This window comes from Lygodium microphyllum, chromosome 28, assembly GCF_053477565.2.
Source record: "Lygodium microphyllum isolate KBCC chromosome 28, Lygodium_microphyllum_v1.1.10, whole genome shotgun sequence".
NCBI classification, from domain to species: Eukaryota; Viridiplantae; Streptophyta; class Polypodiopsida; order Schizaeales; family Lygodiaceae; genus Lygodium; species Lygodium microphyllum.
The window spans coordinates 105,252,535-105,324,623 of NC_141162.1; the positions used below are offsets into that span (position 1 = coordinate 105,252,535).

At 38.8% G+C, this 72,089-nt stretch overlaps 1 protein-coding gene and 1 pseudogene across 1 annotated transcript; one reads left to right on the plus strand and one right to left on the minus strand.

Moving 5' to 3' along the window:
• The first annotated feature begins 19,134 nt into the window (after nt 1-19,134).
• On the plus strand, nt 19,135-19,830 carry LOC148011834 (uncharacterized; annotated as a pseudogene).
• A 4,990-nt stretch (nt 19,831-24,820) lies between these two features.
• LOC148011835 (uncharacterized) lies at nt 24,821-28,363 on the minus strand. The gene is made up of 5 exons (XM_087670895.1): nt 27,956-28,363; nt 26,375-27,445; nt 26,074-26,232; nt 25,866-25,973; nt 24,821-25,717 (listed from the first exon to the last, which is right to left on the minus strand). The coding sequence occupies exons 1-5, from the start codon at nt 28,058-28,060 to the stop codon at nt 25,565-25,567; spliced, it is 1,596 nt and encodes a 531-aa protein (XP_087527021.1). The 5' UTR covers nt 28,061-28,363; the 3' UTR covers nt 24,821-25,564.
• Between the last annotated feature and the right edge of the window lie 43,726 nt (nt 28,364-72,089).

The following is a 72,089-nucleotide window of genomic DNA, read 5'->3' on the forward strand; positions in this document are numbered from 1 at the left end:
AAAATGTGGATCGATTGGTAGCTACGAGAACATGTTGAAGGAGCCTCTATAAGCAGCAAGTGTTCGATGTTTGGGACCATGCTATCGTCGTCCTCTTCGTCCGTTTGAATGACGGAAACTTGCGCTCGCTTGATCCTGGGAAGCTCAGGCTCAGACTCTTCTTCTGTTTTCTTTGCTAAAGGAATTTTGGCTTTCTACTTACTTCTCACTCTCTATCACCGTTGATCTCTAGCCTGCTGGTTTACTGCAACTCGCCATCTCAGCCTCTCGAGAAGAAAGTCACCTCTCCGATCAGCTTTAGAGTTCTTCGCCTCTCAACGTGTTTGTGGTGGGCGACTGGAGAAAAGAAGGAAATTATAATCAGTCAGCTGTATCTGATGGGCATAGTGGGAAATTTGCTTGGGCAGACGGAGTGCTGAAGGGGAGTATTACGTGGAATTGGAGAAATAGGGAGAAACAGAGCTCTGGGGGGGAAATCGATTTTGGGCGAACCTGGCAGATGTTCTTGCATATGGAAAGACACCAGCAGAATTAAAATCAGAAGGTGTGCCTGATCAACTTGTGCCTCACAAGACATTCTCTGGAAATCGTCCATCACTGAGCATGTTGTTACCCAATCTTACGCCATATACTATTGGTCAACTATTGGCTATTTATGAGCATCGGATTGCTGTTCAAGGCTTCATTTGGGAAATCTAATGCTGAGGAATCACAGGCCTGATCTTCATCGGCATGACGGACTGCATTGCCAGAGCGACACACCACAATAGTCCACGAAGAGGAAAGAGTACTCCTACTCCTTGCAGCCATAACCGCCACAGAAACGACAGGAGATTAAGTTTCTTATCGCATACAGGAAGAAGAAACACCAGGGTTTGATCGAAGGCACCATATGTGGTCATCGTTTACAGATTTTGATATACTACTGTAGTCTGCACTTGATATTGCCATCAAGCCCTTGACCCATTTGTTACAGAGCTGCACGATAGTTCAGATATTCACTTTCAGAATTCTGGACCAGTTGGCTCGATTAGACATTTGAATATGATTGCAATGCCCATGTTATTCTGGTTGCAGTCTCCTGTGGCTACTCAGAAAATGCTCTCTGTCTTTAAGAAAATCTGGACCTCGTGAGATGAGGCTGAAGGAAGGGTACATTAGAGGAATGAGAATATTGTCATGATTATACTTCCTACGGTGCCTGTCTCTACTGATTGTCAGTGGGAAAGATATCTTCTTCCAACGATGATGGATGGGATTATTTTGAGATGTCTATCAGACCCCACAGCATTAATTCATATCCTGATTTGAAGCTAAGATCAACCGCAATATGTCACCTTGAAGTACCAACATTACTGTCACTGATCAGAGTATAGTGGCCAAGTTTTTTATCCTTAACAACATCACATCATCATAATTGGTTCTTAAACTTCGCTCCCTTGATCCTGAAGACCCAGCTAACAGGCTTTAATGAAGACACAGAATGTATTACAGAAACTGAGCTTATTTTGGCCTGCAAGTTACAGGACTACTTATGATACTCAAGGGAGGACACCATCAACGGAGGTTCAAGACCACTTTTCATCTCTATTATGATGAGCTGAAGATGAATATATGGAGGCAAATAATATAGATCTACTAGAATTATGGAGAATTATGAGAAATAAAATTTTCCACATATCATTAGGTAATGACAGAAATTGACATGCTAGTCTATCTTGAAGAGTAAAGCCACATCCTCTCTTGAAAGTAATGACCAATAAAAGAGTTCTACCACAAAAAGGCTGCAAAAGAAAAAGTTAAGGACATGTCTATTACATTTGAAGGACTGAATACAAGTGTTCTTCTAGATGTAAAGAATGGATTCAGAATTTTCAAAAATTACATGCATCTTCTGAAGAGTTGTTGGAATGTAAATATGATCCTTTGTGAAGACTGTCACTGTTGACCTTCTATCCTGAAATTGTTTAAGGTCCTCTGTGGATGCGACATTGTTTTCACAAACCCTTCGACATCTTTGGTGAACCCGACGTGAAAGCATCGCAGAAATTTCAGGATGGGAGATTCTTCAGCCTCTATTTCAGCTTCTTCTACAACTCCAGCTGTGTCTACTTCAGTTCCATCAATGACTGCTGCGTCAAGTACTTCAACGGAGGATCTAAAACAGATTTTGCAGAATATGTCCATGTATATGCAGCTCCAAAATCAGCAAACTCAAATGTATATGCAGCAGCAACAACAATTGGATCAACAACAGTTGTCTCAGCAAAGGCAACTCTACTCGGAGCAGGAGAATGCAAACAGCGCGACTAAGGCTATTGAAGCAGTTGAGAGTGAGAAGAAGCTATTCGACGGGCGTAATGTTTCAGCATATTTGAAGACATATGAGATCAAGATGGGGTTTTTTGGAGTTCCTGCTGGACTTATGAGTAAGTACTTCCTTCGTCTTGTCACACCTGCTTTGAGGACAAAGGTGACTGATTTATTTATTCAAAATACATATTGGCAAGATTTTAATAAGGCTCTTAAAGAAGAATATTTCCTTGAGGACTTTGGTATGGCTACTCGACGGTCATTCCGAGAGTGGGTCTACATGCCAAACAAAGGTCTTGCTGCTTCGGAGTTGATTCGAGAATTTGAAGAGAGGTATAGTCAGCTTGATGCCATTGAACAAAGAGCATTGGATGTTGAAAAAGTTGAGCTTTTCTTGCAAGCTGCAGATCCTGCTCTTCAAGAAGAATTGGGTGAGCTTCTTGAAGATCGCACGAAGCCTATGGGTCTTAAAACTGATTGGCAGGATGCTCAGGATGCAGTCTCGACATTGACCAAGAGGAGGATATGGAAGACTCGCCTACAGAATGGTTCCATGACACTTACACCATCATCTGCTCCTATGCTTACTTCTATCCCTGTTATTTCTTCTCCTCCTCAGCCAGTTTCTTGGCCTATGCCAGTGCCTATTGTTTCTACTCCACCTATTCCTCCTGTTTCACGACCGATGCCTACACCTTCTGCTCCAAAACCATCCGCTCCATTGGTGCCTACTTCTCTTGATGACATAATCAAAGGTATCACAGATTTGACACTTGAGTCAGTCAAAGCGGAGTTGGTGGGTAAGTTGAAGGAGTAGTTTACTTCGACTATGCCTACTACTTCTTCCAGTGCTCCTACTGCACCTAGGAGTGCTCCTAGTGCTCCTAGGAGAGATCGGAGATGTATTTGGTGTGATAGTATGGAGCATCAGCATTGCAGGGATTGTGACTCTTTCCAGGATGCAAGGAGGCAAAATTTGGTATATTGGGGGCAAGATGGTAAGATTTGGTTGACTGAGACAGGAGCTCCACTTGCTACCAACTTTGGTAAAGGTGGAATGAAGAAGTTAGTGGAGGACATGGCTGCGCGTACTTCTTATGTGACGGCTAGAGGTGATGCTTCTGCATATGGAGTACAGATTGAGAAGGGATCGGAGACTCAGTCCGCACTATGGACTTATGCTATGGAGACTGCAAACAAGGGAAAAGTTCAGCAAACTGTTTTGACTAGTGCAGGCTCTAGCATCAGATCAGAGACAGGATGGGACTCGCCTGTTGACAGGTATTCTATTTATGCTTATTTGGCTAAATCTCATGGTGCAGATGTATTTGTTGAGGAGAAGCGTAAGAGGGATGAAGAAAATCCAAGTGCAGCTAAGAAGACTAAAGGGGGTGAGTTTGTTACTCCACCTACTGCAGGACCGTCTTCACGACCAGGGCCAGATCGACAGATGGAGGATGCTCAAAAGAGGGAAAAGAGGCAAGAGCCTAGGGAGAGAAAGCAGCCAGGATTCAGATTGATGTCCGATATTGAGACATCTACAGACATGAAGAAAATCTTTAATGATAAGATACTTGGCAGTGAGGTGACTTTCACTATTTCTGAGATTTTGGGCATCTCAAAAAGAGAGTTTCAGGATCAGTTTCAGGAGGTCCTGAAGAGGAAAAGACATGCATTGTCTACCACTGATACACAGGGAGTTTTGATTGGAGAGTTGGATGATGATGATGATGAGGTTATGGTTGATAATGCTTCTGTTTTGCCGCAGGTAGAGAAGAGGGTTCAGCCTATGCATTATGCTGAAATTGATGAGCCTGATTTGATACCGCGTAGTCACTTTTCGCGGAGCCATTGGGCTAGGGCAACTACAAAGACGATGGTAAAGGTTGGAGAAAAACAGGTGCCTTATGTTGCATTGGTTGATCATGGTTCAGAGATTAATCTCATTGTTCGTGGAGTTTATGAGAGTAACAGATGGCCTATGGATGTAGAGCATGGGTGGCGTATGAGAGTCGCCAATAACACTGCAGGTGATTTATATGATGCTTGCCCTAGTGTCAGGGTTTCTATTGGTGATGTAGAGGAGGATTTTCATTTCTTTGTGCAGGATTCATGCTCTTATCCCATAATTCTTGGTCAGCCATTCATTACAGAGATGCGCATGGAGACAAAGGTCATGGATGATGGATCTGCTTATGCACGGATTCGCAGTAAAGATGGTATGAGAGCAGTTCAGTTTATGACTGTATGTGTGAACCATGTTAGAAACAGAGATACTCTGAGAGATGCACCCTTGCCCACTGTGAGGGATTCGGGTTTTCATTAGGTACCGCCGTTTCGCGAGACGACGGTGGTACAGAGGAGAGGAGATTGGAGTTCTCGCCTCCTGGCAGCGGTGTTTTCTCCTCCGGTTATGTTGGAATTTCAGCAAACAGTTCAATGAGTTATCAGAAGACTTCTAGATTGTCTAGAGCTGCCAGGCAGTATATATGCAGGAAGGAGAAAATTTTGAAAAATGCAGGAATTTTGGAGGATGATGAGCACATAGATGGTATGTATGACAGTGTGATTTGTGCAGATACGATGACAGAGATGAGAGATATGCTGAAAACTGATATGCCGAATTGTCATGGTAATGTATTAGTGCAATCCCTAGACATGTTTCATGAAATTGCAGATTTTGTGTCACAGATTGAGTCAGAGGCTGAGGAAACTCAGCAAAGAGCGTTGAGTGCTGAAGAAATTCAGCAAACAGAGTTTCCAGCTGGTTATGATCAGCTTTCAGAGAGACAGAGGGCTGAAAATTTTCAGCCAACAGAGTTTACTGCTGAAATATTTCAGCATTCAGAGTTTGGGGCTATTTCTATGCAGTCCATAGAGCAGAGGGCTGAGAATATTCAGCCATTGGAGTGCAGAATTGCTGATTTACAGCAAGGTTTATGTAATGCAGAAGAGCATAAAGAAGCCAGGGTTGACACGAAATACAAAACTGTGGATAAGAAGGTGAAGCCAGTTGCTGTACCGCTTCCATCTGACAGTGATCAGCAAATAGAGAGGGCTGCTAAACAGCAAATTTTGAGGAATCCGGAGCACATTGGTCATAAATTTTCAGCAGAGACACTTGCTGAATTGAAAATTGGAAATGGTGATTTCTTGTTACCCATGGAGAAGCAATGTTTTCAGGAGATGCTTGAGCGTCATGGAAGGGGATTTGCTTTTGTCCCACATGAGATTAGATGTGTGAATCCTGATATTGTTGCTCCTATGGTCATCTTTACTATTCCTCATATCCCATGGAATCTCCGACCTATTCCAGTGCCTAAAGCACACTTGCCAAAGTTGATTGATTTGTTGAATGAGAAAATCAGGATGGGAATCCTTAAGCCTTCATTTGCACCATACTCAAACAGGTGGTTTACAGTTCCAAAGAAGAATGGTACTCTTCGATTTATTCAGGACATGCAGCCAGTGAACAGAGTTACTATCAGGAATGTTGGTATTGGTCCAGTTGTGGATGAGTTTGCAGAGGCATTTGCTGGACGTGCCATCTATTCTTTGGGTGATTTGTATTCAGGTTATGATCAGTTTCAGCTGGCTTTGGAAAGCAGGGATATAACCACCATGAGAACTCCTATTGGGCTTGTCAGGATGTGTACCTTGCCTCAAGGTGCCACTAATTCTGTTGCACATATGATGAATGCCATGCATAAGGTCCTTCGTGATTACATACCTCAGCTTACTATGCCTTTCTTGGATGAGGTGCCCATTAAAGGGTGTGCAGAAGAAGAGAAGAATGAGAGCCTAAATGAGCAGGGATGCAGGTACTTTGTGGCTGATCATATTTCAGCATGTGAGAAGATTTTGGCCAGGTTAGAAGAAGTGAACTTGACACTTTCAGGGCAAAAATCTATTTTTGGAGTGAATGAGGTTGTCATTGTTGGGCATATGTGTGGATATTATGGCAGGAAACCTTCACCTGAAAAGGTGAATGCTATAGGCAAGATTGCAGAGTATTGTTCTACCACTTCAGAGGTACGGAGATTCATTGGTGCTTGTGTGTTTTATATGATTTGGATACCTCATTTTGCACACATTGCAGATTGTTTGTATCAGCTGCTTCGAAAGGGGCAGAAATTTTATTGGGATGAGAGCCACACTAAAGCCATGCGGAAATTGAAGAAGTTATTGCAGAATGCTCCTACTCTCAGGAAAGTGGATTATAATTGTGATAGGCCTATTGTATTGACAGTTGACACTAGTCCAATTGGCATAGGTTGGGCTGTGGGTCAAGATGATGCAGATGGAAATAGGTATGCTATTCGGTTTGGGGCGAAAGTCCTAAACGAGAGACAAAGGAGATATCCGCAAATCAAAAGGGAGTTATTGGGGATTGTCACGGCTCTCAAATGTGACAAGGAGTACTTTATTGGAGCTTCAGTTGTGGTAGAGACAGATTGCTTGCCATTGATTGGTATCATCACGAGTTGTTCTACTCCGGATATAGCTATGTTGAGATGGATTGCATACATCAAGTCATTAAATCCGGAATTTAAACACATAGCAGGGAAGGATAATCCAGTTGCCGATATGTTGTCTAGAGCCAGGTATGATGATGAGGAGACTCTACTTGCAGAAGAGGATGATGCAGAAATTTCAGCCACTATGGTTGATCATGTTTGTCATGTTTATGATATTGTGGCTTTCACAGAAGAGTTTTATGTTGGAGATTGGTTGCAGATTGGCAGGTACCTTAGTACACTAAGCAAAAGAGATGAATGGACAGATGAAGAGTTCAAGAAGATCAGAAGGAAAGCTTATGGTTATTTTCTCAAGGACGGATTTCTTTGGAAGCATCCGAAGAAAAGAGGCGGATTACCTTTGCGGGTTGTCTGCGATAGAGAGACACAGTTACAGGTGATGAGGGAGTTTCATGAGAGTCCATGGGCTGGTCATAGAGGAGTATGGGCTACTTATGAGAAAATCAGGGAGAAATATTGGTGGAAAGGCATGTACAGAGATGTTTCTCACTTTGTTGAGACTTGCAGAGACTGCCAGATGTATTCAGTAGTGCGTCATAGAGATGAGCTTCATCCGACCTATCCGCTATGCATTCATTATAAGTGGGTAGTTGATTTGGTTACCATGCCTATGGGTCTATGGCAGATGAGATACATTGTTTTGGCTAGAGAGGATCTTACTAATCATGTTGAGGGCAGATCTTTGAGAACGAAGACCACTAGTGCAGTGTGTAAGTTTTTATTGGAGGAAATTTTCTGCAGGTATGGTTGTGTGGGTAAGATCACTGCGGATCGTGGTGAATTGGATGCAGATGAAGCTAGGGAGTTTTTCTCTCAGCTAGGAATCAAATTGGCTCTAACCACAGCATACAATCCAGAGGGAAATGGGAAGAGTGAAAGAGGGCATCCGCCAATAGTGAAAGCATTAGCCAAAGCATGCAGAGGACGGATTGGAGAATGGCCAAGACTTCTACCATTTGCTTTGTGGGCTGATCGTACGACTCATAGTATTACCACAGGATATATGCCTGCAGAGTTGATGTATGGTCAGAAACCTGTTATGCCGATTGAGACTTGTGCTTTGACTTGGTCAGTTTTACCTTGGTAGGAGGACTTGACGAGAGAGGAGCTCTTAGCTCTTCGGATTCGACAGTTGGAGAGGAGACCTGAGGATATTCAGCTAGCTATTGACAGGTTGAAAGTTGCTAGACTAAGGAACAAGGACAGGTTTGATAGCAGGCATCGCTTGCGGCCTAGAGCAATAGAAGAGGGAGATTGGGTATTGGTCTTTGATAGCAGCCTTGAAAATCAGCATACTGCACTTCGAAAGATGGTGAAAAGATGGTTTGGGCCATACATAGTTAGACATGTCTTTGATAATGCAACATATGAGCTGACAGAATTGGATGGAACAGTGCTTAGAGTGCCTATTGCTGGAAAAAAAATCAAGATTTTCAAGAAAAGGGATGATGAGGATTATGCATTGGAAGAATTTTCGAGAGAAGAGCAACGACAAGAAACTCCAATGGAAGGGACAGATGATATGGCTGAAAATCTTGTTGATCTACCGGAAATGCATAACGAAGAGATTGATTTGTTTGTGGATCTTGATGTTAATGATCATGGGTAGTTGGCCCATCCGGAGGATGCGCAGGATTAGAGGGGGTGGATGTCGTATTGCTGCGCATTCGAGGTGTGTAAACCACCCAAAAGTTGTGCATGGGATTTGGTACTTTGTACATATTTAGTTGTTGTGTTTACATTTATTTTCTGCGCATGAGTGACCATGATGAGATGCTTTCAGCCTATGTTGATACATGTTGCTGCAAAAAGGTTTGGAATCATTGCTTGCCAAAATCCATCAGCACTATTGCTCGTAGACTCAGCAAAAAGAGGAGCCATTGATTGTTGGACGAATTCATGGTTTAAGCTTAATGACTGAGGCTGCTTCATCATGTGGTTTTGGGTTTACTACAGAGCGAAAGAGAATGGCCCTGTCCTTCTGGGTTTGTGGCATCCATGGGAGCACGGTGGCCATGGCCATGAGCACACACAGGTGCATGCATATGTGACTACACACGCATCGGAGGAGAAGGAAGAAGCTAAAACTTCTACAAGCTCTAGAATAGATAGTTTGAATTTGAACCAAAAATAATGATATGTGAGCTATTAAGGCTAAAGAGGGGATTTTTGAAAGGCTAAAGAGGGGGGAAAAAGGAGAAGCTTTTGGGAGCTATTTTGAGAAGGAGGTATTTTGGGGGGGAAGAGAGGCTCCTCAATCGAATCAGGGCGGAAGAAAAAAAGAATACGAATTGAGAACAGAGGGGAACACAGAAAAACTGTGGGGAGTTGAGGATAAAGAACATAAGGGATGATTCTAATGTGGTGCAGTAACGGGTTATGGCAGCAGCAGCAGAAAATGTGGATCGATTGGTAGCTACGAGAACATGTTGAAGGAGCCTCTATAAGCAGCAAGTGTTCGATGTTTGGGACCATGCTATCGTCGTCCTCTTCGTCCGTTTGAATGACGGAAACTTGCGCTCGCTTGATCCTGGGAAGCTCAGGCTCAGACTCTTCTTCTGTTTTCTTTGCTAAAGGAATTTTGGCTTTCTACTTACTTCTCACTCTCTATCACCGTTGATCTCTAGCCTGCTGGTTTACTGCAACTCGCCATCTCAGCCTCTCGAGAAGAAAGTCACCTCTCCGATCAGCTTTAGAGTTCTTCGCCTCTCAACGTGTTTGTGGTGGGCGACTGGAGAAAAGAAGGAAATTATAATCAGTCAGCTGTATCTGATGGGCATAGTGGGAAATTTGCTTGGGCAGACGGAGTGCTGAAGGGGAGTATTACGTGGAATTGGAGAAATAGGGAGAAACAGAGCTCTGGGGGGGAAATCGATTTTGGGCGAACCTGGCAGATGTTCTTGCATATGGAAAGACACCAGCAGAATTAAAATCAGAAGGTGTGCCTGATCAACTTGTGCCTCACAAGACATTCTCTGGAAATCGTCCATCACTGAGCATGTTGTTACCCAATCTTACGCCATATACTATTGGTCAACTATTGGCTATTTATGAGCATCGGATTGCTGTTCAAGGCTTCATTTGGGAAATCTAATGCTGAGGAATCACAGGCCTGATCTTCATCGGCATGACGGACTGCATTGCCAGAGCGACACACCACAATAGTCCACGAAGAGGAAAGAGTACTCCTACTCCTTGCAGCCATAACCGCCACAGAAACGACAGGAGATTAAGTTTCTTATCGCATACAGGAAGAAGAAACACTAGGGTTTGATCGAAGGCACCATATGTGGTCATCGTTTACAGATTTTGATATACTACTGTAGTCTGCACTTGATATTGCCATCAAGCCCTTGACCCATTTGTTACAGAGCTGCACGATAGTTCAGATATTCACTTTCAGAATTCTGGACTAGTTGACTCGATTAGACATTTGAATATGATTGCAATGCCCATGTTATTCTGGTTGCAGTCTCCTATGGCTACTCAGAAAATGCTCTCTGTCTTTAAGAAAATCTGGACCTCGTGAGATGAGGCTGAAGGAAGGGTACATTAGAGGAATGAGAATATTGTCATGATTATACTTCCTACGGTGCCTGTCTCTACTGATTGTCAGTGGGAAAGATATCTTCTTCCAACGATGATGGATGGGATTATTTTGAGATGTCTATCAGACCCCACAGCATTAATTCATATCCTGATTTGAAGCTAAGATCAACCGCAATATGTCACCTTGAAGTACCAACATTACTGTCACTGATCAGAGTATAGTGGCCAAGTTTTTTATCCTTAACAACATCACATCATCATAATTGGTTCTTAAACTTCGCTCCCTTGATCCTGAAGACCCAGCTAACAGCCTTTAATGAAGACACAGAATGTATTACAGAAACTGAGCTTATTTTGGCCTGCAAGTTATAGGACTACTTATGATACTCAAGGGAGGACACCATCAACGGAGGTTCAAGACCACTTTTCATCTCTATTATGATGAGCTGAAGATGAATATATGGAGGCAAATAATATAGATCTACTAGAATTATGGAGAATTATGAGAAATAAAATTTTCCACATATCATTAGGTAATGACAGAAATTGACATGCTAGTCTATCTTGAAGAGTAAAGCCACATCCTCTCTTGAAAGTAATGACCAATAAAAGAGTTCTACCACAAAAAGGCTGCAAAAGAAAAAGTTAAGGACATGTCTATTACATTTGAAGGACTGAATACAAGTGTTCTTCTAGATGTAAAGAATGGATTCAGAATTTTCAAAAATTACATGCATCTTCTGAAGAGTTGTTGGAATGTAAATATGATCCTTTGTGAAGACTGTCACTGTTGACCTTCTATCCTGAAATTGTTTAAGGTCCTCTGTGGATGCGACATTGTTTTCACAAACCCTTCGACAACATACATACATACATACATACATACATACATACATACATACATACATACATACATACATACATACATACATACATACATACATACATACATACATACATACATACATACATACATATATATATATATATATATATATATATATATATATATATATGCAAAAGGTACGCCCTTAAAGTCATAATGTGAATTCGCCAATTATGAGTTGGGTGCTTTGTAATTTGGTCTATGCGAAGCAACCAATACACATAAGATCTCCTTTAACATGCAGAACCATTTTTTGGATATGTCAGTTGTGTTATGGTTGGAGTCTCGCCAACCACAACTTAGTCGAGTTGGGAGAAGCTATGGCTCTCGATTCTGAATCCTTCTATATATATATATATATATATAATCTAATAAAAACTCAAAATTCCATTAAGAATTTATAAAAATAACAAAAAATCTAAAATTTAAAAAATCCAATAAATTTCAATTTTCAAATTTTAACCTTTGTCATGTTGATTGAACAATACATATATTTAAAAAAATAAAAAATAACAATAAAAACAAAAGAAAAAAAATCAAACTCAACGCATTCAAATTAACTTTTTAAAAAATCTAGAAAAAAAAATCAGACAAATTGCACATGGTATTGTGGTATTTTCACTTATGCCAAAAAAATTTCAGCTAGCTGAAGTGTATTTTGGATTCAATGGTGGTCATGATCCTTTCTCATCCTATTAGTTGATTTATGTACGGATTTAGATACGCTTGCATTCACACCTCCTTCAGGTATCCCATTCATTTGTTTTTTTTTCCACCAAAATATCATAACTAACTGCTAAAAGGAACCAGTTGACTACATTTTTCACGCACAACTGCGCTACACACATATATAATTTGATAAAATGAACCAACCATTCACATAGTATGTACTTCGTGCACTAAATATACATTTTTAAATTTATAATAAAATAAACCTGCCATCACAAATGCACGTGTTAAAAAGAAAGCACTCCACACACATTAAATTTCTAAAAATAAACCTACATTTAGAGACCTTGAGTCGAGAATGATGTTTAGGAAACGTTAAAGCATTGTGGAACTTAATAATTTTTAATTAACCACCGTTAAAGTATGGTGGGACTTAAAAATAAACCACCATTTTTTTGCTAAGGTTTGTCACTTAATAAAACTCACCCATTATTAATTAATTATTAAAATTTACACTCAATTAAATTTCCATTCCCCCCAAATTGCACAATTCCTCTTCCAAATCCGGTACGAGGGTGGGTGACATGGTTGTCACCCTCAATCATTGTTGATCATCTTAGTCCAGTCTAGTTTAGTTATTAGTGTGTTGTAGTTTAGTTTAGTCTAGTTTTCTTTGGTTATGTTAATTTGAGTCAGGGTATGGTGTGTATTATTATTATTATTGCCTAATTATTACGGGGATATTGGGTGCCTATATGTATGTATAGCATGAAGCTTTTGGTTGCATAAGTAGAGAGGTCATGCCAAATTTTTTAAAGGATGTGGATTGCATGGGGTGGTCAATCGGTTGTGTCCATGAGAGTCTTTTCTTTTGTCAATATCTTATCTATTGCTATTGTGCTATTTTGCAAGCATTCTCTGTTGTGATTATGTGTATGTGTGGTGTGTGTGATCCATTTGAATGGTGCCTCATACTCCTCTCCTAGTCCAGTATGTTCCATTGGTTTCTCATGATTATTCGCAATTGTTCGAATCAGACCTTATTTTCTAAGACCGAGCTATTCAAATTTGTGAGTCTTACACTACTACTTATTCTTAATGATCCTGACATGTGTGATCAGTTTTGAATTTCTTAGAACAAGAGGTATGACTTTGTTAATGATACAGTTATCCTCATGATGCCTAAGAGTCTGGTCAAAGCTCTTTTTTGACCCTACTATGGGGAACCTTTTCCTATTACTCATAAAATTATCTCAAATGAGAACATTTTGAAGATTTTGTAGAACCAGATCACAGATGTCTTGGATCCTAAGCACATCATTACTATTTCAGGAGTTAGTGTCTCCGAGATTTCTAACCCTTTTTAGATACAATTGTGCCAGTTCCTTTAGGATAGGTTCATGCGTGCCAAAACCCCTTCTAATTATCTTTCAAAGGAATTGTTTACAACTTTCCATATGGTGCTAAAGGGTATCACTATTGATTGGAATTCATATCTCCTCGCTAAAATAGATCAACATTTTATCTGAGTCATGAGGAGTAATGTGACTAATGTCACAATTGGTTCTGATCTTTATGTTTTCTTGACATATGCTACCCTTGCGAAGGAAATCCCCTCACTATCAGTTGATCCTCTAGCAGTCCCTCCTCCTCTTACTAAAACTCTTGATATCATCATTGAAGATACTGATCCTCCTTCTTTGGTCATTCTTCAGAGGAAACCTCTTAAGTGAGTGGCTAAATCAGTACCAGTTTCCACTCCTTCAATTTTCATTCCTATCCAATCTTGCAGTATGCTGCCTACTTTTCTTATAATGCCCAAACTTTTCAAAAAACATAGAGATGGTACTTTGGACATTTCAATTCATTCTGTGCAACGTGTGGTGATAGGAGATGCAATTCTATTTTTTTGCAAAGACATTCAAAGCTATATTGAACTCTGAGTTATTTCTTGTATTCAACAACTCTATTCTTCTTTTTACGAGGAGGTATTATAGTCTAAGGAGGACTTGAACAAGGCTAATATTGAGCTAGCCTCAACCACCATGGAAAAATTTTCCAGCCTCTCTACACAAATGGAGCAAGAAACTCAGGTCATTGATGCCCAAAAAGAAGAGAAATCTACTTTGCAAGATTAGTTGGCAGATACCAGATCTAAAGTAGTTATTGTGATGGAGGAGAGGGATAGGTTGTTGAAGGAAGCCGAAGAAGTTGAAAGCTCTAATAGCTGTCCAAACAGAAGAGCTCAAATCAACCAACACTATCATAGACTAGAATAATACTCAAATTTGACAACTTAAGGAACAATTGGATCAATCCTATTCTGCTTCACAGAGTCCTTCTATGTAGCCATTTCCTTTCTTATCCCCTACTAATTTAGCTGTTCTTTGAAGAAATGCGACATTATGTCCTTTATTCCAAGCCAAGGTGGAAAGACTTCAGTCAAGAATGGACTTGTTATAGACTTTTTTTGAGTAGTTCCAGGAATTTATTCCTTCAAATCACTCCTTCTTTGTGCACTATTAGCAACATAAACTGGCATTTTATATTAAGCTTTCCACAATAGATTTATCTCCTCAAGAGGATAGTTGGAGTAGAGTTTGGTCTTCAGACTTATTGATTGAGATGGTTAGAACGATCTTTCAAGATTCAGTGACTCCAAATACCATGCTTATGTCTTACATGTACTTGTGAGGTGATTTGTTGATCCCAGATAATGAAGATTTGTCTTGGTATGTTGGAGATGTGGTATTGTAAGCTATTTTATATGTCAAACATTTGGAGTTGCAAATAGATAAGATGTTCCAGACATATTCCTCTAAAGTGACTAATTGCCCTGAAACTTCTTGGCATATGCAATGATTGATTCTGTGATTTTGAATCAACATCAAAACAAAGCCTCTGCTCATGTGCAAAACTGTAAACAACTTAGGGTGGATCTCTTAGCTCACCTTTCCAAGAAACCTCCATTTGATTCATCTTTCTTTGATGCCTATCATGGCAAATCTGTGATAGGACCATCGGTGCCTCTTGCTTATCTTATTATTAGTAGACGGCCCATAGATATGAAGCTTACTTTTCTATATATCAATCTACTCCATGGATTGTTCTACCCCTTCTTTTTCAACCCCAAGTTACCTCTCAAATCCCTATTTTCACCCATTGTTCTTTTATTGAGGATCATGTTTTTTCCCCTACTCCTTCTTATTCTTCCCCATCCACACCTATTCTTTTCACTTTTCTAGCATACTTGTTAATAACCTTTTTAGGTGATTTTCCTAAATTAACAAATTATCATTCTTTAACCCATTCCTCCTTTTATGATTTTACTTATTCATTCCTTTATCCTCTCTTGCTTATTTCTCTTCCATCTCCTACCACTTTTATCCCTCATCCCCCTCAATTGATTAGTGGTTGGATAGGTTGTGATCTCACGATCCTTAGATGAAGAGGATGGAGTTCAACATATTCCTTAACAAGACCTCAAATAAATTGGCCACTGATTCTAGGGCAATGGATAACTACCATCCAAGTTTTTTAGAATTATCTACACTTTGCTCAAAAGTATTCTTTGTCTTTAGATCCTTTAGTGAGATTGATTGCTCTTTTTGCTTAGTATCTTGCCTACATGCACCAACATTCCCATATTGATCAAAAGTCAATCCCAAAGTTTTGTATGAATGTGCATGTGGATATTGATCCCCAAAAATGGGATATTTTGTACTTTCATGCCCTTGACTTGCCTAGCTAGTATCTTGTATTGGTGGAGAGGATGTGTTGCTCGCAACTTTTTCGAAATCCTCCCAAGACTTTTGTAGATGAATCTTTGTCCATGGATCATTTTTGAAACGACTAAGCTTTTAAGAGTGATGACCTTCATTGATATCCTTGGATGTATTTTGACGATTTATAATGTTATATCTCTCATTTGGAGGTGCCATTCAGAAGGTGTGTATTATTAGTATGATGGGGTTGTGATTGGATATTCAAACTGTTCAAGAAGATACATTTTTGAAGGCTCATGGTGATGATGATGGATAGATGTAGATGAAGAATCTCTCATATCCTTTTAGAGTTTGTTTAAATTTAGTTGGTTTGATTAAGTATTATTTATGATATCATGTTTTGGGATTTTTCCTTGAATAATGGATTAAATACATGTTTTCTTTTCTGGGGATAAATCTCAAGCTCTTCTTGGTTGTTGATTGGATATTTGAAGCTAAAGTGATGAGCTATTATTTTAAATTTTTATTCTCTTTTTCTAAGGTAGCGAGGACGCTTTTTAATTAAGTGTAGGGATATGTTGAGGATTGATATGCCTATGATTTTTGTATGATTTGAATGATGATTGATTGATTTGGAAGTGTTTGAGAGAGTTTTGGATAAGGTTGAATAAGTTTGAGAAGATCATGATTTTTTTAGTGGAGATATGATGTGTTGAAAGGTTCTGTTGAGTGCTTGATAGGTTCTCATTAGTTTTGTTTAGCTTCTATTTTGTTCTAATTTCTTTCTGTATGAGAGGTTCGAATAATAATTGGTGGAGTTTAAGAGTGTTTAGAAGCTTATTGAATGATCCTTAATGGTTTTGAATAGTTTTAGTTGAGTTGAATGCTTCTTATGACCTTCTGTATAGTAATGTTAACCCTATGTAGACATTTTGTAGAGCGTTTATCTTTGTTTTGTTTTTATTCTATATGCCTCTATAAGTGTTCTGTGGGGTGAATGTGTAGCTTCAAAAAAATTTCTAATCTTAGGAAGAGATGAATACAAATTAAAAATAGCTCAAAGAAGCGGAAGAAGTAGCTATTGAAGACTCAAGTGAAGACTGAAGTGAGAGTGATACTATTGAGCTACAAAAGAACACTCTACTGGCTTTGGTGACCCTTCATATCAAACATACCGCTTGAGAGGGGTAATCACAACCAAAGAGGGATTATGGATGATTACTCTTCATTGTTCCAATGTACTATTGAGAGAGAGGATATGTGAGAAAGATAGAGTATGAGAGATAGTAATTTTTCTATGAGAAACATTATATCTACATGAGAGAGACTATGAAGATAAAATCTATATGATGATTTCCATTCAAAATGGAGCACTCTTTTGTATTATCTTGTTTTTTTAATGGTTTCTATCAAGAAAATGAAGAATGTGTTGAATATTTATTGTGATAAATCTATGTGGGAGAGTTGTTATATGATGTTGTGTGAAGATTGGCATTGCTTTTCTTCTTATGGTGGATCAAAATATGAAGAACATGCTTGTTGATGATAGAATATAAATTTTCTTGCAATAGATTTCCCGTTTTCTTGGTGTTTCTCTTGGGGCTCCAACAACTGGTGAACAAAGTGACTCTTAGGAATGTTGGTATAGATCTAATTGTGGACGAGTCTACAAAAACTTTTGCAGGAAGGGCAATTTATTCTATGGGAGATCTCTACTTTGGATATGATCAATTTCAATTGGATATGGACAACTATGAGGAAACCTTTAGGTTTAGTAAGGATGTGCACCTTACCTTAGAGAGCAACCAACTATGTTGCACATATGATGAATGGGATGAACAAAGTCCTTTGAGACTTCATACAATAGGTTACTCTGCCTTTTCTTGATGACGTGCCTATAAAAGGGTGCGAAGAAGGAATCAAGGATGAGATAGTGGATTCGAGGGGGTATCACAAGTTTGTTGCAGATCATATTTTTGGTTGTGAGAAGATCTTATCTAGGCTAGAAGAGGTAAATCTTACTCTTTCTAGGCCAAAGTTGGTTTTTGGAGTCAAGGAAGTTTTGATTGTGGGACATATGTGTGGGCCTTATGATCGAAGGCCTTCCCTAGTACAGATTGAAGCTATTCAAAAGATGAAGAAGACTTGTACTTCCATAACTGAGGTGAGACGATTCTTGGATACATGAGTTTTCTATCTTATTTGGATTCCACACTTTGCACATGTAGCAGATGCACTCTATTAATTGTTGAGGAAAGGTCAAAAGTTTCATTGGCATGAATCACATACAATTCGCATGAATGACATACAAAGGCAATTAGGAAATTGAAATATTTGTTGTTATTTGCACCCATACTAAGGAAAGTAAATTATGAGTGTGGAAGGCCTATCATTGTTATAGTGGATACTAGTCCATTGGGTAGACGATTGGACAAGATGATGAAGAGGGAAACAGATATGTTGTGCAGTTTGGAGCCAAAGTCTTAAGTCATCAACAACAAAATTATCCACACATTAAGAGGGAATTATGGAGAGTGGTCATTGCATTGAAGTATAATAAAGAATACTTTATTGGTGCATTAGTGGTGGTTGTTGAGATAGATTGTCTACCTTTGCTTAGGATGATCACTATTTGCTCAACTCTGGATATTGCTATTTTGTGGTGCATTTCTTACATCAAGTCCTTGAACCCGGAGTTTCACCATATTGTAGGTAAAGATAATCCAGTTGTAGATATTTATCAAGAACCAGGTATGAGGATGAAGAAGACATGGTTGTTGAAGGAGATGATGTTGGTGCAAATTTCTACTGAGTTTCTACTCCACTTCTTATGTTCAAGGAGATCATTATTGTTATGCATCTCTTGAATCATTTTCAAAAGACATGTATAATGGCAAGTGGCTGCTACTTGAGCATTTTGACTAAGCAAGAGGGATGGAATGATCAGGAATTCAAGAGGGTCCGAAGAAAAGCATAGGGGTATTTCTTGAAGAATGGCCATCTATGGAAGCATTCAAAGCAAAGAAACAGGACTCCACAGAGGGTAATATGTGATAAGGAGACTCGACAAAACAAATTATCAAAGAGTTTTATGAGATTCTATGGGTTGGTCATCAAGGTGTGTGGATCACTTTTACGAAGATCAAAGAAAGGTGTTGGTGGAAAGGTATGTATAAAGATGTGTTGTAGTTTGTAGAGACTTGTGCTACTTGCCATTCCAATGTGTGATATCGTGATGGTCTACATCCTACTTATCCATTAGCCATGTGATTGACTTGGTGACCATGCCTATGGGACTTTGGTAAATGTGATACATTATACTTGCCACGGAAGATCTAACAAGTCAAGTGGAAGCTCAGGTAGTGTAGTATGTAAATTTCTTTTGGAAGATGTTATTTGCCGCTATGGTTGTGTTGGAAAGAAAACTGCACTTCAATATACAACCTTGAAGGCAATGGCAAAAGTGAATGTGGACAAGCTTTATCTAAGGTATGTAGAGGCAAGATTCACGAGAGTGGCCCAAGCTACTTCTGTATGCTTTTTATGGGCTAATCACACTACACATAGTATAGTGACTGGATATATACATGTTGAGTTGATGTATGGCCAAAAGCATGTTATGCCTATTAAGGATGTTATTACTACTTGAATTGTGCTACCTTGGGAGAATGATATGAGCGGGGAGGACCTTCTTGCTTTGTAGATTCGATAGCTAGGAAGGAAGCTTGAAGACATTGAGATTGCAACCATGCATTTAAAAGATGTCATGTTTAAGAATAAAGAAAGGTTTGACAAGAAATACACTCTCCACCCAAAACCCATTGAGAAAGGAGATTGGGTGTTAGTCTATGATAGTAGTCTTAATACTCAACATAGTACACTCAGAAAGGTTTCTAAGAGATGGTTTGGTCCTTATATTGTGAATCATGTGCATAATGACACAACGTATTCTTTGTGTGAGTTGGATGGTATAACTTTGAAGGTTCCTATTGCAAGAAAGAGGATCAAGATTTTTAAGCAAAGAAATGTTAGCAAACCCATTGAAGAACACATGCAGGATGAAGAATATGTTTATGTTGGCTTGGATGATCAAAAGGACGATGAAGATGCAGGGATGGAAGATGAATATATTGATCTAGATGAAGATTAACCATGTGGCACATATTGGAGGATGTGCAAGTTCAGAGGGGGTGGATGTCGTGCTCTTATGCAGACACAGTGTGAAAAAACATCGAGAGCATCATCATCTAGATTTCTTATTAATCTCAAGAGTCAATGTCATATTAGTAATTAGTCTTAGTATCCATAATATGGAGGGTTCAAACATATGGGATTTTTGAATAATTTTAACCTATTTTTGATATTTTGGATATTATTTCTTGTAAATATCCTCAAAAGATGTAGAAATTTTTTAGAATAGGATGCCATGCATAAATCAAGTTGCTTTCCAACTAGTTTTGGAGTTCTCATGCAAAAAGAAAGGCTCTTGAATTCGCATCGGGCGCAATTGTAGTTTTTTGGCAACAAACAACACTTTGGACAGTGAAGAGGGAGAAGGAGCGATCCAAGAAAATTGTGAGCAGGTGTCTTGCGATTTTACCCCCCTTTTGGAGCCAATGGAACCATCAAATTTGTCGTCTAAGCAGCAAAGTAGAAGCTAGTGTTTGGTGCAAGTTGTTGGGTATAACAAGTTGAAACAAGACACGATGAAGGGGGCACTCATTGTAAACAAGTTTTCTTAATCATGGATTGGTTTTGGGATACTTAGAGCCTATGATCTCTTGCATATATGTTGTTTCATCCCTCATTGGTCTCTACTCTATATAATCTCTATCATCATCTATGATCTCATACAAGAATCTACCTAATCTCTTACTATCATTAATCCTCATTTAAGAATCTCTCTAACATAATATACATCTATCTAGATATCCATTACTACTATTATTCACTCCTACAGCTAGAGACCTGATGTCTTCCCAGCATATGTATAGATTATCTCAACATTGTGTTTATGTGCAAGTGACTATGTGCATGTGTCTTTATGGAAGTGCATGTGTACACATGTCTATGTGTAGGTGCTTGTGTGCACGTGTCTATGTGGAGCAAGTGACAATGTGTACATATGTATCTATGTGCAAGCGCATGTGCATGCATGCCTATTTGCAAGAGCATGTGTGCACGTGTCTCTTTGCAAGTGCATGTGTGCACATGCAAGTATGTGGGTACAAGTTTTTGGTATGAGAGTTTTGGTTTATGTGCCCATGGGTGTGTACACTTCTATGAGTGTGGTGTGTGTCTACATGGGCGCATACATGTGTAGAGTAGGGTCATATTTACATGTGTGGTAGGTGTAAGTGTACATCTATATGTGGGTATGTGGGTGTAGTGCATGTAGGGAGTGTACTACATGGTGTATGAACACGTACAGTAAGTAACTAGTGATTTAGTGTGGGTGGTGTGTGCCTATCCATATGCGTGCGGCGAGTGTATGTGTGTGTCGGTTTTGCTGAGGGCGACAGCGGTCGTGGTGGGCGGCAACGGTTGGCCAGTAGACAAGGATGGCAAGAGATCGATGAACGGCAGCGATCGTGAGGGAGGCGTAGAATAGCAGCAGGGTAGGCCGAGAGGCCCTACGGGGTGGTGCTGTGGTGGGAGCCAACGGCGAGGTGGGAGAAGCTGGTGGGGGGGGAGTGTGGTGGTAGGAGACGAGCAGCGGCATGGCAAGGCATGCATGGGGATTGGGCGACTAGGCGGTGGCCCAAGGTAGGGGGGCAATGAGGGAAGGAGAAGAAGGCGGCGTCGACAATCAAAAGGTGGCAGTGGATCCACTAATTAGGAGTTGGCCGTAAGGTGGGGCGGCCAAGAAGGTGTGGCGCGAGGGGGGGGCGGTGGCGCACGGCAGAGGCCGAGCATAGAGGGAGGAAGGGAAGCGGACGGGGCAACCCCGGAGATGGTGGCAAAGATCCGCAAGGGAAAGGGTGGTGGCAAGAGGCGTCGACAGCAGTGGGTGGCCCAAGCAGGAGTGGAGGAAGTCTTAGAGTGGCAGCAGCCGCCAGGGGGCCTGCAAGTGAAAGGAAAATAACGAAAAAGGAGAGAAAAAAAGAAGAAGATTGACTATCCTACATTTTTTCGTTATATGGCTTCAACAAAATCTCACTTATTTGCCAATAAATTCCATATTAACCAAAAGAAATGAAATCCTTTCTTGGCACATGCACTTTGGAGTTGGCGTTCGCACACCCTCCTCCTGTTCCACAACACACAATGCATGAGTGACTTTGAGGTCGATGTGTCCTTTGTCTCAGCAATGGAACTAAAATGTTGGGCAACATGTGCTTAATGTATAGGGACCATTGGACACACTCTTATTATTTTAGGAGCTTCGACACGCAAAATCATTGGGTTATCTCTCACCTAGCCACTCGCATGTGGATCGAAACCCGTTTGTACTGAGCATTGCACAGTATACCAACAACCATGATGGATGCACATGCAAGCTCCACGACTCAAGTAAGTGCTCCTTCATTCCTCAACCCTCTATAACCGCCACATGCGAAAGAATGAGCATGGGCATGGCAAGAGAGTGTGCTTGGAGAGAAAAAGAGTGGAACTTCACCCTCTTGGTCCATCACTCTCATTCTCTCACTCTCTTGCCTTCAATCTCTCACTCTAACCCTCACTTTCTCTTTTACAAAGAGAGCAAGATTTAGGCAAGTGCATAAAGTTTGCACACACATGAATAGTTCTTTTTTTTTTCATCCTTTTTATACACTTTTTTAGGGTTAGGGTTTTCCTATCCCTCTAAGTTGGGCATCCAACGTACTTTTAGGCCAAAAGATCAGTCATCTCTTACTGCATGCTTTTCTTATGAAGAGAATAAACTAGAACCTTTCCAGTTTTCTCTCGAGAGCCTACGCTATCATTACAACTTGCATGGGATCACTCTTGGCTTGAGGATTTATATAATAAATTAATTCAATTGTTGCAATCTTTTGGCAATTCAAATATGTAAGTGCTTCATACACATTATATTGTGGCTGATAACTCGAAAAATTGGACTCCTTCTTTGTGCTTGCTTACTGGTTGCATGTTGCTTACTTCTTTTGGTTAGCACAATGTTGTTGGAGAGAGAAAGGTCCCCTTGATCTATAAACCATTTGTGTGGACAAATGTCTAAAGCAAGAAGGGGGAAACCCCATTAGAAGGTCCATCCCACCTTCCAAAAAGTATTTGCACGTGTAGATGTCCTAGAGGGACGGTCGAGCCCATTGAAGGGTGTCTCCCAACCCTTAGAGGTGAATATGAGGGAAGAAGAAGAGAAGAGTGAAAGAAGAAAAAAGAAGAAGAGGTGGGGAGAATAAGAGGAAGTAGAGGGATGATAGGGGAGGGGGGAAAAGAGAATATGAAAAACATATCTTAAGACAATATGGTCAATTTGGATATTTCCCCCCCTTATACTTTGACAATCAATTCAATAGATTTAGATGGAATTGCTTTCTATGGCTCTCCTACAAGATGTTTCCAATTAGAGTCCAAACGCACCCAGAGTTAGTCGAGAGAGTAAAACACCACTCCTCCCACTAACTTTGGTACTGCACCCTATGGTTTGATGGGGAAGAGGGTTACCTTAACCCTAGCATCCCCCCACTAGCACCCCTCAAAAGGGGATGCTAATGTAGTGCTGGCAAGATTAAGGCTAGGCTTGCATCTAAATGGCTATTATAAGACACTTGCAAACTCCACGCCAACATGAGAACTTGTCGATAACCTATAGCTCACATCCCTAACATGATCACTACCCATTAGCCCGATCAGCATTGGGCACAATAGGGCCCTTATAAGAGGGTTTAGAGGAAAGATATCAAAATTAGATACTCCATGATTTGAAGGGCTTGTATATACCTTTTTATAATCAAATAAATTAGAGCTACCATCAATTATCTAAACATGTTACTTTTTCCATCATTGAAAACTACCCAAAAAAAAAAAATCATGTTCCCTAAGGTTTATTTTAATGGTCTAATCATGGTTGAAACTTGAGAGATAATGCTTATTGTTCACAAACACATGATTGTTGCTAACCTTCCACAATTGTAGGATAAAACAAAAGTTCTTCAATTTAATTATCAAGATTCCTTGTTTTAGGGATGGCATGCTTTCGTCAAGGCCATGTAGTAGACTTGAGATGGTTGATGAATAAACAAGAAACATCTCAATAAGAGGTGCATCTTTGTGGGTGATGAGGTGGTAGGTGATAGCCTGAGGTAAGAAAGAAGAGTGATTTTTGAGGATGTAGGCGTCATTAAGGCTATGGGTGTGAGTGTGCCTATGGTTGTGGCAACGAGCAAATGGATTGAAACATGGAGGGGGAAAGAGGATGAAGATGTCATTCATGATGAGAGTGCTAGTAATATTGCAAAATGTCATCATGGAAGACATCTAGACATGCGAGGACTCCCTGAGATGCATTTTGATAGATTAGGTAGCTTCAATCTTAAATGTGGGAGTAAGACATTGTTAGTTCCATTGTGCCATCTTGTTGCACATGAAGCCATCATACTTGCATCTAGCATAATAGCTTGACTTATCCAATGCTTTGTTATCACATCACATCTAATTTAAAGATTAATAGGAAAGTTTTTGGTTCCCATGAAAGGTGGTCCGAATGGAGAGTACATACTAGAATCTTAAGGACTCACCTTTGGTTTGGATTAATGTGCTCTAAAGGGAAAGCCAACTGAAGATGTTGATGAAATAAATATGAGACCATGTATATTTACTTGACTTTGAAAACACATCAATGTGACTTGCCATGATGGTTTCATTCTACTTACTAGATGATATGCTTGTATCAACTTTATGTATTGCACATCATAGTGATGACATTAGACAAAAATATGCATGTTCATTGTTCTCAGTTTGTTGAGGTTGAGAATAAGGAAGAGGGAGAGTTCCTACTTGCACTTCACAAACACATTGTGTAAGTGGGCAACTAGCTATTGTAAGTGGTCATATTACTAAATTATTTTGGTAAACCCTATCTCAATCATCATTTTCCATCACACTCCCAAATTTGGCATTAATAGTCTGACTTTCGAGACTTAACCAATGAAATCACAGTAGCTTCAAAAGCACCTCATACTACCTGCTTCATTGATTTGCAACAGCGGTTTGAGGGAGAGAATGTATCAAGAGCAGGAAGCATTAGATGCAGTTTACAGCAAAAACAGGGGTAGTAGGGATGCTTAATCCTTCATATATACTAACATCAATAGCACATCTGATGTATCAGTATCACGATCACAATCACTCAAACTGGCTGGATCAGCCAATGCAATCTATCTCAGTAATGTGATAATCCCAAAGCTGGACCAGTTGATGTTAGTCCTTAAGTACTTGGAAGACTGATGTAATGCTTTAGAGAGCCCAATCCTTTGGCTGATGATTGTGCCCATGTACAAATTCCCCCAATGATCTAGAAAAGATAAACCAAATGCCTGATGGATTACTAGGAGCAATAATAACAATGTGCCAATATAAGTTCTGAACAAGTTTAAGATCATTATAGCCTGAATTAGTCATCTGTTAGTTGCCTATATAAATGAAGAGTATCATTGACAATATGTAGTACCCTCCTCCTGCAAATTATATGCTTAACTTAAAAGGATTAGGATGTTGTCTTCCACAGCTTCTCTCCTGTATGCTGTTGAGAAGCACAGATGCAAGGGAGACAGTTGACCAACTACGTCCCAGGGGATGAATATGTCGGCCATTTTGCAGTATATATTAGAAGCAATGCAGTAGCAGGTGACTGCAATTCGCCTCTTGCACTCGCAGAGACGCTCTTCGCGGCACGAAAGCCATGAAGAAGGGGATCATTTTCACATAGTGTCTGCCAGATGGCAAGCCTTCATCTCTATGGAGGTCCAAAAGCCAGCTCCAGGACTGTTGCTGCACATGTGGTACTTGTCATTGACCATCAACAGGCCATCGGTTTCCCGAAATGTGTGGTTCAGCATTAGGAGACCATCAGCCTGGCATAAGGTGTGGCACCATGAAATGTCAGTGCACATTTTCATCCTCTGACAATTTCCATTCATAACCAAAAGCCAAGCTGCAACTACTTGCTCAAAGTCCATTAATCAGTTTATCCTGCACTACATCTTAGTGATCAAGGCTCACCTCTTCATACTCTTCATCATGACAAGTTCCAGTCTCTTTATCATCAGTCCGTGCAAATCTGCCTCGGATCCGAGGCCTACTATCAGCTAAGGTCTTTCTGCATGCATACTGAAAGAGAGAAATGATTTTCTTTTTCAGAGCAAGTTTTGAAGAAACAAATGTATGAGAGCTGAATCTATGCAAGACCCAAAGCAGAGCACATTCTGACCTTTATTTTCTTGTTAAAATTTCTCTCAGTCCGCTTCTGGCGGTATCGATGCAGCCTCACCTTCCTTTGCTCCAGAGTGTAGTGGCCAATCTTCAAGCCTCCACTTTCCTCTACAGAAGATTGCTCCATGTTGATATTGCAGTTTCCTCCATAATTCATCTGTATGGCATCCAATGCTAACAGAAATGAGCTATACCAGTCTGTGAAGCCAGTAGACTAACACATCAGTACAGTACAAGAACCCTCATTTCAAGACTAGCCTTTCAAATTGAACACGAGCAGTGACTGGATACAGGTTTACCTGAAGGTCTCCAGTACTATACACACGTCTCATGGATGCAGCAGGCTGAGGGGAAGTCATGTCTGCCGAGACATGTGAATTAGATGCTTGAAAGGGGTTTCTGCAGCTTAGACTAGAAAGGCCCAACATTGCAAGCTGAATTTCAGAACTACTTGTTGCAGTGAAGTCCTCAAGGCATTGTGCACTTGGATAACCAGATCCCTTGATATGATCCAATGCGTGAGTACTAAGGCTTCTCTGTATTGACGGAGCATGAGAGGACAATTGCATAGTGTCGCAGAGGGCGGTTAACCCATTGCTACCATCCATTGAAGCCTCTATTTGAGGCAATTGCATGTTACACATTCTAATAGAGCAGCTACTTGAGGAGCTTAAGTCAGCTTGTAGCAGTGAGGGGATCAGGAGTTGAAGGTTGATGTTTTCTTCATGTCCTGGCACCTCTTTGAACAGAGATGCACCATTAAGTGCACTGGGAGGAGAGCATGAGCTTAAAGAATTCATTTGCAAAACAGATGGGGACACAATTGGCGTAGTTTTTGCTGCAGAGCTAGCTTGTGTCAAGCTGTTTATCAGCTCCCTCGCCATGGAGACCTGTCCTACAGATGTGAAGGGGGTTAGTGACACAGAGGAGCGAAGCTTTCCTATCTCCGCTTCTCCTAATGGCATGGAATCCATCTTGCTAGTTGTAGATAATGCAGTATTATGGGACACATTATTTCTCTTTTCTTCATAATCAAAAGACATGGCAGCATTGATGATGCTGGCCAACCCCATAGTTCTATTTCCACTGATTGCTATGTCATCTTTTTGACTGAACATGGAACTGGCAGAGAGTGCTTTGGCAAGAGGATCAATTGGCAAAGGCACAGGTTCGATTGAGGCTCCACTGTGTCCATTGATGAAGGTTTGGAAAGCTGTGCCTGATTGTGTTTTGGGTGGGTGTGTGTCCTCCTTGCACATATGCTGAGCTTCATTGAAAGAAACCAACTCAGGAATCAACGTGATGTCCTTCAAATCATCTTTACTTTCCAGTTCCTCAAGGAAGGTCTCATCTTCCTGAAGTGCATTGCTCTGCATTTTTTCACACAGTGGATTAGGCACTTTGATAATATTCATTTATCTCAATTGAGCCCAAATTGCATAGCATAGGAGTTGATTTGATACAGGCTAACAGCATGCTAACAAAGTAACATTCTTCATGTACCAAGGTAATGCTGATCATATTACTATCTGACAACATGCTCACATAACATAGCATGTTGTTTGCTTTGAGCTTTTACAAATGGGCCATCAAAGCTTGCGAAGTGCCAGCAACAGAGGTTAGAGTAGGCTTATTAATACGTTAACAGAAAGAAATGGAGACAAAAGGAGTAAAACAGTGATGATGCAAGGATCATCCTCCTTGCTATGGACCTTAATGTCCCACAAAGGCGAAATTGAGCTCTCCTTCAATGTTAGTAGCAAATCAGTTCTAACTGGAATTCACTAGCAATTCTACTATAAAAATCTGATGGTACACTATCATAAATGCACTCTAATTGCTTATGATTAACGTGAGGTACTGATGGAGGAAGCGCTTACTGAGAACAATTCTCTGGATAAGTTCTCAAACTCTGGCAGTTGCTCAAATGCAGTGAAAATGGGGGAGTCAGAGTGGGTGACAATAAGGTCACTTTGTGCTGACATTGGCAGGGGAATGTCTGTGCAGGTGGGTTTTCCCCAAAACCCAGCTTATAATCGAATGAATCCAATGGTTGAGGCTCTGATTGATGGCAAATTCAGAAGTAAGGACACAGTTCAAATCACTAGTTTGTGTATATGAGCTCAATTATCTGAGAGAGAGAGAGAGAGAGAGAGAGAGAGAGAGAGAGAGAGATGGATGGGCAAGAAGACGAGGGGAGAGCATTATGCTCGATGTGTGAGGAGATACGGGCCCAGATAGCGAGAGGAGAAAATATGCTTGGAACAAACCCGAAAAATAATACGAAAGCTTGGAAAGGGAAAGACCCAATTGGGAAAGATTGAGTTTTTTGCCTGGTCCCAAGGGTGAGCTTAACCCAAGATGCATCTCGCAAGAAAAGACCCACCATCCTTCATGTATTTGTAGGCCATAAATGTTGAGAATGTCATATATTGTTAACCATATGATATGGGTCACTCAATGAAAACCTAGGTGCCTGCAGGTCATAATACCTCTGGACACTAACCACCCAATTGAGGTACCTACTAGGCAAACAAATCAAGCAACCCATCAAGGATGAAGTTGTCATGCATTATGGTCTATGCAATGAACATATTCCTTTCAACCAATTTGCAACATAAGAACATCTTCCTGTTTGGGTTCTTGCAAAACAAACCTAAGCCTTTAGTGGACCTTTAGTTCACCTCCATCCACTCCAAGGTAGCACTCAATATGGCTATGGCAATGGTGAGAAAAAAGGCAAATGATACAATCAGCTTGTAGGAATAGGTAGGTAGATAGTGTGCGGTAGATAGTGAAAAAATCTAGATACTTTTGGCCGATCATCCACCACTTACAATAAGTAATGGGTTGTTGAATGTGCCATCAAGGATGCTTCACACACACGCACACACACTCACTCACTCACTCACTCACTCGTATTCACATAAAAGAATGAGCATTTGTAAGAGATAATTAGATCACTGCAAGGGTAATGTTAAAAGGGATCAGTAGCATGATAGCCTATTAGTTAGATGTGAGGCTTTAATGTTAACTAGGTTGCTACAATATCCTTGTAATGTTTAAAGGGATTTGTAGCATTATAGCCTATTAGTTAGATGTAAGGCTTTACCATATTCATAGGGTTTAGAAAGCATGAAAATGAAACAATATAGGAGGTCTAATGTACATGATTCAAAACACAAAAATATGTATTTGAAATCCTACTAAGCTTTAGAAACCTTGTTTATGGGTTTTAAATTTTTTTGGAGTATAGTAAATTTTGTTGGAAATTTCTTATTGAGCCTACTCAACTTCCAAACCATAGATTAAAATAATCAATTTAAATTCATTGACCACCAATATAGAGGATTCCCTCCTTGTTCTCACTTATCGATTATGATTGTCGGGGACAATAAAGGGTTAAGTACTTTCTTCTTTTGGAGTTAGTTGGCTTCAATTTATAATTAGATTTGTAAATTTCTACAATATGCCTAAGTTTTTATAAAAAGCAATATTGAGACATAGATGGATTGATGGATACTTAGATACATAGATTATGGAGAAGGCACATTGAGAGGGTGACAATGACTTTTTAATCAACTACCCCTTAAAAGTGTTCATCACGATTTGGTAATAAAGTCCTCAACTTGAGAAGTTAAGTATTTGATGATTTAGCATATTAATTATATTTTATTTAGATATGCATACTTTTCTTTTATTAAAGTTATTTTAGGCTACCAAAATGATTTTTTTTTTCTAGAATTTCAAATTTTAGGTAGGGCTAAAAAAAGATCTTATTTTAGCCAAATTTTCATAGGGATCCTTATTTTTAGTCTTAAAAATAAAAGGAAAACATTATAGATAGATAGATAGATAATCAAATAGATATAAAAACAAACAAATACATAGACAAACAAATCGAATCGACGATAGATAGGTAGATAAATACATGGATAGATGAATAAAGATAGATAGAGAGATAGATACATAGATAGATGGATGGATGGATGGATAAATAGATAGAAAGATTGATTGATTGATTGAGAGATGGATGGATTGATTGGTATATGGATAGATATTAGATAAGTAAATAGAGTTAGAGATAGCTAGATAGATAGACATGTGGATGGATGGATGGATAGATAGATAGAGAGATATACAAAAAGACATACATACAAATAAATAGAGGGAGAGAGAGAGAGAGAGAGAGAGAGAGAGAGAGAGAGAGAGAGAGAGAGAGAGAGAGAGAGAGAGAGAGAGAGAGAGAGAGAGAGAGAGAGAGAGAGAGAGAGAGAGAGAGAGAGAGAGAGAGAGAGAGAGAATTTGTTTTTGTACTTGTGTGTAAGTGGACATTATCGAATGTAATGAACAATCGTTTGAGGTCTTGGTGTGACTGAAAAATGTGATTGAATACATCCTTTGTTTAGAAAGTGCTACCATGCTAAAGACTAAGGTTTTATGAAGCTTAAATGTTTTAATCGACCTAAATCTTTCCTTACCTTTCAACATTAGAGACTCCCCTGAACTTTAACAATGTATGACATAGACCAATCATGCTCCACTAATTATCATATTGCACCATCTCCCTCGCCTACCAGATAGTCACACTATAATGTAATAATGATAAATTTTATGTTTGATCCATACTCACCTGTCATCATGTGACTAGTACTCATGTTGCTCTATTCACTTAACTAGTTATTTACTCACCTATCCTAAAGTAGCTAATAATCATGTTAACCTATTCACTAGGAACCCTTGCCCTTCAGATTGAAATTCCAATGCTTCATTCATCTATGAGCCAATGTATGGTTCATTTGGTATTGAAGGACCAAAAAATAACAATTCAAATTTCTCATGAACCCTATGCTAAACTAGGTATACCTAGCCATAAGGTATCGATTCAAATAGATCATGTATTGGAACACTGCAATAGCTATTTATCCTATGTCACTCAACTGTTGCATAATCTATACTAATCTTCCTGATTGTACTACTGTTGAACACCAATAAAATAACTCATTGTTGCATAATCTATGTTACACTCTACTGGAGCTTACAAATTCACATATCACTCAACTAGAACATAACTGGATTATCTAATCACAATCTTTAGTGTACTCCTTTTGAATACTTTCTTTAATATGTGTTTCAAATCATCATCATCTTTTGGTGCTCATGCAATCAAAACCAACAACGCAAGTGCTAGAAAGTATCTTTTAGTACTCAGGATACCAAAATCCATTTTTGAAGCATTGTGACGAATGATTACCACTATGCCGACTTCAAAAACCATAGCATCTTTCACTTTCCTTTTCCTAAATCCCTCAACAAGTCCATGATGTGTTAGTGGATCTGTGCACAACACTCTAAAAGCTATACAATGGATTTAACAGAACTAGTTTTGGATCCTAGGGGGTGGGGGCATATATATCAACCTTTCTCTCCTTGGGTCCTAGGCTATTTGGGGATGCATCAACCCACCTAAGAGCAACATTAACTATCTAGTTACTCAAGGACTATGCATAGCTTGGACTACTCAATCAATTTATGCCCACAAGCCATCATGTCATAGTAGCCACCATGCCTACAATCACATCTATGGATAGACAAGTGACACCTATGCACTTGTATTCTTCCTCTCCCTCCCCCTCTCCCTCTCCCTCTACCTATCCCTCTCCCTATCCTTCTTTGTCTCCATCTCCATCCCATCTATATCACTATCGTTATCTTCACCTCCATCCGCATCCCTCTCTTCCTCTCCCACCTCATTATTTTTATTTCAACAACCCTACATATAGTCATCCACCAATAGCAATGAGAAAAGGGGTGCCAAGTGAACACATGCTAATGTGCAATTTTGTGCACGCATGCAAATTTATTTCAAGCTTGAAAGTCTTTTAGTATCATAAATGAAACTTTGGAAATGCCAATTATGTCTACATAAAAATATAATTGTTTTTAAAGGCATTTTTATATTGAGATATAGGTATATCAAAGCAATACGATCATTTTATAAGTGCCAAGTAAGTCTAATGTGCTTTTACTTGCTTCAAATATATCTAAGGTGTTTTGATCTTAATATTTTTTAAGAAAATCAAGAATATGCAAAATGGTTGGGATCACTCTATATTTTTTTCTTAGAACATTGAAGATATTTGCATGACTTGGGATCATTCTATAACTGATATGTAAGATTGGGATTGTGCTCCTTCATTTAGATATACATAAGGTAGTACATGCACACATGCATGTGCACACACGCATACGTGCGTGTGTGCGCGCACATGCACACATGCATGTGCACACACGCATACGTGCATGTGTGCGCATGCGTGCGCACACGCACACGCACACGCACGCACGCACGCGCGCGTGCACACACACACACACACACACACACACACACACACACACACACACACACACACACAAAGCTTATTAACACGATCAAAATTTCCACACATTCTATGAAAAAGAAGGGAGACAACATTTGTAAGAAAAACAATTCTTTGCAAGTGGGAGAAAAGCAAAAGGATAAATAATATAGACAAGGACCATGCATCATGGCACTCCATTATAAGGAATGGAGCAATGGAAAATAGGTATTATGCCTCCCCACCCACCTTTTGTTTATCCCCACATCAAGATGTGTTAGTTCTTTTTTCTTGGAGACTATAGGTTGAATCATCCTAATCATAGGTTGAACAAAAGAGAATAATACCTTTTAAAATGTTTTCCAACATTTTATATTTTAAGTACCTCAGATTTTCAAAGTGTGGTGCATCTTTATAAAGGTCTCATTAAGGTAGTTGTTTACTTTGAGCCAACCATAATTCTCCTAATGATAGGTGGAGAAAGAAGGTATCAAACTCTATTAAATTTCATATCCAAGCTTTTGGGTTGATGAGTTTTGCCCCTATAATGGGAAGATGTAAATAAAATGTTATATTTCTTTAAGCTAGCCTCTTTTTTTCCCAAGAAGGACCACCTTAGAAAGTGATATACTAAATGGTGTATATTTTGCAATGTAAGGCATTGTCACATTTTGATTGTGAATTAAGTTGTTCCATAAGGGTTTATATAAGTTTGATTCCCCTAAAACTTTCATCCACTAATCATTACACACAAAAAGTGGTGACTTGGTTGTTATGGATGATAAGCTGAAAACACGTATCACATTACAAGGCCATATAAAATTGGCTTCCAAATTCTATTATTAATAAATTGAGCACTCAATGGAAACTTCACATTTCCAAAAAGCTCAGCATATTATGTTTGAAGTTGTTGTAAAAAGAAACTTTTATTTCTTAATAATTTTGCAAGCTTTTAGAAGGTTTTGAAAATAGTGGTAATATTTGTGAGGGATCCCAAGTTGGTCCATAACACCCATCCCAAATTTTCTTTGTTTAAGCTTACTGGGTTTTATGCTTCAAAACTTTATATGTACATTTATGCCTTTGGGTCATCCTCTACTCTTTTATGCATTTCATAAAGCCTTGTTTCTAGTTTCTCAAAATCAAATACTCCATGTCTTTCAACATGCACAACATATCTATTGGGGTTGTGCAACTCACCCACTATGAAGAAGACCTTTGGAATAGAAACCCCTTTCTCTTTAGATTACTCTTTTCACATGTATGACCTTCGAAAATAACCCGTAGCTCATAAACTCAACTTTTCAATTACAGATTTTTCATTCAATCACATACCATATGCGATAGCATCTTGGGCTTCTTAATGTAGTGCCTTTTATATGATTTGTACACCATGAGGAAGCCCTTTGCATATCATCATCTAGATGCCTCACTATCATGATTCTAAATGAAACACTTGTGAATGTTAATAATTATTCCTTGCTTCAATTTCGCTTGATATCAATTTGAGCATCCAATCCAAGTTGTAGATTCAAGTTGTTCTTCACTAGTATAATTGAACCAAAAACACAAAATTTTAATGTCCTAGTGGAAAATAAAACAAATTTGGATCTCTCTCCCTTCCTCCCCCCTCTCTCTCTCCCTTCTCTTCTCACCCTCTCTCACTCTCACTCACTCACTCACTCACTCACTTACACACACACTCTCTCTCCACAATTACATGGTTGAGAGACGAAGGGATTTAGATGGATCCATTACCACCATTATAGTATGCCCTAGATGCAATAATGATGTAGACCAATGATGTTGAAATGTGTCTAGTTATTAGAATCATGGATGTTACTAAGATAAAAAGTGAGAGGGCACGAAGCTTATCTATAGCAAAATTTGGCATGAAGATAGCCTTTTACAAGATCTATTATATATGCATGCATGCATGCATGGACGCATGTGTGTGTGTGTGTGTGTGTGTGTGTGTGTGTGTGTGTGTGTGTGCGTGTGTGTGTGCGTGTCTGTGTGCGTGTGTGCGTGTGTGTGTGTGTGCACGTGCGTGTGCGTGTGCGTGTGCGTGCGTGTGCATGTGCATGTGCGTGTGGTGTGTGGGGGGGGGGGGAGATAGCTACATGGATGAGAGACTAAGGGATTCAAATGGATGCAATATTATAGTCTACATGGATGTACAATGTAGCTCAATGCTATTGAACCAAATCTACCCAACCATGACATGGACATCACTTGGATAAACATGGAGAGGACATGAATCTCAATAATAGCAACACTTGGCATGAAGAAGGCCTTCTATAAGGACCATCTTCTCAATCTTCTTGATAGTGCCTTCACTACTGGACCTAGATACATGGATATGCATGCCATTTGGGATGAGATGTGCCATAGCCTTTAGTAGGTAAGATTTTGCGGTCTTCACACTCACTCCAAGTTGAGATATGGAGATATTTTAGAGGCTTTTTTGGGTCGGCTATGTTAGAGATACTAGATGCTAGATGATCGGAACTTAGAATAGCACTACATATATGGATGCCTTGCCTACTATAGCACTATAAGTCTCATCCAAGTGAGGCAATGCCTACAATATTGTTGAAAGATCTAGGTTATAATCTCTCACTATAGGTGAACATTCTCAAGGGCATTCTCTCTATTGCTATCATAAAGGATTTGATACACCTCTATCATATATGTATGATGGATCTTGTAGATGTTAGGAGAGCCAAAAGCTCTTCTACACTTTGATGTCACAATTGTCTTCCTTTCTATAATTATCAATTGTCTTTCTTTTCTTCTTCATCATCCTATAGATGGTTGCAACTCATGGACTCATAGGTCATTTTGTCATTCTACATACATAACTCAATCATTTCATTTCATTCTCCTCCCCCCCACTCTCTCTCTCTCTCATGATGCATATACATGTGCACAATGGATTTGTATGAACATGTCCATGCTTTTATCAACCACATTCAATATATGAATACATGCACTATAGCGTGTTTATACATTTAATAACATCTAGCAAGAAGTTAAAGAAACTTCTTTTGTGTAATTACTATCATTACTTTTGTTTCTCTAGTAGATATTAAGTGTTACACTTGATATCAAAATATGTTCATTGTCCACATGACATAGAAGATTTTGTAGGTTGATTGAAACCTTTATTATTATACATGAAATAGCATATAGTTGAGTTTAAGTTGTTTCACCTTTTCGATATAGTATCCATGCAAGTAGGTTATGATTAAAGCATTTCCAGTCTTTTGGGAATTTCATATTTTAATGCCAAAAAGAAGATAGACTCCTTTCTAATGACATTTTTGTACATGGACGGACAAATGTATCCCCTTTCTTTCTTTTGTGTGTATTTCTTACAATATTTCCTCAAAGCATCATCATGTCTTAATAGAAGCCACTAACAGACAAGAATAAACATACGACTGATACATATTACAAAAAATAACATGGTGAGTTTCATGATGAAGATAAATGTGTTTGTCTATGGTCACTTTCTTGAAGCTTTAGACCTATAGGTATAGTCTTACTTATAGTGTCTTCTAGGCACTTTTTGACTCTAGTTGTAGATCTTTGGAATGATATTAGCTTTATAATGCATTACAATTCTCTACATAAATAGAGTACTGCTTTTGGATTGAAATGGAAGAGCAAATATAACTTCACATAATAGCTACATATCAAAATTTCACAATAACCTTTTGTTCCATGTAGTCATTTGTTAATGTATTCTAATACCCTTTGAAAATATTTAATACCCTTTGAAATCTAAAGTAGTCTATATTCAAAAATGTTGTCCCTAGAATTAGTATCTAGACATGTAGAGTGAGTTGCTTTTCATATTTTGTATGAACGACTGAGAGCGTACAAGATTTAAATACTTAAAATGTGTGAGTTACACTAAATTTACATCTAACGTGAATATAATTTTCCAATACCAATTTATGGAGACTAAAGTAGAACTTCATTTATATGTTCGAATGTAGCTACTTAGATTTTTTTCATATGGTTTGCAAAAATAGAACCTAAGTTAGGTTTTGAAGTGCATGTGCTAAAATAAAGAGTTAGATGTGAATCAATCTTCTTCTATATTTCCAATCATGATTTTTTCATATGGACACTCGATACTTACATTTTGTAATATGGGCTCTAAAATAGAACCCAAGTTAAATCTAGAAATGTAGATACTAAAATAAATAGTTGGCTTTGTATCAAAAACCTAAAAAGTGCTTTATTTTTTATGTTAAAAAGCCTTATCTATGATGTTGAAATGTATTTTAGCAACATATAAAGTCTCTAGACCTAGCTAAAATTAGAGTTTGATGAAAAAGAATCTAGAGCCATATGCCAATTTTTAACATTGCTTATAATAAAGCATACTGCTTTTGAGTTCAAAACCAAAACCTTTTATGCTACCCCTTGTCACATACACACGCATGCACGCATGCGCGCACACACGCACACATTTGTATCTATACTTTTTTATAGTTGCTAAGCACTTCCACCTCCAAAGTCCCTCAAAAGTTGTACCTCCCTTATGCAAGTTGATCCATAGAATGAAAACTAATCCTACCAATCCCCCTATACATTGCTTGGGAAAATATATCGTTAATTCATATAGTGTCAATCTAATGCTTGGTGGCTAGGGAGATGTACTACTACCTCTTGATCTCTAAGTGGATAACGTCACACAATGGGCATGAAGAGACTATGATCACATGCATGCATGACCTTTTAAAAAATGTAATGTACTATTATTGGGGACCTCAAGGGTGAAAACCGACAAAATTTTGAACTAAGAAGAAAATGTAAGTTTGCTTACAAAATAAGAAAATTGATTTATTAGTCACAAACTAATACCAATTTTCTGCTCTCAATTCAAAAGCAAAGGGCAATGTATGAGTATCTTTAGCTTTCCAAGTTTCAGTGTCTAGAACCTACAATTTGCCCCATCAATACCTGACAACAAACCTACAAACAAGGTCCCGATGTATTTGTATTAGCCTTACATGGTGGGGCAAATATGTTCTCAAGATGCTAACAATGTACAACTTGTAAAATGTAGAGCCTTGTCTAGTTATGGAACTTTCAATATGTGTGGGCATACACACATGTACTTATAATGCATGCACACACATGCAAATGTATATCCCCTAAAACATGGATAAATTTTCATGCAAATATTACATACATGAATGAACCCACAAGCATGTATGCATAATGCACATGTGTGCATGCAACATGAATGTCTATCATGAAAATGTAACATACTACACATGTACATGATAAACGTGTGCATCATGTAATGTTTTGCTTGTATTTTGTCTTGGAGGAAAACTATCCCACTTCCTTTAACTTGTAACTTCTACTTTTGCAAAACAATGCACTACCATAAAGTTTGAGGAAGATAAACATTATTTCATATTAAGAAACTTTACACATGTTTCACATTTCTTGAATGGCCCTTTATTTTAATTATCCAACATGATGTAGGTACCCTTTAAATATTGGAAAGGCTACATACCCTTTAATTATCTATAGGCACAACAACTTGAAAGTGAGCTTTAAAGCTATCTTTATTTTTTCTCATTCTCTTACAGTATTAACTTTTTTTTTTTTGAACACTCAATGAAAGTGAGAATATCGATATGAAGTTGTTAAGCTTTTCATGTTTACATCTTAATTGAAATGGAGAAAAACAAAATACATAAACCTAAAGAAAGAGCCAAGGAAGTTAGGTTCAAGAGGGTAAGAGGGAACTACTAGAGTCTAAATGGAGCTTCATATGGTAGGTTTGGAACTCATATATTATTAAGAAAATGCTATAGATATAAATTCTCAAAGTTTGATAAAACATGAATCAAGCTTTAATTCTCACTAGTGCTCACATGATTTTTTTTCCTAAATCGGTAAAAATAAAGGAAAATTCTCGAAGCAATTGGTTCTAGTATTCAAAATCTATATATTATGCTAGATTTATAACTAAAATACTCAAAAAATATCAAGAGGGTCATGGCATTTTGTTTTCAGTGTGAGTTGAGCTACATCGTGCATGAGTTCAAATTCTATGCCTTGCATCCCCTTAGGCATAATAGAATATTTGTTCACATCTAAAATACTTGAAAATGTGTTAATTATTTTAAGGGCATAACAAAATTCCAATTGGTATTTTAGAATTCCAACTAGTACAAATATACAAAAATGTCATTTTTTGTTAGCACAAGTTCTTGCCAAACATTAGCCTTTACTAGATAAATATCACTAAATATTAGCCTTTACTATATAAGCATAACCAAATATTAGCCTTTACTATATAAACATAACCAAATGTTGGTTTGAGAGAAATGGAGTGTGGTAGCAAGTGAGGGTGCAATGATGACTTGACAAAAAAATTGTGGTGGTTGTGTTAGCATGTAATTACTTCCAAACTCTAAAGATATTCTACTAGTTATCTCTCTAAGTATTTCTATATATTCACTACTTCATCTCTACTTTTGAATATATTCTCAAAAAATCTATGTTTGAACAAATATAAGACATGCATATTTGTAACTTTTTTGGCATCGTAAAACATTTAAATTCTCTTTGGGATTTTGGTACATGTTTGGGTGATTGTTGTGTGTACCTAATATAACCACTATAGAGTAGTTTCACCCAATACAAATTGGTATTGATAAATCTTACTTCCCTTTGTGACCCAAAGGATATGCTGCTTTTAAGTGTTACCGAATATTTTATGTATCATCAATATGGAGAAGACCAAGTTCATCTTGCTCCATGTTCTCAACCTTTTGTCATACTACAGTTAAGTTTAACTTATAGAGAGAAGGAAAATTTTGTGTTAAGATTTTCTAAAACTATTCAAAGAGTTCTTCCTTGTACTTCTGTCTAAAGTGTGTGTTCTAGCTATGATTTGACAGAGCTCTTTTCACAAAAGGCCATACATCTTGGTCAATAATCGGATCATGGAATTGAGAAACATGGAAAGGGATGTTTGATGAGAATAGGGTCTTTGTCAAGTGGATGCTTGTAATGACTATTACATTCGTCCACTATACTTCTAGTGTGGGCATTGTATTTAGGTTGAAGGTGGATGTGAAATAAAGCTAGTAGCACAACTTAATTTGCCGACACCATACAACTTGCCAAAGCAAAACTAACGTACAATGAAAATCTAAACCAACTTACCAATTATATCTTCACTTTAGGTTCTAGTATGCAAGTTTTTCCTACAATGATAGTAGATTGTCTCATATCTTCTTCTTTTTTGGCATTAACTTGGTTTTATTCTAGATACTACAAAAGTTCTATTGTAGGCATATGACGTTTTGTGGTCAAATAGAGTGTTCATAACAATGACCTTTGCCTTTGAACATTTCTTTTCAAAAGCAAAAATAGGTGAAAGTAGCATTTAAACCTTTACATCCCTATAATGATTGGGAAATCTCTCTCTCTCTCTCTCTCTCTCTCTCTCTCTCTCTCTCTCTCTCTCTCTCTCTCTCAAATCCTTTTAAGAGATTGTAAGACATTATCGAGTTAAGCTTGCTTTCTGATAATGATACTTTAGGAATGTAAGATCAACATCAAATTCTACAAAAGGTAGAGGGTGAAGGTTCATGTCTTGATCAAACACAAAAATTAGATCACAATATCCTATACTAGGTTTGCATTTATCATTTGTTTGGACTCTATAGTGCTTCAAAAAACATAAATGTAAGAAGGAGATCTGTAAATCATTTTAGAGAAATATTCTTAGATGTTGCAAGTTTGCAAAAGGTACCAAACACTAAAAGGCATAATATGTATAATCACCTAAAAGTTGCAAGTTTAGAACTTAATCCTATGTATCTAGAGCTTGAATTGTTTTCTTCATCTATAAGGGCTTGCTTCATTGAAACATGCTCTCCCAATCCAATCACATAAGTGCATATATCATGCAAAATGTAAAGAGGAAATGAGGATATATGAGTATCTACCCATGCTTGGTTTGAATTGGAAAATGTAATTTGAAAACAATATCTTTCAAACATTATATAAATGGGGGCCATAATTTTAGAAAGTGCTAATTTTGGGCCTTTAGGCTTACACATATAAGAAACCATCCATATTCATGCATTCAAACGGTATTAAAAGATCCCATTTACTTACAAGTTAGAAGGTAATTAAATGACCCATTTACTTAGAAGGTAATGAAATGACCCATTTATTCTTAAGAAAATCATGGATTTTTTCTCAAATTTCAATAAAAGATCCCCTTCTGTAGATGCAATGTTGTAAATTTATCTAAACTTTGTTAAATGGATGAACCTTCTACTAGTACATAAACATTTTTTAGGTACACCCCCAAGGGGCCTTTCTACTCCATCAATTGTTAGTATTACTTAAGATAGGCTACATGTATCATTAATGAATATTCTTCATGTACTTAAACGTTAGGACTACTTTTGTGTATGGATCAAAAACAAGAGATGTTCCATTATTATTCATTGGCACAATTCAAGACCACCTTCTATTGCTAATTAGTGAGGTAGTTACTGCATCTACCATAATAATTTATTTTCATTATGCATTTCCACCTTCCATTTGTCACGAATTGCATGGTAGGACTTGCTTGAGCTACTACACCAAATACACACAATTCATGCACGAAGAAACTCATTCAAGAACACAAAAAGAGAGATGGAGGCCAAAACGACTTCTTGGTTATTTTTCTTCTTCTACCTCACACAATACAATAAAGCACACAAAGTATAGAGAAGATAAATATAAAGGAAGTATCAAACTAAGTCAAATAGTGTATACTTGATTGTACTAATTGACTAGTTGAAATGTATCAGCTATCTTGAATTGTAGGGAGGGTAGTTTGGTAGTCATCTAAGGGTTCCATCCTAACAATCACCATCTGTGCTACTTGTGAGGCATATGGATTTAGGTGACCAGTGATCCCTAGGTCAACCTCACAAGTGAAGCATCTGATCTCATCCCACAAGGATCACCTTCTTGTGGGTTCCTAAATTACACAACTTTGATCTTTAGCAATAGTCTAACATCAAGCTAAGAGGGTCACTCTTGTAGGAGCCGTAAAGACTCGTGATAGACAAGCATTACACAAGCATTACACTTGGTTCAATGAGAGTGAGAAATGATGAGAAAACTAAGCGTCAACACCTTTGCCCACCATAAGGCATAGACTCACACTAGCTCCCTAAATCAATGTTTAGCTTGTTCAAAGGCTCGAGCCTAGGAATAGTCATGTTTGTCAACCTTTTCTAAGCATTGGAAAAAGTCAATGTTTTATGAAATTATATAAATTTTGGTAAGATACTGTAATAAATATAAGTCCGTAATATTTGTGGCTTATTGCACAAACGTGTGCATGTGATACTAGTTGCATTATGTCTAGTAGATAGATGGAAGGATATTAATGTCTTTTGTATTATGGAAATGAGATTATTAGACAAAGTTATGAATAATTATTATTTTTGGAAGTATGAATTCTAATGCATTGAATTTCTATGATTTATAACATGGAAAAATATTATATTTTATATATGCCTATAAATGCAAGGAGTTTGTATGTGCATACATGTACAATACATTTATTTTGGATGCATTTATTAGAAGAAATAAAATATATTTTTTAGTAATAAAGATATTTAGAATAGGATGTTTTTTATTTACTCTTGCACAAAAGCAAGTCATGTAAGGAATACATGCATGGGAGAGGCGCTCACCCATTAATGGGAAGAGTTTATACCCAATCTTGTGTCATGAAAGTTTTATGTATTTATATTCCCTTTGGTAATTTAATATTTTTATATTCTCTATTGATTCTTGGCTATTGTATGATGAAGGATTATAACACACCCAGTTGATTAGGTCCACCCAACCATAGGACGGTTTCATTGGAAAGATGATCCACTTGCTTTCCTTGATGTGGTGTATATTAGTTATCTAAGCGATCATACTATACACATTATGAAACATATTAAAACAACTTCCTTAATTAACATTTACATGGGGTTTGTAGACATGTTCTTAAATACAAACACAAAAAACAATCCTTTTGGAATATGGTCATTTATATATTACTATAATTACAATAGCTTCGAATAGCCAACCAATCCAAATATTATGTTTTTCATGAGCCTTCCAACACTAATCATGTTGGATTCATATAGGTTTCCTTCCCTATCTTTGGACCGGGATCAAGATTATAACCTCAGACCAGAGCCCTACTAGTTCTCACCCACCATAAGAGAGAACCTTCTTATATGGATGAAAATATGTATCTAAGTGGTGGTAAGTCAACTTAGGTAGGTTTATATACAACTCTAGTTGAAGAGTATCCTAGGCATGACCCTAGGGATGGCTTCATGCCTCAAACCTGTCCAATTGTTGAAGGCATGGAGGTCATTAGAATTTCTTTCCATAAATTGATATAACCAAAATCAATCAAAAAAAAATCAACAATCTCTCATTTCCAAACAAGGATCAAGTTAAACTTCCCAATTAAATCAACCACCAACTCATAATTTGAGTTTATATTTATGTATGTCAAAGCACCATAATAGAACTTAAGGAATCTAAATTGATTTTTGGATCAACTTGAAAATTATTAAAAGAAAATTTTATGATTTATCCTATACCTTTTTCTAACTATGAAAAAATATAAGTGCAATGTGTGTGATCTATAAGAAATTTACTTTTTTCCATATGATTTTTAGGCTGTGACTATAAAAGTATTACTGACCACTCTTTGCTTTTGAAGTCTAGAAAGGGAAGGTCGAACAAGGTTCCCCATTGCCCATTAGAAGGAGGTGGTATATAAAAATGGTCGTAAAAGAATGCATCCCTCTTAGCTAGTGCCGCTTTGGTCCTCCCGTATAAAGCTTTTTTCCAATAAAGTCGTGGATGATATCTGGAATAGCTACCACACATTCTATTGGTGGCTGCCACTCCTAAACACTTGATGGATATACAAGTTTGTTAACATGAAATAGTCTTGTCACTTACAAGGTTAATAAGAAACACTGACCTTTATTCATAACCAAAATGTACCAACAGTTGGGTCTATGGAGACAGAGAGTAGAGGTAGTGGGCTGAAGGTGAAGCTTCATATCCATGAAAGCATGTTACACATGCAATTCTTTAATTGTCTTCTTGGGGCCACCAAGTCTGAAATCCATTATCCTACGCTTCCAACATGATAAAAAAGGGTTGGCCATTGAATATCTCTTTTTCTTTATTCACTGCATGATTATCCGAATTCCCTTCGTTATGGCCAAGGAAACCCACATGTCCTACAAATCTAGCATATTGAAAGTGACTATAGACTTGATGGAAATACTAGGTCTTCTGTACCAAGAAGATGCCTCCATGGAGTAGGAAGATGGAGGGCAGAAATGTGCAACTGAGTGGAGGGAAAGAAATAGAAACTTTAAAGGGTGTAGAGTGGAGGCAAGAGAGAGGAAGGGAAACTCAACATGTCCATCCTTCTCTCTTTATCCCTTGTATCTAGGTCTATTGACCATGTTTTGGCCATGGATGTAGTACCACATGTATTGTTATGGAATTGTCACCTTGGGTACATGTCATTAAAGGAAATAAAAATGCTTACTTGTTTGCAACATCTTTCGCCTCTTAACTATAAATATTTTGATTCTTGTGATCATTGTTTTTATGGCTCATAAACATGCAGTTTTCATAAGAAGTCTAGCATTACATGTATGGGTGAGCCTTTGGCTCTTGTTCATTTTGATGTTTGTGAAACTATGCCCTATCAATCATTAGGTGCCATGAAGTTTTTTGTTACTTTCATTGATGAATACTTACATAAGGTCTAGGCATATCCCATAAAGCAAATATTGGAAGTATTAGCTACATTTTAGCATTGGCTTGCTCTTGGTGAGAACTAGCCTGGGACTAAAATGCCTATGATCTAACAATGGGGGTGAGTATGTATCTAAATCCTTTGATCAATTCTATGATGACAAGGACATTAAGTGTCAATTGACTACCCCATATACCCCATCCCAGAATGGTGTGGTTGAGCATATGAATAGGAAAATTTAGAAGAGAGTCCATATTATGCTTAGCTAGGTAGGTTACTAAAAATTTTTTAGATTGAAGTAGTTACTACTATTTTACATTTGATTAATAGATGTCCATGCACTATTATTGACTACTATTAGCTCACAAAGGAGGTATGGTCTAGAAAACCTCCATCATATGCTCTCATCATTTGTGTATCTTTGGTTGTGAGGCTTTCTTCCATGTTCCCAAGGACAAGCTCAATAAGTTGGATCCCAAGTTAGTGAAATGAAAAATTTTAATTATGGAGATGCAGGTGAGATGGGCTATCACCTATGGGATTCACATGCTCAAAAGATCATTTGCAACCATGATATTGCTTTCAACAAAGAGAAAATGCATAAGAAGTCTTAGTAGGTAGTTGAGGTATGTACGGTGACATTTTAGAAGGAGCCTTCAACTATGGGCTATCACCTATGGGATTCACATGCTCAAAAGATCATTTGCAACCATGATGGTGCTTTCAACAAAGAGAAAATGCATAAGAAGTCTTAGTAGGTAGTTGAGGTATGTACGATGACATTTTAGAAGGAGCCTTCAACTCCTGTACAACTAGCTAGACATTTGTGATACTCTAGTGGCCCATGACCATGATATTAGATAGCATATACAAGACCACAGCTTGCTTCAAGCCATTCTACTAGAAATAGGTCTCCTTTTGAGCAGTTTGGGCCCTCCATGGACTATATTATGATGACAAATGTTGGTGAATATCTTACCTATGATGAGACCATGCACAAAGGCGATAGTCACTCTCAAGAGATGGACATCTAATTATAGTATGACTCATTGTAGAAAAATCATACATGGGATTTGGTTCCTTTGCCTAATGGATAGCTTGCTTTACCATGTAAGTGGCTATACAAGTTGAAGAGTACCCTTGAACACCCCAAGCTAACATATAAGGCTAGATTGGGTACAAGGGTTTTAAGTAAAAGCATGGTATTGACTTTGATGACTCTTTTCTCCTATACTCAAGATAACTAAACTAAACTTGGTATGGGCTTTGGTTGCTCAATTAGATATGGACCTTTATTATATGGACGTAAAGATAGATTTCTTACATAGGGACTTGTATGATGAGTTTTATATGTAGCAACCAAATGGCTTAAAAGAAAAAGGCAAGGAACACCTAGTTTGCAAATTGAGAAAGAGCCTTTATGGCCTTAAGTAAGAACCTCGGGAATGGTATCACAAGTTTTATTCTTCCATGCATTCACAAGGGCATATCCACAATGATATGGATCCACATTTATACATGAAGAGGGCTTGTGATGGAAAATTTATACTTTTGGTAATTGTCAAGGCATTCTACTAGAAATAGGTGTAGTCTTGAGCAATTTGGACCCTCAATGGACTATGTTATGATGGTAGCTCTGGTGAATCTCTTACCTATGATGAGACCATACACAAAGGTGATAGTCACTCTCAAGAGACGGCCATCGAATCAGAGTATGACTCATTCTAGAAAAATCATACATGGATTTGGTTCCTTTTCCTAATAGATAGCTTGCTTTATCATGTAAGTGGCTATACAAGTTGAAGAGTACCCTTGGACACCCCAAGCCAACGTATAAGGCTAGATTCGTTTTACAAGGGTTTTAAGTAAAAACATGGTATTGCCTTTGATGAGCCTTTTCTCCTATAGTCTAGATAACTAAACTACACTTGGTATGGGATTTGGTTGCTCAATTAGATCTAGACCTTTATTAGATGGATGTAAAGATGGCTTTCTTAAATGGGGACTTGTATGATGAGATGTATGTGTAGAACCCAAAGGGCTTAAAAGAAAAAGGCAAGGAACACCTAGTATGCAAATTGAGAAAGAGCCTTTATGGCCTTAAGTAGGAACCTTGGGAGTGGTATCACAAGTTCGATTCTTTCATACATTCACAAGGATATATCCACAATGATATGGATCCGTGTTTATACACGAAGAGGGCTTGTGATGGCAACTTTATACTTTTGGTATTTAATGTGGATGATATGTTGATTGCTAGGAGTGCTCATGACAATGAGTTAGATGGCCTTGAAAAGTTAGCTTAAGAAGAGTTTTGAGATTAAGGACATGGAATATGCCTCATATATTCTTGGGATGTGCTTTATGTGCCATCTCTCTAAAAGGATCATTTTCTTCTCATCACATAAGGAGTACATCCAAAAGGTCCTTGAGTGGTTTCATATGTAGGATGTTAAGCCTATTGGTTGTCCATTACCTTATCATGTGAAGGTTAATCGAGTATGTTCTTAGTATGATAAGTAGAAGGCTAAGATGGTCAAGATCTCTTATACATCTATAGTGGATAGTTTGATATATGTTATGATATCTACTCATTCTAATGCAGCACTTGCAGTGGGAGTTGTGGTATGTTATATTGATATACCTAGTAGGTGGCATTTAGAATGCCATGAAGGGTATCATGAGGTACCTTAAGGGTACTACATATATGTGTATATGTTATGGTGGCCAAGATGTACGAGTCGTGGGGTACAATGACTTTGATTATGCAAGACATGCAGATATAGTAGGAAGTCCACCTCTAGCTATGTCTTCACCTTTGTTGGACACATTGTTTTTTGAATGTCCAGGCAGCAAAAATGCATGGCCCTATCTCCTATAGAGACAGAGAGTGATGTTTTGATTTTCCCAACTTCCCGTAATTAAGATTTGAAGATTTTAGACGATCAAAAGTGGGATCTCAAATAAAATAATCTATATCTCGTACCTTGGCAACTTCCTAGATCGATATAACTGCAAACATCTCTACGCGAGAATTGTCATGTGCATGACATTTATAACTAGTAAGTCCCAGATAAACCAAACATGTTTAATGCTTAAGCAAGTGAAGACTTGACTTGCAAAAAGAAATTAAGGCCAAGAAAGAAGAAGAAAAAGCCTTAAGCTCTTTAATAGTTTAACTAAAAGGAGTGGTTGATTAGATTGTGCATCCCCCCCTTCAAAAATGAAATCGCCACCATCATTTCCCCCCCCCTAAATTTAGAAATTGACAGGAAAAAATTTGATCTCCCCCTTCAATCTTAGCAGAAAGCTCTAGCAATCTCCCCCTTTTCTTAGTTTGACAAGAGGTCGAGATTGAAGCAAGATCGCCCAAAAGCTAGGTGAATCAGTCATGGCATCTTTGACAGCTTCTTTTAGATCTCAAAGATCAGATCACTAGCATCAGATTGTAGCTCAAAAGCTTCTTGATAGCAATTGAATTGGAAAGATACCATCCATAAAGAACTCCTCTTCTAGGACACGACTCATGAGACCCCCTCCTTTCAATTTAATTATGAATATGGGGCATGAATAGTCATGGGAGATCAGCCAGAATGAAGAGGAGAGACTCTTCTCGAGCCAAGAGAGGAGAGAGAGAGAGAGAGAGAGAGAGAGAGAGAGAAAAGAAGAGCGAGAGAGGGAATTTTTATTGCGAAGACAAGGAGGATGCTTTGTCGCGTTTCTAGATTGAATCCCATCCCTTCTACCTTCAATCCCCTATAAAATCAAGGCTCTACTCAATTTCTTCTCAATTCCTATTATCGCTATCTCCATCGATCCAATCAAGATAGCCCAAAGCTCTATTATCAAAGCCTTCTCTGCAATCCTTGATTAGAGACCATGGCCCCAAAAAAGAAAATTACAAAGGCCACGAAAGTGGGAGCTGCTAATAATGTTGCAGGTGTATGACCACTACAAATGGAATGGCAAGTACAAGAACTACAAATGAAGCAGCGAATACCAACAACAACTAAACACTCATCCTAAATCCTTAGGTGTCCCATTTGACTATTATTTTAAATATTAAATATGGCAAATAGATCATCTCATGGACTAGTAAAGAAAAATTGCATCTATAAGAGTAGGATTTTTCCATAATCTCATGCATTGAAAATTCTAAAGAAAATTTTTAATTGCAATTTCAAAGGATTGATCTAGGATTACACGAGATGCACTAAGAATAGGACACAAGGAAGATATTGCACTACCCAAAAGAATTTATGATTTTATTGCATCAAAACATGATTTTTTCAAGAGCTAGATTCAAGGACTAAGATTTTTGTGATAAAAAATATATTTAAGTAGTTAAAATTTTGAATCCAATTTGTATTAAATTGATGGAGCCTCCAATCGATAAGAAAAAAATGCTAATCCCTTGAAATTTTTTGAGATAGAATTATTAAAATACTTTTCGTAAAATATCCAAGAATTTTGAATCTAGTGAACTATCGCTAAATAAGGACCTACATAAGGAGGAAAAGAAAAAGATCATCATGGGAGTTTGCTCTCAAAGATGAAAGTTTTGGAAAAAAAATTGTTGTTAAAACTTATCTTGGGCTAGAATACAAGGGAAGAGTAATCCAAGAGGATTATTTGAAGGTATTTTCACTTATGTTAAGTTTAGCCCTAATATTGTTTTTCTAGGAAAAGGGTTTGTCTTGGAAGAAAATTTGTTAAAATTTTTGTGTACAATACATTTGAGTAAGTTGTTTGTGTAGTCATAAACTAGATTTTGATTTTTCTTAATTTATCAGTATAAAGATGGGTATCAAGTACATGTCGGCAACGACCAAGGTAGTATTTCAATGGGCATAGAATGCCGACAAAGGCAGTGTTCTATGATAGCACTAGACCTCCCCAAGGTTAGCGTGAATAAAACCTACTCCAAGGGGTTTTTGTTTTTGCATCAGTGAGTATGGACCGATCTCATGATGCAAAAGGTCCTATGGTAGGGAGTTTTATGCCATAGACTCTAAGGAACTATACAATTATCCTTCAAACCCAGATATAGTACTTTGGAAGTCTCGAAATACTAGTCAAGAGACTGAGCTTGGTAGGAATAATACCTTCAGATTGATATTATGTGCAGTCAGAATAGGAAAAATAGTAAAAACATATTTTTCTTAAAAGAACTATTAATAAAAACTTGATTTACACTATTTCTATGTCGTGAAATAAAGATGTGTAAAGAATTTGCTGTGACAAGAGATAATCAAAGAAGTTATTTTTACATATCAAACCTAAAGTGGTAGTTAATTAGGTAATTAAAAATACTCTATTGAGGGAGGTAGGTGGATGGATCCCTGATGGGTCCAAACCTATGGTTGGGTGGTCTCAGTAAGCCGATAGCTTTTTTCAAAAAGAAAAGTTAACATTCATAGATAGATGAACAAATGACCACTAGATAATAGGAAAACCCAACTTGCATCATTTTAGGGGGCTTGGAATGGGAATTTTCCTTATGGAGAGAAGGTTGGACGTGTTGAGTTTCCCTTTCTCTCCCATTATCTTTGAACCAAGAGAAATACAAGCTCCCTTCAGTTCGAGTAATCTTATAAGAAGTGGGGATGCGAATTACTGACACTCGCTAACCGATAAGTAACTTGACCAAGATTAGAAACTGAAAACTCAAGATGATCCTCATGGGGATGGCCAAAACTTCCATTGTGAGGTAGAATCAAGTGATGCCTAGATAGCAAACTTTGAGGTATTCCATGGAATCCCAGATAGCATTGTCTAGGACATCTCTTGATGGGCTACTAATAACATGCCAATAGGGAAGTAGTTTAGGTGGGCATGTCACAATTGGTATTAGACCGTGCGTTAATATATAATACAACATAAGTGTAAAAACTAGTAAAGATTTATAACTACAACATAATATATCTTTTCTCCTTAAGTTGTGATTTTTTCACTTGTTAATATATATTCTTGATTTCTAGTAGAAGGGCAAACCATGAGAACAATCCTTGATTTTTTAAGTCATATTTATGTAAGCCATGCACTCATTTAGTTTTAGCTAGAGAAACCAGATGATACAAATATTAGATTAGATATACAATCCTTTGCCCCTGTATTGTGAAAGTCGATGGATGTTAAGTGGAGGGTATTGTTATATTGACACAAATCATCTCCCTTACCTCCAGAACTGTAATATCCCCCCCTGTGCCTCCCCCATGCGAACCCCCCCTCCTTTTAAATTTTTTCAAAAAATTAGTACAAATTTTTTTACTCTCCCTCTCTCTCCCCATCGATAGCATGTCGGGGAAAGAGAGAGAGAGGGAGTAAAGAGAGAGAAGGGGGACATGCACCCCCCAGGTGGAGGGGTGGCAGCCGTGAACAATCGTCTCCCCCCCCCCAAAACCACCTCCTCCCCCTCTATAAAAGGGGATCTCCCCTCCCTTGTGGCTTGGCACGTAGCAGCCCCCCCTCGTCGTCTTCAGCAGGCCGCTCCCCCCTCCATGATCAGAAATCACCACCCCTGCTGCTTTGATGGGGAGAGAGAGAGAGAGAGAGAGAGAGAGAGAGAGAGATAGAGAGAGAGAGAGAGAGAGAGAGAGAGAGAGAGAGAGAGACAGAGAGAGAGAGAGAGGGAAGCTTTTGGAGGGTTCTTCTTCCCCCCTTAAAGAAAGGTCATACGCCCCCTCTAATATTTCCGAATATTCACCCCCCTTTCATTATCTTTTCTCCACTCAAGGAGAGGCTGCAAGAATTTAATTAAAGTTGCATAGGAGAGTGCGAGAATTATATCTCTCATATGTGCATCTTTGACTATGGCCCCGAAGCATAGATATACAAGGATAACCAAAAACCCCTCAAGAGTGGATGGCGGCTTGAATCAAGATGGTACCGCAACCACGAATGGTCTATCATCAGGCGTGAATACCACTGGAATCAAGACATCACTCCAAACCTAGGTTACTCTATTATTAAATCATAGATTGCGCGATTGATGAGTAATTGCCTTGGTATGAATTTAGTTGTGATGTTTGTAACAAACAAGATAAATTTTGTTGTAATATGATATCATAATAGGTGAAATTGATTGGGTAATTGCATCGTAAATTACCCCCAAAAAATTCTTGCATAAAGTGCATTTCTCCTTGCACAAGTTCTTGCAAAATACATTTCACATGACATCGAAAGAAGCAAAGTGCATCTCCATATCGCAAGATGGATTCTAAGGTACATGTAATAAACTGCAAAAAAGATTAAAGTGCAGCTAGACTCATACAATAATCACATAAAGTTATAAAGATCAGATAATTCAAGAAGGTTATAGATCGTGTAAATAATTACATAGAGGCTAATGTTAAGATTGCATGCATAGAAAATACATTCGCATGTGTGGCATAAAATATCGTATGGATTATATCAAAATTGTAAGCATTGAAATGAAGGCATGGCATTACGTTGCGTGCATTAAAGTTGTTGGGAAAATTCAACGTTGTTTGTAATTTACCAAATGGGACTGAGATCCATGAGTCCCATGTCAAATTCTTTGGTGATTTCAAGAGGGATAGGTAAAAGCTTAGTGCATGTGAGCATTATTAAGAGGGCTAAAGAAGATTATACTTAAGACGGAGTAGGAACCGTTCTAAACAGAACCATCTTGACCAACCATGGTCAAGGGGATACACAATCTTGATCAATTAAGATCAAAGATAAAGGTACATAGTACTTCAAGGGATCTAGGAGATAACCAACAAGTTGACCAACCGAGGACAATGGGGTTGTCCATGATCTATTTTACAAGGAGACCTAAGATAAGGATAATTAGGGTTGGTAAGGTACAAACCCTAACCCAAGGAAAAAGGGGAAACAAGCAACCTAGCTTGCCAAGCCCCTGGAATCTTGCCAAGTCGCAAATGATCTAGGACTGAATGCTGGGAGCATTCGGGAAGAAGGAATCACACCTTAGCAATTGGTCGTATGAACAACCACAGAAATGATCGTGATTGTACACTTAGGTACATTGTTTGAACTTCTTTGCTCAAGGAACTAATTCAAGGCCAAACACTTAATGCTTCAGGTTAATAGCGTGGAGGGAGAGGTAGGTTCAGTTACCTCCAACTGTCTGCCTGGCCCTATCCAAGGGGGTTGTTAGCCGCATTAGGTACATGGACCGAACCCGCCGCAAGAGGTCTCTCCGTCGGTATTGCTTGGAGCGGGAGGATGCTTGGGTGCTAGGGGAGGCTCTGGCTGTAAATTCCTTGCCTCTGGATCCTACACAAGAGGCCGATGTGACTCGAGATGGGATCTCGAGGCCCGTGTACTAGTCTACGAGGGAAACTTGGAGCAGCAATCCTGTTGATTGCTGGGATAGCCTTCGAGCATGATACTTGATGTATTCCGGGACTATGATAAATAAAGATTAGATATTTGAAAAAGGAACTTGCTTGACATTGTTTTTGTGTCAGTGCCTAAGTTACATGAAGGAACCTATGTTTAAATTGATTAATTAAGGAAGCTGTCTTTGCATGTCAAACATAATGTGGTAGGTAATTAGATAACTAATCAACCCGAGGAAAGTGCGGTGGACGTGACTTGGGTCCGTCCTATGGAAGGGTGGTCCCGGTTAGCTGGGAACTTTTCTCAAAGGACGTGATAAGGATACTGTGAAGACCTAGAGTCAATTAGAATCTCGATTTATGCTATTTTAGGGGAGCGGAATGGGACTATGCCTTATGGGCAAAAAAGTTGAGCTTCGCATCCCTCTCGTTTCCGATTCTCCATGAACCAAGTGTAGCATAAATCCGCTTCAACTCTGTTGTTCCTCCGCAAAGTGGTTCATTTGGAGCTCGATGCTAGCTACTTCCTAGAGACTTGGCTAATAGGAAAGAAACCCTGTTGTTCCTACGCAAAGTGGTTCATTTGGAGCTCCATGCTAGCTACTTCCTAGAGATTGGTCTAATAGGAAAGAAACTCTGTTGTTCCTATGCAAAGTGGTTCATTTGGAGCTCGATGCTAGCTACTTTCTAGAGACTTGGCTAATAGGAAAGAAACCCTGACTTCAGGTCGGTCCTAAGTGGGAACAGCCGGATACTTCCGCTTTGGGGGAGACTCGGGAAGACCTAGATTGCAATCCCTGTGACATTCCTTGCAAGTGCTAGGTGGCGCTTTCTAGACTCTCTTCCCGATGTGCTGCTAAGACATGTCCCATAAGTGGACAAGCGGACACGTTACAGTTGGTATCAGAGCAAACCAAGGAGATCTAAAGATTATAAGGGAACTTAATGGAGGAAAATAAAGGCAATAAGGGATAAACAGGGGAGAGTGAGTAGAACAGAGCACTGTTTTCTATTGAAAACATTTCTTTACTCACTTATGGACGCTAGGCTGTAGAGTCTCAAAGCATGGGATAAGTTCTTGGTGTTCCACGTCATGTACATGACTGCAATGCATGCTTCGAATTATCTTCAGGAGGCTTGGCATGATGAATATTCTGGACCGCATCTATAATCCTTCACCCCTGTATGCGGAGCGGAGATGGATGGGAGACTCAGGAATATACTACATAGCAGCCCATTGACTCGCATACCTTCAAACTAACTTGAAGAGAATCAAGTGGATGGAGGATTTAAAGATTGTGAAGCTATTCATCTTTTTCGAAGCTAGTGTAAACGCAACTTTGCACGTTAGCGGTCGACAAGTCAAGCAGAATAAGTATGTCTATGATGAAGTGACCTGGGTGATCTCCACTAATAGAATCAAAGTGTTAGGGCGCTATGAGAAGAACGTGTATCAAAAGAAGGGATACCCCAAGCTTCCTATGACTTACCGTTTTCTGAAAATCCATGACCCCACTCCATATTATTATTTTGTCCCTGTAGCCGATTGTAACACAATCCTATTTTTCCTAAACTGATGTATCAATCAGTCTGTCCTACTTATCCAAATAAATGGGCTCAAAGGGTTATGCCCTCATGAATAAATAAGACTTTTTACAATTATCTATCTTGATCATAAATGTTAACTAAGGTGTTAAGAGATTAAATCACTTAGCTAAAAAGCTGTGCTAGTCATATTAACATAATATGGGAACGTATGATAGGATGTTAACATAAAGAATCTTATTGTTAAGATGCAACCCCAAGCGCAGGTTCCAAATCTAAATCCTGCACTAAGTCCAGCTGTGGCTCAAGAGAAGAAATTCCTTCTCAAACAAATTAAGCCACCCGAGTTTGATGGCAAGGGAAGGACTGTTCAAGCCGATGCCAAGATCTGGATTGAGTCCATGGAGGACTATTTTGAGGCAGCAGGAACTACACTTGCTAACCAAGCCATGCTCACCAAACTTAAGCTTACAGGCAAAGCAAGACTTTGGTGGAAACAGTGGTGCAGAGACCAAGGGATCTCGAAGGGGACACTCACTTGGGATAAGCTTGAGGAAGCCGTGTGAGGGAGGTATCTGCCACTTGCCTACCGCACACAAAAGATGAATGAATTCTATGACTTGAAGTAGCTAGGATTATCCCTTGAAGCATATTATTCGAAGTTAGTTTCACTCCTGAAGTATGCACCTCCAATGGATATGACGCAAGTGTCAAAATTCTGTGTCGGGTTGAATCCACCCATAAACATTCAATTGGAATCAATGTGCCCAATGGACCTACTGACAAAACCGAAATGGAGGGAGTCAATGAGACCAATCAAATGGGAAGTCAGGAGCTCAAAATGTCATCTTCTCCTCCATTATTCTCCTCTATTTCTCCAACAGTCCACCCACACTAAAATGGTATCCTCAAAAGATAGATACCCCAAACTTAAGGACACTTTACATACAACCACACGATATGACATATTTATCAACACTCCCCCTCAAGCTCGGAATGAGCTTGCACACATAAGACTCCATTGTTTGGAATGACTGCAGCCACGTCATTCTAAACATTGTCTAGCTTTTGCTACCGCATTACAGTTATATTAGAAGCAAAATGTACTAATAAACTTATCGTTCTAAACATTGTCTAGCTTTTGCTGCCGCATGTCAAGTGCACTCCTGAAATACTCAAGCGTATCTTTACCTAATGCTTTGGTAAAGATATCGGCAACTTGGTCATTGGTTTTCACATGGACCAAGTAACTTTTTCTATAATGAAATGATAGTGCACTTCCATGTGTTTTGTTCTTGCATGGTAGACTGGGTTCTTCGCCAACATAATGCTACTAACATTGTCACAATACATAATGACTCCACCATCAATCTCTATCCCCATGTCATATAGGATCTCAATCTCAGCCATGTCTGCTCACATGCTGCCAATGCAATGCCTCTATATTCTGCTTCAGTGCTTGATAAAGCAACTGTAGGTTGCTTCTTACTGCTCCAACTTACCATGACTGATCCAAATGAGAATGCATAGCCACCAGTAGATCTTCTATCCATAGAGCTACCTGCCAGTCTGCATCTGAGTATCCAAATAATGTAGGCTTGATTCCTTTTTCATAAAACAACCCAAATCCAACTGTCTTCTTCACATATCTAAGAACTCTTCTCACTACATCCAAATGTGATTTGCATGGTTTTTGCATAAACTGACTTATCAATCCAACATCGTAACTCAAGTCTGGCCTTGTAATGGTCAAGTAGATAAGACTGCCAACCATCTTTTTGAACATAGTAACATCCTCAACATAAGATCCATCATCCATCAACTTAGCATTTTGATCTAATGGTGTATCAACCGGTTTGCATCCTGTCATGCCATATTTTTCCAACATCTCCAATGCATATTGCCTTTGTATCAGCCATATACCATGAGGTGTGTCAATAACCTCAATACCCAAGAAGTATCTCAACAAACCAAGGTCCTTTATATCAAACTCTTTATGTAACCCATGCTTGACTTCAGTAATCTCCTTCTCAAGTGTACCTGTAATAATGAGATCATCAACATAGATGACCACAAAAACCATACCATCTTTTGTATGCCTCACATAAAGTGAATAATCAGCTTTGCTCTGCTGAAATCCCATACTGCATAAGAATTTGCTAATTCTATCACACCATGCTCTTGGTGCTTGCTTCAGTCCATATAAAGCCTTCTTCAACTTGCATACATAATGTGGGTATTTTGAATCCACATAGCCCTCTGGTGATCCATGTACACTTCCTCTTCTAAGTTGCCATTCAAAAATGGATTTTTTACATTCATTTGATAAAGCCTCCAACCATAGATAGAAGCCAAAGCAATTACCAAACTTACTGATGTCATTTTAGCTACTGGACTGAATGTTTCTTCATAGTCCAAACCATAAGTTTGTGCATATCCTTTTGCAACTAGCCTTGCTTTATACCTTTCAAGAGAACCATCCGACTTACATTTTACCTTATAAACCCATTTACATCCAATGGACTTTTTTCCATAAGGTAGTTTCACCAAATCCCAAGTCTTGTTTTTCCTTAGTGCATCCATCTCTTCATCCATTTCTTGTCTCCACTCTTTGCTCTCTACTGCTTCTTCAAAGAAAGTAGGCTCCACATGTTGTACATAAGAAACCATGTATGCATAATGCATCTTCATGAACCCATTATAAGTCAATCTATCAACTAGATACCTTACCCTTTCTGACCTTCTTAATTGAGGTGCACTACCGTGTGTCTCATCTGATCTAGCATGTGGTGGCACATACTTTCCTACACTTCTAGTGCCAGGTGTTTTAAAATGCGGAATGCCATATTCGTCATCTATAGATTCATCTTCTGAAATTTCAGTCACATTGGTCTCTTACCTTTTGCAACTTCTGCACTTCTTTGTGCATTTCTCAATCTATCACTCCATGGATTGTAGCTGCCACTGCTTTCCACATTCTCTTGAGGTCCTGAAGCATCTTCCACATGTTGATTTTCAGCCTTGTTGTTTGCTGAAATTTTCCTTCCATAGCCATCATCATCATTGCTTTCATAGGAATCAACATCCACTGCAATTTTGGGCTTGTACCATGATTCATATTCACTGAATTTGACATCCTTGCTTATGTATACTTCCTTACTCACTGGATCATAGCATTTGTATCCCTTCTTCTCATTAGGATATCCAAGGAAAATGCATTTTACAGCCTTAGGTTCCATCTTCTTTCTCAAATCATCTGGAACATGAACATAATAGACACATCCAAAGACTCTAAGGTATGCAACAGTGGGTTTCATGCCATACATTCTCTCATATGGTGACATATTATGAATCAAGGCTGTAGGTGTTCTATTCATAATGTGAACTGCAGTATGCACTGCTTCTGCCCAATATGACAATGGCATGTTCATTTGATTCATCATTGCCCTTGCAACCTCTGCAATAATCCGATTCTTCCTTTCAGTCACACCATTTTGCTGAGGTGTATACCTGCATGTCAATTGCCTTTTGATACCATGATCTCTCAAGAAGTCACAAAACTCATATAACATGTACTCCCCACCATTATCCGACCTCAAACATTTTATGTAGCATCGAAACTGCTTTTCAGCCATAGATTTAAATTCCAAGAACTTTTCAAATGCTTCACTTTTATACTACATAAAGTACACCCAAGTCATCCTGCTAAAATCATAAATGAAGGTGATATAGAATCTACATTTTCCGCTCATTGAAACATTCTGACATGGGCCCCAAATATTTGAGTGTATTATTTCCAAAGGATAGCCGCTTATTCTCCCCCTCTTTGGAAATGAAAATCTGGACTGCTTGCCAAATTGACAAGCCTCACATACATGATCAAAATTCACATATCCTAAATGCGGTAGACCACAGACTATTTGTTTTGATTGCATTTGCTTCAATCTTTGCAAATTAACATGAGCAATCCGTCTATGCCATAATTCCACATCCTTATCTTGCCCATGTCCTCTCTCAACATACATAGAGTTTTGAATCACTGGAGTACCTGCATCCAAAGCAAACAATCTCCCTTTCTTTCTACCATGACCAATCACCCTTCCAGTTCTCCCATTATGGAACTCTTCAATGAAACATCCAAACTTATTGAATCTCACCTGCAATCCTTGATTTGTCATTTGACCAACTGATGCTAGGTTCTTCGTTATTGTGGTCACATAAAGTACATCACCAAGATTGTTCTCAATCCCATCTTTAGTAACAAGTCGCACACTACCAATATGAGTAATTTTGTGTAAAGTATCATCACCAGTGGCAACATATTCATCATTTTGCATTTGCTCCTTGCTATCAAACCACTCAACATGATGATTCATGTGGTTTGTAGCTCTTGAATCCAAAAACCAGTCATTCTCATGAAGACGATGAGTCATGCTCCCAAGCACATGCTCCATAGAAAATAGGTGACCTCTAGGCGATCCACCTCTAGGTCCATAACCTATACCACATAAGTGCCTACATAGTGGCCATATTGGGTCCTTCCACAACCCCTAGACATAGCATTCTGTTTATGATAACAATCCCTCTCAAAGTGACCAAACTGCCCACAATAATGACAAGTGCCATCTCTTTGTGAAGAAGGACTAGACTATCCTCTACCTCTAGGGAAAGATCTCCCCCTGCCTCTATGCATGAAGTCACCATGACCAAAGTTACCTCTTCCACGAGAAAAACCATAATTACTACGACCAAGTGAAGAGCCTCTAGCTCTAGATGAGCTTCCATGACCTCCCTGGTGATAGAAAACACTATCTCCACCTACATTTTTTCCACTACTAGATGCATTCAATCCAATAAGCTCCTCAAAGTCAGGCATAGAGCCTCCCCTAACGGAAATAGAGGTATCCAAAGATTTGAAAGCTGGTCCAAGCCCATTTAGTGTCACTGACACTAAATCATCATCATCAACAAGTGCATTAATGGATGCAAGGTCTTTTGAAATTCGCTTAATTTCTGCCACATAGTCACTGATACTGCGATTGCCTCTCCATGCACCATGTAATCTCTACTTAAGTTGTATCTTACGAGTCTCTGTACATGTTCCATACATTTTTTCTATGATTTCCCATGTCTCCTTACAAGTACTTGCCTTTTTTATATGAGGAATCAATGTTTTTGAAATACATATGGAGATCCAATGCAAAACCTTCATGTTCTTCGCAGTCCAATCCTTGTACGCTTTCTTTTGCTCTTCAGTTGGATGTTCGAGAACTTTTGGACATTCATCATCACCTGTTATGAGGTCCCATAGACCTCTACCCATCAAAAAATTCTCCATTCTATAAGACCAAACACTATAGTTGTCTTTGGTCAATTTGTCTCCCATGATCTGAGTGATCTGTGCTATGTCAGACATTATGACTGCTGCAAATTCAGAAGAAAACAACAATACAACCTGTCCAGAAATGGTATTCAGCAATATGATTGTCATACATGTGTCCAAAAATTGTCATATACATCCATCCATGATGTCAACATGTCATACATTTAGTTCCCAATAAGAAACATCCAAATCGGATCCCACACGATGTCTGTATGACCCAAAATTCATCAAAACATGGGTCTAAAGTTGACCGCTTTTCCTGCAAATTTTGAATTTCTTTTGGCTCTAGTCTGATGAGCAAAAGGATTTGGTTCGAGGGGCTGCATAGTTAAAGCATACATCCTCACAACAAATAGCTCCTTTGGGAATCCTTTTTGCAACTTAGTCTTAAATAAATGCAGGCCTGCTTCCTCAAAGGGTCTTCAAAACAGTGCATCAGATCTTGTCACACTACTGTCTTCCTTGTCAACAACAAAACCATTTTGAGCTACATTCTCCTTTGCCACAAAAAATCCTCCTCCAAATGATCATCTCGATTCTAGATGTTTCAACAGGTTACCTTCGAGATATTGGCTCAGCTTGTTACAGTCCTTCGAGACTACTAGCCCGACAGATGGAAGATGGTTCCATCCGAAACAAATATGTAATCAATCAGATCAAATGAATTGCCATCCGTAGTTGAATAATTACATATATTACATATATCATGAGTTCCTAAGCTTGGTGGTCATTTTGGATAAGCTTTCAAATCTGTCCTCGGACAACGTCTTCTACTTTGAAATAGTGTAGATTGGACTCAATTCTGTGGCACCGCTGGGTTTTCTTTCTGCCTCAACAGTTCTTAGACCTATTTACAACTTCTCAGACAGCGGGACATGATCGCAATGGGTTTGAACAAGTTCGCAACGATCGCCTTAAAAAAACAAAATTGAAATTTTCATTTTCCCATTTGATTGCTCTAGGATTCGATTGACGATTCCTGAAATTATGTCTCAACTTTATGTTGATGTTTCCTGATCTTAGAAAGCCATGCTTGCTTGCTTCTTCTTCTTCTTCTTCTTCTTCTTCTTCTTCTTCTTATTTTCTCTTCTGCATCTTCTTCTTCTTCTTCCTCCTGAGTAATGCGCATGCGATCTCTATCCTTCAGAGGGTAGATTCTCTCTTGTTACAGCTTCTAAAAGCTTCCCATGTACTTACCTAGACCCGCCATTGTCATGGCCTATGAAACACCTGCCACAATGGTCGTGTGCTGGATCTGCTGGAATAAGTTAGACAGGAACAAGGAAGCTCTCACTGATTGTCTCTAGCTTGGGAACCCATGACCTTGACCTCATAATGTGATGGATGCCGGTGCCCAGAGCTCCGGAAGCTGATAATGTTGAATCTGAGTCATCATAGGGCAGAAGGAGCTCCTTTGAATGCTGATGTAGCTCATCCCTCTTCCACTTTGATACCAAATGACAAAACCGAAATGGAGGGAGTCAGTGAGACCAATCAGATGGGAAGTCAGGAGCTCAAAATGTCATCTACTCCTCCATTATTCTCCTCTATTTCTCCAACAGACCACCCACACTAAAATGGTATCCTCAAAAGATAGATACCCCAAACTTAAGGACACTTTACATACAACCACAGGATATGACATATTTATCAACACCTACAAGATGCACTCATTCAAGCTGCTCCAATAATACAGGAGGTGCAGACCAAACCAAGGAACAACAGGATTTGGCCTTACAAAGATCAAAATAAGGGCATGTCTAAGGCTCAGACTAGGAAAGCACAGGGTCAGAATCAGGGCCAAAGAAAGAAAGTTAGGGTCAATGCTGTTAACAACTTTGTTCCAACACAAAGCAATGATCGCAGCCCACGTTGCTTCCATTGCAATGATCTTGGATAGAGGGCATTGCTAGGGTCAATTCCAAGGTCAAAATAGAACCGCTCATGGCCAAGGAACCACCGTTATGGCCAAAGGGAGAACCTCCAGTGTTTCCAACAAGGAGCTGGACAATGAAGAAGATCCATCCATGGATGTTGACATTGAGAGGGCAACGGTTCATGCCACTCTTCACAAGAAGGATCCAAATCGCCAATTTTGGATGATTCAAACTCGATCAGAATATCAAGGTAAAAGCTTCAAAACCCTGATTGACTGTGGCAGTACACATTCCTTCATCTCACCAATCTATGCAAAAAGATTAGGGATAGCCACAATAGATGCACCTACCTTACTTGTGGAATTAGCAAATGGTCGTGAGGTCACTTGTACTAGGCAAACTGCTAAGGTGAAATTCCTACTAGGTGGGAAGCCAAATTCTATGAGATTCAGGGTAATGAACCTAGGTGTCCATGAATGTTTACTCGGAATGGATTGGCTAATACCTAATGATGCCCACATCCACTGTGGAAAGGGCCAAGTCTCCTTTCGAAATTCTGAAGGGGAACTAGTCACGACTCAAGGTGAGACTGGTAAGCCAAAAATACAGTTGGAAAAAGCAACATGAATAATAAAAGGTGTTCAAAAGGGTCTACATGTCTATCTGATTAAACTGAATAAGCTAGATAAAAATCAGGAATTTGGAGAAGAACCTTCATGGTTCAAGGAATACGTAGACGTATTCCTTGAAGATCTGACGGAACTTCCTCCCCAAAGGGAAGTCGACCACGAAATCAAACTTGTGCCAGGAGTTGCACCAATCGCAAAGAGGCCATTAAGATGTCCATTCCAGAAGCTATCTAACTGAAAGAGCAATGCAAGCAACTGTTAGATCAAGGCTACATCCATCCTAGCAGTTCACCATGGGGAGCTCCAATGCTATTCCAAAAAGAAGAAAGATGGAACACTTCGCCTATGCATTGACTAAAGAGGGTTGAATCAAGCAACCATAAAAAATAAATACCCCATTCCAAGAATAGATGAATTACTTGACCGTCTTCAAGGGGAAAATTTCTTCTCAAAGATAGATCTCGGATCTGGATATTACCAGATAAGGATCAAAGAAGAAGATATCTCGAAGACTGCATTCAGTACAGGGTATGGACACTTCGAATTCCTAGCGATGTCATTCGAGCTGATGAATGCTCCTGCTACCTTCAACAGGTTAATGAAGGATATCTTTAGGCCCTATCTTGATGACTTCGTACTCGTCTGTTATGACAATACCTTAGTCTACTCAAAACAAGGAAAGGACCATGAACCCCAACTTCACATTGTTCTTGAAACAATGAGAGCACACAAGCTTTATGCCAAGAAGAAGAAGTGCGCATTTTTCAAGCAACAGATTGAATATCTGGGATTCATTGTATCAGTGGAAGGAATTTTAGTAGATCCAACTAAGAGACGTTATGGAATGGCCAATACCAAATTCTGTCAAAGAAATACGAAGTTTTCTTGGGTTGACAGGGTGGTATAGAATTTTCATCAAAGATTATGCTTTGATTGCAGCACCTCTGATTGATCTACTAAAGAAGCAAGTAGCAATTGTATGGTCACCTGTTGAACAGACCAACTTTGACGAACTAAAGCAAAACTTAGTATCAACAACCGTCCTAAAACTTCATGCTCTTAGTAAGGAGTTTGAAGTAGTAACTGATGCTAGCTCACTTGCTTTAGAATGTGTACTTATGCAAGAAGGCCATCCCATAGCATATTCTTCAAGGAAATTGAAGAGCCATGAAAGGAATTATGCTTTCCACAACCTGGAGTTATTGGCTGTCATCCATGCTCTCAAAATTTGGAGACATTACTTGCTCGGTAACAAATTTTCCTTAGTAATGAACCACAAGAGTCTTAAATGGATTTTCATTGAGAATGAGCTCAATATGAGGCAACCTCGATGGATCGAAGTGCTGGAAGAATATGATTTTGAAATCAAATATAGGCCTGGAAAAGAGAATGTAGTTGCCGATGTACTCAGTTGCAAGGAATTTCTCAATTCTCTCATTTTGCAAGATCCATCAACAGCAAGGTCTCTAGCCACAAAGGTATCAATGCCAAACAACCCGATTCTTGAGCTAGCAAAAGAAGGGGCATATCATGACCCAGTTTATCAAAAAATGCTAAGGGAGATCCCCATCAAGGATCAAGACCCGAAGCTAAAGACGAAGTATCAAGAATTCTCCATCAGTAGTGGGCTTGTCTACTTTAGGACAAGATTATGTATCCCTTCAAGCCAAACTCTCAAGTAGAAGATACTTTGGGAAGCCCATGACTCCCCTTTCTTTGGACATCATGGTTATGCCAAGACCCTTAATATGATTAGGAAGAGCTATTTTTAGGAAAGGCTCAAGGGAGACGTACTCAAATATGTCATGGAATGTTTGTCTTGTCAATGCATTAAGGCAGAGCATGTTAAAATACCTAGGAAATTGCAACCACTTGACATTCCACAAATGAAATGGGAGTTCATTAGTATGGACTTTATTGTTGTCTTACCCCAAGTTCAGGGAGGATATAACTCTATTTTGGTTGTAGTAGATATGATCACCAAGGTCACACATCTCATCCCTGTCAAGATGAACTATAAAGCTTCACACATCACAAGATTATTCATCAAGGAAATATTAAAACTTCATGGGTTACCCAGAAGAATCATTAGTGATCGTGACTCTCTTTTCACATCACACTTCTGGAGGGCTATCTTTGAGGCTATTGGAACTCAACTCTGTTTCAGTACATCTTACCATCCTCAAATTGATGGTCAAATAGAACGAGTCAATCAAGTCATTGAAGATATGCTTAGGGCATACTGCTGTCGCAAACCCAAAAAGTGGATTCAGTACTTACCACTGGTTGAGTTTGCTTACAATGCTTCTTACCAACAGAGTATTCAGATGACCGCTTTCCAAGCATTGCATGGGCATGATTCTTGTTCCCCTTTAAACTTCTCGGATCCAACTTTGAGGGTAGAAGCTTCAAGACAGATGCTGGAAGACATGTATGATCAAATCAAATCAATAAGACAAGACATTCAAGCTGCCAAGGATAGACAAAAGGCCTACGCTGACTTGAAATGGCAAGATAGATCCTTCGTCGAAGGTGATATGGTCTTCATCCATGTACGCCCTAAAAAGAGTTCACTATCCTTGGGAGAGTACAAGAAGCTAAGTGTGGACCTTATAAGATCATCAAGTGCCTAGGGCCTAATACTTACAGACTACAGCTGCCCACAACTCTAAAGATTCATAATGTAATCCACGTTAGCCTATTGAAAAAGTATCTACCTAATTTGAATCATGTACTTGACGATTAACAAATTGTAATGCCTAGCCAAGGAGTCCTTGAGCTACGGCCTGATAGAATCTTAGATGTTAGGGAGAGGCATTTGAGATCAAGGACCTTGAGAGAATACCTAATCCAGTGGAAAGATTATCCCAAAGAGGATGCCACTTGGATGGATGAACATACCCTCAACCAACAATACCCCCAGGTCTTTTCAAGATGAGGACATCTCGATTCCTTTAAGGGGGGCAGAATGTAATATCCCCCCCATGCCCCCCCATGAGAACCCCCCCTCCTTTTTTTTAAAAAAAAAATTAGTACAATTTTTTTTACTCTCCCTCTCTTTCCCCGCCGACAGCATGTCGTGGAGAGAGAGAGAGAGAGAGAGGTAATAAAGAGAGAGAAGGGGGGCATGCACCCCCCAGGTGGAGGGGTGGCGGCCATGAACAGCTGTCTCCCCCCCCCCCCCCAAAACCACCTCCTCTCCCTCTATAAAAGGGGAGACCCCCCTCCCTCATGGCTCGGCACGTAGCAGTCCCCCCTCATTTTCTTCAATAACCCCCCCTCATTGTCTTCAGCAGGCCCCCCCTCGTCATCTTCAGCAGCCCCCCCCCCCCCACCCGTGATCAACAGGCGTGGCCCCCCTGGTAGTGATTTCAGTGGCCCCCCTTTCCGTGATCAGAAAACGCCGCCCCTTCTACTCTAACGGATGGAGAGAGAGAGAGAGAGAGAGAGAGAGAGAGAGAGAGAGAGAGAGAGAGAGAGAGAGAGAGAGAGAGAGAGAGAGAGAGAGAGAGGAGCTTTTGGAGGGTTCTTCTCCCCCCCCTTAAAGAGAGGTCATACGCCCCCTCTAATATTTCGGAATATTCACCCCCCTTTCATTATCTTTTCTCCACTCAAGGAGAGGCTGTAAGAATTTACTTAAATATGCATAGGAGAGTGCGAGAATTATATCTCTCATACGTGCATCTTCGACTATGGCCTCAAAGCATAGATCTACAAGGATAGCCAAAAACACCGCAAGAGTGGACGGCGGCTTGAATCAAGACGGTACCACAACCACGACTGGTCTATCATCAGGTGTAAATACCACTAGAATCAAGACATCACTCCAAACCCATGCTGCTTTATTATTAAATCATAGATTGCGTGATTGATGGGTAATTGCCTTGGTATGAATTTAGTTGTGATGTTTGTAACAAACAAGATAAATTTCATTGTAAGATGACATCATAATAGGTGAAATTGACTAGGTAATTGCATCATAAATTACCCCAAAAAAAATTCTTCAATGAATTCTTGCATAAAGTGCATTGCTCCTTGCACAAGTTCTTGCAAAATACATTTCATAGGACATCGAAAGAAGCAAAGTGCATCTCCATATCACAAGATGGATTCTAAGGTACATGTAATAAACTGCAGAAAAGATTAAAGTGCAACTAGACTCATACAATAATCACAGAAAGTTATAAAGATCAGATAATTCAAGAAGGTTATAGATCGTGTAAATAATTACATAGAGGAAAATGTTAAGATTGCATGCATAGAAAATACCTTCGCATGTGTGGCATAAAATATCGTATGGATTATATCAAAATTTTAAGCAGTGAAATGAAGGCATGACACTACATTGCGTGCATCAGAGTTGTTGGGAAAATTCAACGTTGTTTGTAATTTACCAAATGGGACTGAGATCCATGAGTCCCATGTCAAAGTCTTTGGTGATTTCAAGAGGGATAGGTAAAAGCTTAGTGCATGTGAGCATTATTAAGAGGACTTAAGAAGATTATACTTAAGACGGAGTAGGAACTGTTCTAAACAGAACCATCTTTACCAACCATGGTCAAGGGGATAGACAATCTTGATCAATTAAGATCAAAGATAAAGGTACATAGGTTGACCAACCGAGGACGACGGGGTTGTCCATGATCTATTTTACAAAGAGACCTAAGGTAAGGATAATTAGGGTCGGTAGGGTACAACCCCTAACCCAAAGAAAAAGGGGAAACAAGCAACCTAGCTTGCCAAGCCCCTGGAATCTCGCCAAGTCACGAACGATCTAGGACCGAATGCTGGGAGCATTCGGGAAGAAGGAATCACACCTTAGCAGTCGGTCGTATGAACGACCACAGAAATGATCATGATTATACACTTAGGTAAATTGTTTGAACTTCTTTGCTCAAGGAACTAATTCAAGGCCAAACACTTAATGCTTCAGGTTAATAGCCTGGAGGGAGAGGCATGTTCAGCTACCTCTGACTGTCTACTTGGCCCTATCCAAGGGGGTTGTTAGCCGCGATGAGTACATGGACCGAACCTACTGCGAGAGGTCTCTCCATGGGTGCTGCTTGGAGTGGGAGGACGCTTGGGTGCCATGGGAGGCTCTGAATGTAAATTCCTTGCCTCCAGATCCGACACAAGAGGCCGACGTGACTCGAGTTGGGATCTTGAGGCCTGTGTACTAGTCTACGGGAAAAACTTGGAGCAGCAATCCTGTTGATTGCTGGGATAGCCTTCGGGCATGATACTTGATGTATTCCGAGACTATGATAAATAAAGATCAGATATTTGAAAAAGGAACTTGCTTAACATTATTTTTGTGCCAGTGCCTAAGTTATGTGAAGGAACCTGTGTTTAAATTGATTAATTAGGGAAGCTGCCTTTGCATGTCAAACATAATGTGGTAGGTAATTAGATAACTAAGCAACCCAAGGAAAGTGCAGTGGACGTGACTTGGGTCCGCCATCCTACGGAAGGGTGGTCCCAGTTAGCTCGGAAATTTTCTCAAAAGATGCGATAAGGATACTGTGAAGACCTAGAGTCAGTTAGAATCCCGATTTATGCTGTTTTAGGGGAGCGAAATGGGACTATGCCTTATGGGTAGAAAGGATGAGCTTCGCATCCCTCTCGTTTCCCATTCTCCATGAACCAAGTGCAGCATAAATCCGCTTTGACTCTGTTGTTTCTACGCAAAGTGGTTCATCTAGAGCTTGATGCTAGCTACTTCCTAGAGACTTGGCTGATAGGAAAGAAACCTTGATTTCAGGTCGGTCCTAAGTGGGAACGGTCAGATACTTCTGCTTCGGGGCAGACTCGAGAAGACCTAGATCGCAATCCCTGTGATATTCCTTGCAAGTGCCAGGTGGCGCTTTCTAGATTCTCTTCCTGACGGGCTGCTAAGACGTGTCCCACAAGTGGATAGGCGGACACGTTACAAGAACAATTTAAAGGGGTTGAAATGGTTGGAAATCCTTAAGATTGCCAATATTTATCTATTCTTCGAGGTCAAAGTAAACTCGATCATGTTCATGGGAAGGAGAATGACAAGTCAAATTAAATAGGTATATCTAACAGGGAAGTCGCGAAGGTTATACCCACTAATCGAGTGATGGTTGTAAATCACTCCACTTGAGCCACAACTACAAAAAAGACGGATTACTTGATCTTACCCTAAAATATAGATTTTTGTATATCCATTCCCAGAATCCTAATTACTATTTAATGGATATATCACAGTGACATGCCTAGATTATAATAGGGAATCCTTTTCCAAGAATAATATAAGCCTTTGAGCTACTTGAATAATGTATTCCCTTTCCCGATTGATGTAAGGAATTATTTTTGTCCATTTGTTGTAATCAAAACTGGTTTTCACCTTAGCAACCAAGAATAATGGTAAAATATTATCCGTTTTGTTAAAAATGTTTAAAACTTTAAGAAGTTTGGATTAGTTAAACCCTAGTGGAAATAGGGCTAATATAAACTAATAGAAAATTATTTCAAGGTAACAAAGTTAGAGAGAACTTCCTTGTATTTCAGGCCATGTGTATATTCACCATGCATTCGTCGGATTACGAATAGTGAAATCATTCCCCATGACTATCATTAAGAGAGTGTATAGTCCTTATCCTATCTAGAATAGCATTGGGGAAAATATGGGATAGATTGATACATTGAGGCTGATCATCTCAATATATCAAGATTTACCCTAGGCGAATCCAATGGATGGAGAGCTAAGAGCTCCTTGAACTATTTCTCTTGATGACCTTGAACAAATCCCATTCTTTTGATTGACTAGATGACCAAAATAATTACATATATGAAAAAATCAACTAAGTTCCTCCCTATCAATAGAATTGCTATTCTAGGGAGTAACAATTTTCATAACTATTATAGAGAAGGATATCTAGACCTTCCCACTAAATATTCCAAAATATGGCTTTACATGCCAAAACTCCAGTTGGTAAGATTTGTTGTTACCTAGGACCCATAAGTAAGATAGAAACAATTTCTAGTTGATATTAAAAGCCTATTTTTAATATATAAGCCCTGATCATTACTAGGGAGACTGAATAATACATACTTCCCTTCCCAAAATTAATGAGATAAATTAAGCAAGTTAGCATATTTCTTGAATATTATTATCAAATAAAAAAAATTAATCTTTAAAAAAAATCCAAGATGTTACTTCGAACCTCAATATCATAGATGTTCAAGAGAAGAAATTTATTCTCAAGCAGTACAAGCCATGTGAGTTTGATGGAAAAGGAAAAGATACTCCAATAGAGGTGAAATCATGGATAGAATCTATGGAAGATTATTTCGTTGTTCTGCAAGGAGTGCATCGTCAAATCAAGAAATGATTGCAAAATTGAAAATGATAGAAGATGCTCGTCTTTTGGTGAAAACAGTGGTGCAAGGATCAAGGAGTGTTGGAAACTACTATCACCTAGGATAGGCTTAAAGATGATGTGCATGGGAGATACCTTCCACCTACGTACAGATGAATGAAATTTTCAACTTGAAACAATTAAGCCTAAGCCTAGAAGCTTACTACTCAAAATTCATAACGCTTCTAAAATATGCACCACCAATGGATATTTCATAGCAAGTATCCAAATTTTGCAATGGTCTAAATCTATCCCTGAATACGCATCTTGAGTCAATGTGACCATTAAATTTACAGGATGCATTGATTTCAGTAGCCACAATAGTTCAAGAGATGGAATAGAAGCCAAGAAATGCTAAAGTGTGGAACAAAAACTTTCACAAATAAGGGAAAATTCCAAGGGTATGCAAAAAGAGCCCAAGGGAAGTATCGACAAAACAGGGCAAAGAGGGCCAAGTCAAATGCAGTGGGAAACTTTATACCCATAGGAAAAGACAATGAGACTCCAAGGTACTTTTATTGCAAGGAACCAGGACATTTCAAGAGGTAGTACCCGAAGCTTGTTAGCACAAATAACCACCAAGGGGGTAGTTTTGTGGGTAGAACCAAGCTACTAAGGGAAAAGTTGTTAGAGCAAACATGAAAGAGATCAGTGATGATAAAGATCATATGATGGATATTGATATGGAAAGATCGATAGTACATGCCACTCTCAATAAGAAGGGTCCAAATCGCCAATTCTCAGTGATCCAATCAGTAGAAAAACACCAAGGTAAACCCTTTCGAATTTTAATTGATTGTGGGAGTACCCATTCTTTAATATCACCAAGATGTGTGAAAAAGCTAAACATAAATACTATTCTTACACCTAGATTGCTTATGGAGCTAGCAAATGGAAAAGAAGTTCTTTCAACACAATAGACTAGTAGGGTAGAATTAAGTGTGGATGGCAATTCTTCCAAACCAACTTTCCGGATTATGAACCTTATGGCTTATGAATGCCTAGTGGGTATGGATTGGTTAATTCCAAATAACATCCATATCCATTATGAAAAGAGTCAAATTATTTTTCAAAACTTAGAAGGAGAAAAAGTAACAACTCAAGGAGAAGCAGAAAACCTAAGGTCCATCTGGTTAAAGCTTCCCAAATAGTGAAAGGATTGAAGAAAGGATTACCCATCTATCTAATTAAGCTCAACAAGGCCAAGCATGATAATGAAGCCAAGGATCAATCGTCTTGACTAAAAGAGTATGTGGATGTTCTTTCAAAAGACCTAATAGAGCTTCCACCAATAAGAGAGGTAGATCATGAGATCCAACTCATTCTAAGCACTGCTCCCATAGGCAAGTGACCCTACCAGATGACAATTCTTGTAGCTATTGACCTAAAATAACAACTCAAATAGCTATTAGACCAAGGATACATCCAACCAATTAATTTACCATGGGGAGCCCCTGAGAAAATTTAGAAAAAGAAGATGGAATACTATGCCTTTGCATTGATTACCGTGAATTGAACCAGGTGATAGTGAAAAATAAATATCGGCAATCCCTAGGATAGATGAATTCTTGATCGACTCCAAGGAGAAAAGATATTTTCAAAAATGAACCTCAGATCGGGCTACTATCAAATAAGAATAAATGAGGAAGGCATCCCTAAGACCACCTTTAACATAAGGTATGGTCATTATGGATTTATTGTGATGTCATTTGGATTAACGAATGCTCCTACCACCTTCAACAAGGTGATGCAAGACATTTCTTGACCTTATCTCGATGATTTTATCATTGTCTTTTTTTATGATATCTTAATATATTCCAAGAATGAAGAAGACCATGAACCACAACTAGGAATAGTTCGTGAAAAAATGAGAATCCACAAGTTCTATGCTAAAAATAAGAAATGTGCTTTCTTCAAAAAGAAGGTTGAATATCTTCGGCTATCAAAACATGGATCTAGAGCATGGCAGAAGCTATGGAGGATGGAAGATGAATATACAACTCATGATGACAGACTTAGATAGACTAACTCTTATACAAGGGAATTAGGTTCCAAGATAGTTTAGCTTGGACTCATAAACACATTCTTGTATAAGATGGACAATGACACTAATAGTGACTCAAATTGATAGTTCCATTACCTTGTTATGAGTGTCAACCAAGTATATGCATTTATAGCTTTTTGGATAGTACCACTCTCCTCACTATGCATATGGGATTCTAAACATCTCTTCCTAGAGCATACATCATTTGTCTATCTTCTAGCCTCTTCGTGGCATACATCTAGCCTCTATAGGCAAGCATCATTTGCTATTCTAAACACACCCCCTCAAATGATGAGTCTCTACCCTTGCTGGCTTTTGCCCCCCCTTCATGATGACATTGGATTTTCTTCGAAGATCATACAACATCTTGTCCTTCATTTTTCTTTCTTTGTCACTCTTTACTTTACTTGTAGTTTCTTTGACTTTGATTTTGGTCTTCTTGTCCATGTCCCCCTCAAGCAAAGGTATCATCATTTTGGAGGCAGCGGGAATTTCTTCAAGGTCTTCAAATGGCAGAAACTATGGAGGATGAAAGATGAATATACAACTCATGATGACATAGACTTAAATAGACTAAATGTTACACAAGTGAATTAGGTTCCAAGATA

Coding starts and splice junctions, on each gene's coding strand:
- LOC148011835 (XM_087670895.1), bottom strand. CDS start 28,060: ATGTCAGCACAAAGTGACCTTATTGTCACCCACTCTGACTCCCCCATT. Junction 27,446..27,955: donor TATCCAGAGAATTGTTCTCA/GTAAGCGCTTCC, acceptor GAAAAAATGCAG/AGCAATGCACTTCAGGAAGA. Junction 26,233..26,374: donor ATAGTACTGGAGACCTTCAG/GTAAACCTGTAT, acceptor GATGCCATACAG/ATGAATTATGGAGGAAACTG.